The following is a 72,089-nucleotide window of genomic DNA, read 5'->3' on the forward strand; positions in this document are numbered from 1 at the left end:
TATGAATATTGAAAATTTGGTTGATTGTGAATCTTTATTATCAAGACAATAAAATCTAGTCTTGTGCATGCAAAATTTCGAAATTTTGGGGAATAATACAAGATCATGGAAGATTTGTGCAAGACTTAAGAATTTAGACATAATATTGGATATGATTTTCGAAAATCCTCCTAGAATATATGCCTAGATGTTGTGAGGCATGGGTACAAGGAAGCATACAAGGTAAATTGAAAATAATCATCAAACTTGTGCACAAAGGAAAGAATCCTTACCATAGCCACCATATTTTCGAAATTTTAGAGGGTATTGAGATCAAGAATTAATCTCACAACTTTAGTAGCTGAATTTTCGAAAAATAGCAAGAAATATTGGAGTCAACCTATGAGATTTTGCATGATTTTGGTATGATTTGAGTACCTAATTTAGCTCCCCTCCCTTCACCTATAAATATGCCATCACTCCCACTCCTCAACTCACCCTAATTCTCGAAAATTCAGAGCTGAGAAACTCGAAACTTCCAGAAACTACCCTAGCCGAAACTCTGCCGAAAAATGTCCCAAAGTCGTCCAAGAAGCCAAGCCGAAGAGCCGTCGAGTGAAGGGCAATGAACGGTCCACTTCGAGAAGCCAAGCACCTACGTTTTCTTAGCATCAATAATTATTGTAAGTGGGCTGTTTTAAAGGTTTAAAATTTCGGATATATGCATATGTGATTTTTTCGATATTTTTGAAAATACAGTCGAGTACATGTTCTTTCCTACTCCTTTTCTTGTGTCGATTGTCATACTGTTTTAAGTACTGTGAGGAGTCGACTCTATATGGGTGGGAATCCCAACCATGACGTACCCTTACGCGGTGGGGGATATAACCGCTATACGGCCTCGCCCCCTTAGAGGAGTAAAAATTAGGGACTGACGTCAATAAACCATAGAAAGCTAGATAAATCACAGTGGCTCGTAAATGTTATGCATGTTTATGAAGTATGTATGCAAATCATGTGTTTCGAAATTATGCATGTTGTTTTATTGTGCTCGATATTCCCCCATTTACTGAGTATTCCCAAATACTCACCCCCCTTACAACCTGTCCCAGAGAAATCCGAAAAAGAACTCGAGGAAGAAGATTCCGAACAATTCTGGGGATGGTGATGATTCAAGAGTCTAGATAAAGTTTAAGTTTATTATTATTATGCAGTTTACGCTTTCGCATTTATTTCTGTCGTTTAGTGATTTTGGTTGTAAAAGACAATGTTTCCTTTGGATTGAGATTATTATATATAAACTGGTTCGGTTTATACTGTGCTACGAAAGGCTTGTTGTTTCGATTGTGTGATTATTAAACAACGCCGGTGTCAATCCCGAGTTTCGGGGCGTGACAATGCTCATGTGATTTTGCATTTTTTGAAGAAAAATATTTTTAATCAATTTGGCATACTACGAGTAATCATCAGTGATGCTGACACCCATTTTTACAATAAAAGTTTCAAAAAATTATTGATGAAATATGGTGTCACTCACAAGATCTCAACTCCATACCATCCCCAAACGAGCTGTCAAGTTGAAGTGTCGAATTGGGAAATCAATAGAATCATAGAAAAAACAGTGAGAGTAAATAGGAAATATCGGTCGTTGCGATTAGATGATGTCTTATGGGCATATGGGACCACTTTAAAACAACTATAAGAACTACCTCTTATAAGTTAATTTTTGGAAAGACGTGTCATCTACCGGGTCAGTTAGAGCATAGAGGATACTGGGCAACCAAGGCATTAAACTTTGATTTGATTCTACAAATGAAGAGCGATTATTGCAACTGGACCAATTGGAAGAATTCCGAGGTCAAGCCGAAGGTCTAGCTCTGTCCTACAAAGAACACACAAAGAAGATGTCACGCCCTAGGAGCAAGGTTAGTTGACACCGACGTTGTTCAACAATTACATAATCACTAAACAACAAGCCTTGTATTTTATTATTAATCAAAACCAGTCTATTTTTGATAATTAACTCAAAATAATCTTGCCTTACAGCGCTAAACGAAATAAAATGTGAGGAAGAGTTGTACAACTTGAATCAAAACTTAGGAAGAACATAAGCGAGTAATCTTCATGTCTCGAACCTTATCACCAACCCAAAAACATGTTATTCATCATCGTCTACTTGATCTTCGTTTTTATCTAGAGAGGGTAGAGTAATGGGTGAGTATTTGGAGAACACTCAATAAGTGGGGGCCGATCGATCACAACAATAAATATATACATATAAACTGAGGTTTTACGAAAGATAATCTACATATAAACATAATTCTTGAAGTGACATGCCACGCGAGTCAAGACATGACATGGTCAGAATTCGAAACAAAACATTAAAACATGTCATAAACAAAATGTGAGAACGTAAATATCAGATAAATTTCATTTCATCATTCATGAATATATATGCCCTATATGTTACTTCTCTAAAGGACGAGGCCATTGACTCAGTTTTATACCTACAGAAGGGGGCTATAAGTACGGTTTTATACCCACCGAACGAGGCCATAAGTATTTGTATCCTATATGTTACTTCTCTAAGGGGCGAGACCAATGAATCAGTTTTATGTCCACTGAAGGGGGCCATAGGTATGGTTTTATATCCATCACACGTGGCCATATCTTATCATGTTTTCTTTCCACTTCAAAATCAAATCACAACAGTGCTCCAGAATTTGGATATTTGATCAGAACTTAACAAAGGAATATGAAACAAAATGAATAACATAACTCTGAACAAAACTTAATGAGACAGGAGGAATGAAATGATTTCATAACAACATGGCATAGCATGATCGAATAACAAACGAATCATGATATGAGAATGATTGAATATGAAACGAAGCATAACAAATTCGATCACTTTAAAACATAGATATCTTTAAAACATAGAGATCACTTACCGAGAAAAATAAGCGTGCAAAATTTTATTGAATATACAAATATATAAGCACACTTACAAAGAACAAGTGTGCCAAACTTTATATACACAAAAAATTATATATATCAAACGCACACTTACCGAACAAAATAAGTATGCAAAACTTTATCGAATATATATGTATATAGGCCCACTTACAAAGAACAAGTGTGCCAACCTTTATATATACAAAAACTCACTTACGAAGAAATATATATAGCATAAGTTCACTTACACTTGATTCAAATGTACGATTCAAACTTAATTGATACTTGGGAAAAACATGGGTCGAACACATGCAACACTTTAGGTGAACTTGGGCAGCACTTCGGTCACGATTTGGGCAACACTACAATGGTCGAATGCAGTCTCTCCTCTTTGCTTGAAGTAGTCGAGACTTATTGATGCGAATTTTCGACCACGAAAAGTAAACACACTCGAAAACAAAGTCACGCCCTCGATTCGATGAAACAAACAAAATTTTGTGTTGTCCCGATCTTTTCGAAACAAGTAATTGTTGTGATATTCACCTCTAAGCTATGAAAAGCCTAACAACAAATATTCACAAGGATAACAATCGATCTCAAGCAAAGCTTCAAAGAACTCGTATTTGACAATCCGAGTGAAAAACAATCGACAAACTCCACAAAGTGTTAAACTTTGATAAGTTTGATTTGAGAAACACACAAAGGTGTATACAGAGCCAATCTATGAAATTTGAGAGAAAACTCACAAAATATTATAAAACTCAATCATTAATTGTTTACAATGAATAACATTTGTTCATATATTGTTTACAAATATAAAGGAGATGAAAAATCTAGTTACCAAATTATTTGGACACTAAACTAGGTAACAAGAAATTATTCTCGCAGGCGGCGCACTGAGACGGTATAGTTTGACCGCTCTAGCATGGAGGGTTCTGGAATATGCAGCCTTGGACAGTGTTTGGGGCGCTAGGGGGTATTATTTAGCTGCCTTAGCGCGGGGCTCTCGGGTCCTTTAGCGCTAGGACGGTAATATTTGGCCGCCCTAGCGCGGGGTTCTCGGGTCCGGGTCTTGATTTGGCATCCTCTTCATAATTTAGCACTTGAATAACATTGAAATATCTTCCAACTTCATTGCTATGGATGTCGAATTCTTTGAAGCTTCGAATCTTGCTTGTACGATCTTGACGACACAACAGTCTGGATCTCCTCCCAAGCTTTAGTACGTCATGCCCGACAAGATTCATATCACTTATGAATGATTTGAGAGGATTTTTGGTGTTGTTTTACACTAAACCAATATCTCTATTTATAGGTCTCCAAGGGTGAGGTGAAGAGTACTCCATTCATTGTTATTTATCTCACCTTAAATGTCATTATTCATGGTCATTAACCCCCTCTTAAAGGAACCTATTCATGATCATTAACCTCCTATTAAAAGCACTTATTTATGGTCATCAACCTCCTCTTAATTTTTATTATTTCTCTTAATATAGGTAGTTTAATGGATGATTTATTATGGTTTAAATTAGTCATTAAAATGATGATAAATTGTAAAAAAAATATGGGAAAATGGTTATTCAAATTTCTAAGAGTATGTTTGCATGGAACTCAAAAATATTGTGCCAAAATGAGCTGAAATTTCCTGTTACATATTCAGGTCTTCATGTGGCAAGATTTCGAGTCTTAACATCCTTCCCCCCTTATTAGAAGTTTCGTCCTCGAATATTGAGTTAGCTCTATGTAGATATGAAATGATTGATAAGCTCGAAATTTAAATCCATTTTGAATGATCCATGGTTCAAGTTCAATTGATTCAAGGAAAATAATAATAATTAGACTTGAATCATATAGATTTCGAAACAAAAGTCATGAGATGCAAAAACAAACACACAAAAGTGGACAAGGGTGCCCTTATTCCAAAAGACGAATGAGAGCTTAATCTAATCGGTGACGTATCTATCTCTTAACTCCTCGTTAGCCTCTTTTCTTTGTGCATTTAGCAGTTGTTGCATATGCTCGAACGCAATTTGTTGGTTGGCGATTTTTCACTCAAGTTTTTGTTGGTGAGCTCAAGTTGTTGAACATAGTTTCCCATTTCATGACGATATGCATTGAACTCTTGTTGACGTTGGTCACAAAATCCTTTCGTAGCGTGAGATTGGTTGCACCAAGCTCTGGAGGTGGCAAATGTTTGTTGACCTTATTTTTGTGACTCTTGTAGCTTTTCTTTGTAATCTTTGAGTTGTTTTTCCAAAACTTTCTGTCGAAAATGAGTTTTACCACTTCTACTTGAAGATGATCCATAGCTTTCTTCAACTTTTCTTTATCACATAGTAAACTAATATTGGAACCCTTAAGTTGCTTGATTTCGAGCTCGAAGTCCCTAAAGGTCTTGGCTTGTGTCGTCATTTATGAACATGAACTTGAGAATCTTTAGGTTTGTTCGAGACTTACTTGAAGGTTGGCTCGAAAATATGAGAGAAAAATTGGTTTTTGGGGTGACTTTCTTCATCCATGAGAAGGTATTATTTATACAGATACTTTGGAGAAGATATATGATAACATTTTTATGACCAATAATTCAATTTTAATTGTTATAATTAGTACTTAATTGAGTGCTAAAATTTTTGGGCCAATGAATGCATTAAAATGTCGAAAATAAGAAGCCTTTAATCACATGTCAATTATGGTCTGAAATTTTCGAAAATGGGATTAATGTGGATTCAAAATTTCAAAGGTGAATGTGCAGGCTAAATTCTTTTTAAAATCTTGACATTATAGGGTTCAAGATAGCTATCAAAATTTATAGATCGACAATGACGTTGCAAAAATTGAAGGTAGGTAAATGATGATGCTTGAGCAAAAGAAACATCTTTGGACGAAGAATTTCGAACAATATATGAAAATTCTAAAATATAGCGCCGATATGATTGTATATGAACAAGTAGATTAATCTTTAAAATTAAAGAGAAGAGACACGATATATAATCCACAAAAAATGTATTATATATTTAGTTCCTAATACATAATTGGCGTGATGCGATTCTTCAATCACGAAAAGCAAACTCGCTCGAAAACGGAATCACGCTCTCAATTCAATGAAACAAAAAAAGGTTGTGTTGTCCCAATCTTTTTGAAACAAGTAATTGTTGTGATATTCACCTCTAAGCTATGAAAAGCCTAACAACAAATATTCACGAGGATAACAATTGATCTCAGGCGAACCTTCAAAGAACTCATTTTTGAAAATTCAAATCAATTGACAAATGCCATAAAGTGTTAAACTTTGATAAGTTTGATTTGAGAAACACACAAATATGTATACAAAGCCAAGCTTTAAAATTGAGAGAAACACTCAATCAATATATTAAAACTCAATGTTCATTCAAATGTTTTTTACAATGATCAAATTTCGCGTATATATTATTTACAATAAAAAAGATATCAAAAATCTAGTTGCCTAATTAATTTGGACTCTAAACTAAAAAATAAGATTTCTTCACGCAGGCGGTGCGCTGGAGCGGCAGAATTCGACCTCCCTAGCGCAGAGTGTTCTAGATCTCGCCATCTGGACATTGCCTATGGCACTGGGGCATTAATATTTGACCGCCATAGCGCGGGGCTCTCGGGTCCGGGGTATTGATTTGGCATCCTCTTCATAATTTAGCATTTGAATAACATTAAAATATCTTCCAACTTCATTGCTATGTATGTCGGATTCTTTGAAGCTTCGAATCTTGCTTGTACCATCTTGACAACACGAATGTCTGGATCTCCTCCCAAGATTTAGCACGTCATGTCTGGCCAGATTCATATCATGACAGCTTTCGAATGAAGATAGAAAAAAAATGATATTTGAATTGTTTCTTTGTTCAAAAAGAATTTATATACATAAGATTGTGTGAAAAAGTCGACAACAAATTAAATTTGAGATCGAAGGCACGAAGATGAAATGGTCCGATCAATTGCATTTGTAAATTAATATTTATGTTAAATGATTTGATTTCTATGAATTTTATTAAAAAAATTAATGATAGTTTAAGACCATATTTAAACAAAATGAAAATTTATTATCTGACATTAAAGATAGAATCGAGAATGACGTTTCAAATCAAGAACATATATTTATATGTATATATATATATATATATATATATATATTCTTAAAATCCTAAATATAATTTGTTAATTCTATTGAAAATTTAGTCATGGTTATCACATTCTCATTTAAATGTCAATCTAAAATAAACTAAAAAAATTCAAGGCTTCAAACTTTCTATCAATAATTTAAAATAGGCACTAGTCCCAAAATCAGTCTAACTTAAATCCGAAAAAATAAAAACCTCAAATTTTCTATTGACTATTTTATATAAATACTAATCTCAAAATAGATTTCATATAAATCCCAAAAATCGTATCTTAAAATTTTTTCCGACTATGTGGTGTAAACATTGGTTGTCAATCATCATAATTGGTAATTTTTTGTATTCAGACACCTGCACTAATATAAAATTCTTAAAAGTCAAATTGCGACCCAATACTGTCAAACAAACTTAAATCTAGAAAAACAATCTCATAGAAGGTTGATATTCAATTGATCGATTCACATAAACACTAATTCCCAAATTTTTATTTCTCAAACTCAATCATATTTCCCCATCAAAGACCATGAGATTTTTTTTACATGCCTATGATATGAATAACAAATTTTCGGTGCAGAGTCAATGGAATATTAAAAAATAAAGTCAGAATATTTTTCATATGAATTGAAAATATAATTCATGAGGATTAAGGAACAATTGGTAGAATTGGTTTTCGAGTTTCTTACGCGAAGTTATAAGTTCTACGAGAATTTCCAAAAATGGCAAAAATTGTCGCGATTACGAGGGGCGTAGGAAGCCATTTCCTGAAAAACAACGGAAGGCTAAGAAAATGATAAGGTCATGAATAAAAATCAAAAAATAATTCTAGAGTCATCTCGCTCGAGATTTGATTCAAAAAGGGTTTTTTTTAAATAATTTTCCAAAAATGGAAAATTCGGGAATTGACGTATGGTTTGAAGATTATACGTCGAGAGGAGTTCAAAATAATTAATGGAATCGAATTCTTGAGTTTCCTATGGGAAGTCACGATTTCCAAATCTAAGATTGTGGTGAATATGAATGACTAAGTTTTTACCAAAATCTAACTTCGTCAATTTTTGTCTATCAAAATCCCTAGCCGGATTATGAATCTGGTGACTCTGATACTACTTAAATGTCACGCCCTAGGACCAGGGTTAGTCGACACTAGCGTTATTCAACAATTACATAATCTTCAAACAATAAGCCTCGTAATTCAATATAAACCAAAACCACTTTGTTTCATAATTAACTCAAAAAAAATCTTATCTTACATCAATAAATTCCTAAAACGAAATAAAATGTGTGGAAACATTGTATAACTTGAATAAAAAATTAGGAAGAACATACGAGAGTAATCTCGATGTCTCGAAACTTCATCACCAATCCCAAAACATGTCTTATTCATCCTTGTCTACTTGATCTTCGTTCTTATCTAGATATGGTAGAGTAAGGGATGAGTGTTTGAGGAAACACTCAACAAATGGGAGCCGAACAAACACAACAATACATATATACATATAAAATGAGGTTTTACGAAGATATAATATACATATAAACATAATTCTATAAGTGACATATCACAGGACATGTCACATGAGTGAAGACATGACATGGCCAGAATTCGAAACAAAGCATTAAAACATGTCATAAACAAAACATGAGAACATATATAGTACTGAAATTTCATTTCATCATTCATGAATTTGTCCCTTATATATTACTCTTCTAAGGGGTGAGGCCATCAAATAAATTTTATACCCACCGAGGGGGCCATAAGTATGGTTTTATACCCACCGTACGGGACCATAAATATATGTCCCCTATATGTTACTCCTCTAAAAGGAGAGACCATTGAATTGGTTTTATACCCACCAAAGGAAACAATGGGTACGATTTTATATCCACCGTACATGGCCATATCTTATCATGTTTTCTTTCCATTTCAAAATCAAATCATAACAGTGCATCAAAATTTAGATATTTGAACAGAACTTAACAAAACAATATGAAACGAAATGGATAACAAAACTTTGAACAAAACTTAATGAGACAGGATAGAATGAAATTATTTCATAACAATGGAGCATAACATGATCGATTAAAAAATGAATCATGGTATGAGAATGATCGAATATCAAACGAAGTATAACCTGTTCGATCGCTATAAAACATAGGTATCTTTAAAATGTGAAGCTCACTTACAGAGCAAAATAAGTGTGCAAAACTTTATTTAATATACATACATATAAGTACAAAGAACAAGTGTGCCAAACTTTATATATACAAAAACCCACTTACGAAGAAATATATATAGCAAAAGCTCACTTACGCTTGATTCAAATGTACGATTCGAACTTAACTGATACTCGGACAAAACTTGGATCGAACAGGGCATCACTTCGGGTGAACTTGGACAACACCTCAGTCATGATTTGGACAGCACTTGGACAGAACTACAATGGCCGAATGCAGCCTCTCCTATTTGCTCTAAGTGGTAGCGACTTATGAGTGATTTGAGAGGATTTTTGGTGTGGTTTTACACTAAACCAAAATCTCTATTTATTGGTCTCCAACGACGAGGTGAATGGTCACTCGATTTTGTCATTTATCTCACCTTAAATGTCATTATTCATGATCATTAATCTCCTCTTAAAGGAACTTATTCATGACCATTAACCACCTATTAAAAGCACTTATTCATGATTTTCAACCTCCTCTTAATGGCCATTATTTTTCTCTTATATATGTAGTTTAATGGCTAATTTATTATGGTTTAAAATAATATTTAAAAAGGTGATAATTGCTCCAAAATGAGGGGAAATTTTTTATTCAAATTTCCAAGAGTATGGTTGCATAGAACTCGAAAATGTTTTGACAAAATGAGCTTAAATTTCCTATTAAATATATATATATAATAACCTGCGTGGAGGGCACGCAATTATCCGCCCGAGCAGATTTCACCTTTTAAGTTTTTTCAAGCGCATAGAGAGGCGTGCTAGGGCATGCTAGGGCGGACATTTTTGACCGCCCCAGTAGAACCAACATTGCATACACACTTTCAGATTTAAAAAATGTAATGTGTAAACTTGAAAAGATGTGAGAAAACTTGCGTTGGGCGTTGAGTGACGAGAAATATATTGTATATTCACTAAGGCGTAACTAAACCATTAGCTCACCAATGAGCTGATTTTTATGTAGTCTTGTTATGTCTTATAATTTATTTTGCTCGAAGACGAGCAAAATGTTAGTACAAAGACGTTGATGTGTATCATTTAAACATATTTTATTGTGTCATTGAGAGTCTCATTCCTGCATGTTTTGTTGATGTTGAGACTGTTCATAGTTTTTTATTTATATTATGAAAATTGATTGTCCCTCATGTGTTTTTATTTGATTTATAGGTGATATAATCAAGAAAAGAAGAAATTATGGACCAAGTTGCAAGTAGAGGGGCGGGTGAATTTGACGATCCTTGCACGCAAAAGAATAAAACAAAATCAATCTGCGAGCAGAGCGGACTGGGGCAGATGAATTTGTCTGTCCTAGCTCTCTTGAGTAAGAGAAAAAAGAGAAATTGCACAGTGACCATGGTAGGATGGGTGATTTGTTCCGCTCTAGCACGATATGTTAAGGAAAAAATATGATTTCGATTTGTTTCAACTTTTATGGATCCTCACCTACATGAAAACCTAATACACGGTTTTTGAGGGATTGAATCGGACTTTTTTCCGAAGTATTGGAGAAAAGGAAGAGCTGCTGCACAGAGGAAAGACCGGAGTCAAGGAGGCAAGCGAAGAACTCGGGATTTTCAAGAAGCGTTTTCTTACTTAGCTTCTTCATTTCTTTTAGTATTTCTATTTTTAAAAAATTGTTTTTGATAATTTTATAATGATGTTTAGCCGTTTTTATATTTGTTGGGATTTAAGGAGATTTTACCCCGAGAAGTTGTTTTATTTAATTTTATTATAAAATTTTGCTTCATGTTTGATTATATTACTATTTTATTTAAATCATTAAATTGTAGCTAACTTTTATGATATTTTGGATTCAGGTGAGTTCGAAAGAATAGTTTACAATAAGAATAAGTAATATAATCCATGGATTTACAATTTGCATGGACTTATGAAATTGAATACATGTTGATAGTCATAGTCCAATAAGTCGGATGCTAAGGGATTCCATAACTTGTGCATGCAATCATCTTTGATAAGTAATTAAAGAAGTATAATTATTTCATTGAATTGAATTAATATAATATAGCTTGAGAGCGTGTTAATAAATTAGAGAATCTTAAACATGAGAATCATCAAGATTAGTTATTTGATATAAACAAGGGGTAGGTGAACTAAAATTCTCAACAAATTCATTTTTCTTTGATTTTTTAGATTTTCATTGATTTGATTTTATTGTTTTATTTAATTGTAATCATCTTTGAATTTTTAGTAGATATATTCATATAAAAATAACTGTTTACATTCAATCAAGAATAAATTTCTGAAAATAATAATCGTTTACACAGTCTCTGCGGGAATTATACTTGCACTCAGTACACTATTTTATAACTTGACTCATGCACTTCCGATTGTTTCGAGCAACAAAATTTAAAATTTATTTTGAGGATTTTTCAGTGCAAGAAAAGCTCGATCACCGCCTTCCCTCAAATTTTTGCAAAAATGTGGGATAACTTGTTGGAACATTTCAAATTCGCAATCTTGAATTTGATGTTAACAAAACCTGTTTATTTGTTTCTAATGAGTTTACCTAAGTGCGCAAAAACTGAAACTGATAAGGCTTCGAACTGATCAGTTACCAAGTTTAAACTGAAGCTATCAAGACGCAAACTGAAAGTGTCAACTGATTGATCGAACTGAACAATTACAACTGAAGTATCAAGAGCAATTCAACTTACTGTTCAGTTGATAGGTGGTTCAGCATAAGACCTTCAGAAGCCCGATCAGCTGATGAAGTGTTCAACTGATGAAGAGCCCAACTGACCAGTTCAACTGAATCAGTGAAATCAGTTCAGCTGACGAGTCAACTTAACTCACCTCACCAGTTCAAGACCAGTTCAACTGACTAGTTCAGAAAATCCGTTAGGAGCGAACCAATTTGCAGAAACGAAAAGCTTAATCCAGCTGTACACAAAGGTACAAAAGCTATTATACGATCAAGGTACAATAAGAGACGTTGCAGGAGCACTTAAAGTCAAATGTTCCAGATATCTATTTGGGGAACAAATTCAAACTCCAACGGATTTGTTCACTGAGTCTCACTGTACGTTCAGCCAAACGCCTTTAAATATTTGTGCATCTTTCCAAAACATCGTCACATGGATATGTTGGTAAAATTTAAAAAAGAAAAATTAATATGAAATATAAAAACTTGACTATATATTTGAGATTAAAGGTACGGACAACTCGAGTCGACTCAATTTAAATTTTGTAAGTTTAAGCTTGATCGAGTATTCATTTTTCAGACTTGAGCTCGATTAGTGAAAATATCGAGTTACTCAAACTCGAAAAGCTCGATAGTGTTTGTAACATAATTTAAGATTTAAAATTGTATTTATATAGATACAAATAATTCTTAAATTAAAAATAATAAACATAATAATATATAGCTATTTGAGCAGTTCGTGAACTACTTGAGTAGACATAATTAAAATTCGACTCGAGAGAAAGGTTGAGCTACTCGAATTTAAGGGAGCAATTTATTTTTCCATTTTTTGATAAATCAATAATGATGAATATCATATTAGGAAGAAATTCCTACAACGTTTTTTTGAAATATTAATTAAGAAGACCATTATTTATCGAGTAGATCTCATGCAAACTTACAATTTAAAATATTTTTTATACATAAATAATTACGTAAAAAAATAATATTCATTTCATAGTCTAGTTGAGTTGAAGATGTCTCATAATAGGCATGCTTAACGGACTGGTTCGTGCCATAACCGATCCGAAACAGGACCGTTAAGCCCGAAACCGGATCCAGTATGGATGAACCGCACCCGAAACCGTGTACAATCCATTGGTTAGTGGGTTGAACCGGTGCAGCATGTTCTGAACCGATTCCGGTTCCGGTTTCGAACCGGTTCCTGTCCGTATTCGGATCTGACCCGGAACCGGACCCTAACCGGTCCCAGAACCCGGAATCCAAAATTTAAAAAAATAAAATAAAAAAGGCCTTTGGGCCAACGGCTGCACAAAGGATGTAGATTTCAGTAGTCGTTGAACGGCTACTGAAATCTGCATTTTTTTTTGCAATTTGGCCCCCAATTTTGGGTGCTTTATTGCAAATATAATTTTTTTTACCCCCAAAAATCACCTATAAATACAAGTCATTTTTTATATTTCACATATCAATTTTCTCGCAACTTTTCATTTCTCTACAATCAATATCTTTCTTTGCTATCATTTCTCCAAATATATTCAATAATTGTGTTATAATTTTATTTATAATCAATATTATTTTTATTGTTATTTATTTACTTTTTCGCAATTTACTCATATAAATAATCGAATTTCAATGGCATCATCTTCAAACCGTCGTGGTGGTGGTGCTAATACGCTTCCGATTTTGGTGAGCATTTTGGCTATATCCCCGACTTTGATGAAGTCGAATTTGGCCACGAGGATGAAGAAGCCATGGAACTCCCCAACAAATATGTAGGGACGCCATCGTCTACTCGAGCAAGCAACACAATGTCAACGAGCACGACGACAGCCCGTGCAAAGCGAAGCAAAGTTTGGGATCACTTTGATATTGAACAACAAGGTACAAATAACTCTTTTGTCGTTTGTAAAATTTGCAAAACGAGGTATTCTTACAAAACGGGTGGTGGTTCCGGTGGTACCGGCACTTTGAAAAAACATTTAGTTAAGGTACATAAACTCGACCCTGATACGCTACAACCATTCGGTAGGGAACCAACACAAAACAAATTAATCCTTCAAGTGGTAAAGCTTTCACAATTACAAAAGAAATTTCTCGGAAAGCCATCATAAAGCTTGTTACCAAATGTTGTCAACCTTTTATAATAGCTGAACAAGAAAGTTTTGTTGAATTTACTAGTATTATTGAACCTGGTTTTCACAATATTTCTAGGCTAACACTTAAGAAATATTTTTTTGATATTTATAAAGAATATAAAGAAACAATAAAATCACATCTTTCAAATATTTCTTGTAGAATTAATTTGACAACTCATATTTGGACTAATTTAAAATATGAATCTTATCTTGTTGTTACATGTCATTAGATTGACGAAATTTGGACTATTCAAAAAAGAATTTTAGCGCTAGATCATTTAGAATCGTCTCACAACATATACATTATAGCTAGATATATTTTAAATGTTGTTAAGATCTATGTCATACAAAATAAAATAATGTCGATAACGTTAAATAATGCGAGTGCCAATACTCTTGCAATTAAATATCTTAAAGATTCACTAAAACCAATTTTATATGGTAATTTACTTTATGTTAGATGTTCGTGTCATATTATCAACTTATGTGTTAAATGTGCATGTGATGAGCAAATGTCCACTGTAATAGAAAAATTCAAATTATGTGGGAAATTATTATGTGAAAGAAGATATGGGCGTGACTGAAAAACACTAGTCGAATCAAATGGAATTAAATTTAAAAAATTTCCTCTTCTTGTTGAAACTAGATGAAATTCTTTATATCACTTGCTTCATACTTTATTACGTTTTCAAGATTTATTTACTCCATATTATAATAATATTGCGGTACTAATATTAATTGACGATGATTGAAATATTTTGAGTAAATGTGTTTGTTTGTTAGAAATTTTTAAAGAAGCAACCGAAAAATTTTGTGGCATTAACTACTCTACTTCAACCATGTTTCTACCTTTCTTTTCAATATGTTTTATAAATTTGTTGAATATCGTGATTATTTTGTTATGCGTGATTTTGTTTCAAATATGGGAAAAAAATTTTAAAATATTGGGAAACTATACCAATTGTGCATGGTTTAGCAACATTAATTGATCCTACTCAAAATTAAGGAGGATTAGACGCTTTTTTTAATATTATGCTAAATTTCTTCAGAAGAATGTTGACGATCAAAAGAAGTCAATCATGCATTCTCTCAAAGAATGGTTTGATTTGTATGCTAGTGAACAATGTGATGAACCGAGTGCGCAGCCGGAGGAGATGCCGACATATAAAAGCAAAAGTGGAGCACTGAACTTCTTTCAAAGTTTGAAACGACAAAAGTTCAAAGGAAAATCGGTGAGAACATCCAATTACAATGAGAATCAAATTTATTTAAGCCAATATATTGAAACTACGGAGAATTTCTATGTTCTTGATCGGTGGAAAGTAAATTCTAAACTTTATCCAGTGTTAGCTGCAATTGCAAGAGATGTCCTACCAATTCAAAGTTCAAGTGTTGCTTCCGAATCAGCATTTTCAGTACATGGAAGGATCATCGGTGAACAAAGAACTAATTTAAAGCCAGAAACACTTTTCATGCTAACATGCCTACAAGATTGGTTTGCAGCCGAAAAAGGAATCGAACCTCTGGCGCAATCGATAAATTTCAAAGCTCAAGTTCTGATGAAGATCCGGAATATTCAAATTTTTTTTAATAAATCGTGATGAATTTTAGATTTTCAATTGTAAAATCAATCTTGCAATTATTTTAATTTTATGATTGTTCAGTATTGATTCAAGTCGAAATACTAAATAAAAAAATGGTAATTAATAAAAGTATTTATATATTAAAATATTAATATTCGGTCAAGGAACTCCGAACCGGTCCAAATTGAACCAGAACCGGTCTAAAAGTCGTCGAACCGATCCAATATTGGATTGGTTCCAAGATTTGTTCCAAGATTTCCGGTTCTGAACCGGTTTCCGCACCACCGGATCCGAAACCGGTTGGAACCGATCCGAAACCGGAACCATAGAACCGGTAAGCATGCCTATCTCATAAGACAATTGAAAATTTTTGTATTATTGATTTGTTAATGTAACGGTGGGGCTCATTTAAAAATTGAACTCATTGTGTCATTTTCTTAAAAGAGGATCTTTCCCATTTATTCTCCCTGGCGACAGTATTGACCCCCATGCACATTTCTCACCTACCCACTACTTGACCAATGAACAAATATATTAAAGCAACAATCATTGTTATTATTTATTAATATTATTAATGGAGAGATTTTAAGGTAAATGATTCTGGTGTGTTTGATGAATCTATTTTGAGTAGGTCTCTTGTGGGATGATCTTACGAATCTTTACCTATGAGACGTGTCAAACCTACCGATATTCACAATAAAAAATAATACTCTTAGCATAAAAAGTAATACTTTTTCATGGATGACTCAAATAAGAGATCCGTATCACAAAATACGATCCGTGAGACCGTCTCACACAAGTTTTTGTCATCTATTTTGGCTTTACCTAAAATACTCGTATTAGTTTTGTAGGGGTGTAATAATTTTCAGACTGAAAAGAGCAATCAAAATGTAATGTTAAAGTTGTTGTACGGTTTAAAAATTGAAGTACACTATTATTAAAATCTATAGTTTTTGTCCAAGTGACAGTCGTTCAATTCTACAAACTACATCTCCTTTTTTAAAAGAGTAAAGTTTAGTAATTAATTTGAAATTATTTAAAACTATAAATCACTAATATTTTTATTTTTATTTCTTTCTAAATAATACATATGTGTTTTAGTAAAAAATTTCGATTTAGTTTAGATTTGAAAGAGAAAATATATATGTGTTTTAGTAAAAAATATCGATTTAGTTTAGATTATAAAAAATAGAAAGATTGAATTAAATAATTGATTTATATTTTATCCACTATTTTACCCGCACAACGTGTGTTTGAAAATAATATTGGCGATCTAATCCACTAGCTTTAGAGCTGTCGTGAAGAAGTTCTAAAGCTTTTGTATTTTGCAATTGAATTGGTGGAAAAGCAATTTGTCCTTTCATTAATCTTCCGATTTTATATATACTAGCAACCCACCATGCATATATAATTCGTTTTGTCTAGATTTTTAACATGATTAATTATTTTTGAAATCTTTAATTTATTGATTAAGATTAACAAGTTATTTACTTATTTTAGAATTTACTAAAATGGATTCTTAAAAATAATTATTGAATGAAAGAAATGACATTTTGTCCATCTATTAAAATGATCAAGATAAGTTGATGCACAATCAATAATCTTTTCACATGTCTTAAGTAAATGAAAAAAACATATACACACACATATATATGTGTATATAGATACACCAATTTATGTGAAAATAGTAAAAATCTAACTTTAAGAATAAAAACTTGTGAATCTCTAATTTGTTCGTTAGTTATGATCTTCTATGATAATGTGAACTAAAAGCAAGGAATATAATGGAAATGAAATTAAGAAATAAATTCATAGCATGATTTTTGTATTTTACAATAACCCCTAAAAATTTCGAAAAAAATAAAATATAACAAAGTTGATGAAAAATGCTTGAAATGAGAATTGAAAGATGAAAAATGCTTGAATATAAGAACCGAAATTTTGAAAAGTATTTCCAAGTATTGGATATTGTCAGAATAAATTCGTAATCCCTAAGTTTTGGTGATAAAAAATAACATCGAGTTGTTTCATTATACATATCATATTTTATTGTATTGATAAGTTTTGACCTAGATGCTCGGAACTCAAGCTGAATCGCTTCTTTCTCAAGATTCTAGCTAACTGGACCGCCTGGCAGACAAGCTAGACATTCTAAAGTCAAGCCTTACAGCTTTTATGAAGTTCGAGCTGATTTCAATATTAAAGATAAGATGCTCTTGCTGCATATGGGTCTCTAACTGCCATACTCAGAGGACCAGCAAGACTTTCCATAATTCAAGCTGGAGAATATCAAGTTGCATGAAGACTCAAACAGGACTTCTCTAGTGATCTCTAAGCTGCATGTTGGACTCAGTTACTTGCCATATTTGGAATGTCAACGTGCATTAATTGCGTCATACTAGGAAGATAAAGAAGACACGAGATAAATTTCTTTTTGCATCAGAAAAATAAAAAGTTGAACGCCGCAAGAATTTGAATGTTGGAAGAAGTTCAACTGTAAAAAAAGAATGCTCCCATTCATTTGAGGGTTACGAACAAACGAAACAAGTTACGAACAAGCTCTCAAGCATTCTCTACTATCAAGAACTCGAGCACTTATCTGTCAATCTTCAAGTTTCTAACTTAGCACTCGACTAAAGTTCAACCAGATCTTCAAGGATCTTTCACTGCTACTCAAACACTCAAGATTTCTTTGTCAAGATGTTTGTTATAATGTTGTTGTAACTGTTGAATCAGGATTCAAAAATCCTGAGTTAGCTATTTGTATTGAGTTGGTGCTAAGAGTTTCAATTAGGCATTGGATAATTTCTAAACTCGAGTGGATTAATACAAATCGTTGTAAAACCAAAGTTTTCTACTGATTTTCTTTTTAAGTGGAAAAAGAGGAGAAGTAAAAAGATTTGTGTTATTTATTTCCTACACTTTTGTTACCAGCTCGACTTGTTCATTTTGAAGTTAAATTAATATAATCATTCACTAGATCTAGCATGACTTTCCCATTTTCTAAAAATATTTTTCAAGTGTCTAGATGTATGTATCCTGCATAGAAAAATGATTTTAATAGCTAACAACTAATAAGACCAGCTCAAGGATAGCTCAAGTTTTCGATGACCAGTCAGGAGAGCCTCGAGAGGAAAATCTTGCTAATGATTTCAATTATCAAACTTTCTGATATGATCGGTTAAGGGAGTTGGAGTGTTTAGAAAGGGAGGGGGGGTTTGAATAAACACTATGGAATTTTGTTTCGTTTTTAGAATATGAATCAGTTCTTTGAGCAACTGATCCTGAAGTCTTGTTTGTCTATAAATCAGTCAACTGATAATAGTGCGAAAATAGACTGAATACTGAGAAATGATATAATGTAAAACTGGCAGTATAACTGAAATGAACACAAGAATTTTTACGGATGTTCAGAAACTTCAAATGCTCTTATATTACCTCTTCTATCGTAAAGATAGATTTTTATTAAAAAACTTTGATACATTACAACATATTGTAATAATCCACTTTAATTGGTCTTACACATTGCCAAACTGAAACTCTTAGTCTATCAATAATTTTACAGTAGTTAACTGAATTGTTCTAACTGGTATCCTGAATGCTATGAATAAATACAATGAGCTTAGAGCTGAGTTTGCGATCTGTAAACTGAGAAAATACTCAAGGATTGTATCCAACTGATTGAAGATTGTAGATTCTTTATTTCGTGCTATATAGTCTTCGATCCCAACGGTTGTATGGAATGTATTTAATGATAAATATTCGTTGAATCGTCGTCTAGCTATTTTATCTGAAAGTAATACGAGGTATTCAGACTGTTTTGTTCTGATTCATCTGTTCTACTTTGGTACGATCTATCAATCTTTATGCTGATACTTCAACTGGTCTGGGCACTGACCCAAGTGTTTTGTACCTTGTCTTTGTCTCACTCAGTCAACTTTCTGGTCGAAGAATCAGTCAGGAGAGTTGGGAATCACAAAGCATTCTTCTGGCTGCAGGCGCTTACCGACCACACAGACCAAGCACTCACCATTATGAGTCTGTGTTCAGGTGGTTGATAAGCTGCTAGTTGATTACGTGGCCAACTGATTAGGAGTCCACTATTCAGCTGATCAGTTCAGCTAGACAATATCAGTTCTAACTGATGTCCTATTAGTTATGAATACTTCAGTTGATGAAGTTTTTCCAGTTCAGTTTAAACGAATTCTTCAGTTACGATTACTTGATTTATTCGATCAGTTAGGTTCTTCATTTATCTTACGGATTAACTTGTCAAACTTTGAAACTTATAATATTCCAACAATTTCCCCTTTTTCGGTGTTTGACAAAACTTAGATTTCTTGAACTGATTATCGATAACAAAACTGATCGTAGGTAAACTAATGTACAAATTCGTACATAATCAGGAATAAGAATTTTATTGATATTGAAAGAAATAAGTACAGATTCGTACAAACATTTCAAAACAAAATAGACAACCTTCAGACTAACAACTGACTCAAGACACTAGATTATTTCTTGGACCTTTTCGCATCTGGTCCTTTATCAGTTGGTTTTTCTGGTTCACTTCTCTTCTTGCTGCTTGTCTCTGCTGCTGCTGTCTTCTGTTCTTCCCTCTTATTGTCAACACCCGGCGCTCTGGCAAAGAGAATAAATGCTCAACTTACTTGTGCAGATATCTTAGCCAGCTGATTCTGCATTATGTCAATATTCTTATATAGACTTGTATGAACAAAATTAATCCGGTTGTTGAGTAGTTCTTGGGAGGAGAGCAGTGTAGAAATTGTTACTGATTCTCTTTTAATCTTTTAACTGTGTCGAAAAGGGCAACTTGATCCTTTGTCAGCTTCTTCAAGTCTTTCTGTAAGGTCTACAAAATTCGAATGACGTAAACTGACTGTATGAAATCTAGGATTTTGCTAAAATATGTGTTTAATTATTTTTTATGCATTAAATGCATGATCATCATGACATGAATAGATGTTTTTTACTTCATGGTTCGTTAAGATTTTCACTTATTAAGGCTTTTAGCAGTATTTCACGGTTGAACGAAGAACGGAGACCGGTGATAGTTAAGGAAAAATGTTTTTATTAAATAATTATTTTTTATTATTTAATATATGATGTATATATGTGAGATTTTCGAAAATGAGCTTTTGTAGGGTATTTTACTCATCGAATCATATTTTAAAACGGTATGCAATTTTTAGCAAGTCGGAGAGCTTTTGAGGGTTTCGGGCAATATTTTCAAAACGTACATAAACGAAATATTTTACGGGGGTGTTTTTGGATTTAATGGGACTATTTTAATATATAATGAGCCTAAAATCCTACTTAATCTCATTATTTTAATTAAAGGCCCTTGCCTAACCTACCTCCCAAAACCCAAAACACCCTACCTTCATTTTGGCCGCCCCTCCTCTCCATTTCCAGCAGCATTCTCAAAAATTTTCAGCTGCAACTTTGCTAGGTTTTCTCAAGTTTCTTTCAAGGAACTCCTCTCTGTCCCTTCAGTACACGTTCTACGCAATGGTTGCTGAGTTTTCGAGCGTAAATACGCAAAGGCACGCCATATATCTTGTTTTTCTCATCATTCACATCATTATATGTTGATTTGTATGTTTTTGCATGAGAAATTATTAGATTTGTCATGTTGCATTGGATATACATGGTTTTGACACGAAATATGCATATATTTTGACATGTTACTCACGTTTTCCATTGTTGTGTGTAAGGGGCTGCTAGATCATGACTTTTAAGGGCTGTACATGTCGATATCGAAGGTGTCTAGGTGCTGGAATCGGAGCTTGATCGAACCATAGGGAGAGCCGATCGGATCTAGGGTTTTGGTCATGATTGGGACCCGATCGGGTTATGGGAAGGGTCGGCCATATATGAGTCGAACCAGTTCATGGGGTAGACCCTAGTGGGTCTGAGTCGTGGTCCATGAGGGCTTAATCACGGCTAGACACAGCCTAGGGGTGGATCGAGGCGCAAGGGTCGATTCGGGTAGGTGTTAGTGTGATTTGGGTGATTCTAGCATGGTGGTGTGCATGGGGCTGAGGGCCAGGGCTAGGTTGGTCCAAGAAGGTCCAGAGGTGGGCTAGGAAGGGCTGTTTTGAGGCTGGTGCAAGCTGGTTAGGCGTAGAGTCGAAGATTGGGTTCAATGATACAACTAGGGTTCGAACAACATGGTCATGAAAATTCCAGCAAGGTTCAGCCGGGTTTATAGGGTTCTAAATTGCTGGGATTTTGTTGCCTAGGGGGTGGTAGGGTGTGAATAAGTCTTGGTTTAAATTTGGGAAAGTTTCGGGTTGATTTGGGTTAAAACCGGGACCGCGGTCCAAGTTTTAAAACGAACCGTAGAAGTTACTGAATGAGCTCGAGTTTACATCTAGGAAACGATTACAAATATGTTTTGAGGTGTCTTGATAATTTTGGTGGGCTTCAGGTCGAAATTTTGAGGTCCAGGGGTAATATGGTCAGTTATGATTTTCAGGGGCAAAATGATCATTTTGCGCCCGGATCGAGTTTACAATCCTGACAGCGTCCTGATCACCACAATTGCATGTTTAAAAATGTATATGTTATTATTAACATGAATTTTTATGAAAATACGTTGCATGCTTGGTTTTAAGAAAATGTACGTATATGCATTAGTTTTATAAGTGACAAATACGATGACATGTTTTGAAGGAGGGGAGTTGGTTGTGATTAATAAGAACACAAAAATGTAAGGCCAAGGCTCAATGGATGGGTAAAACTGTCGCTGATGTTCCCACCGTCACTGTGGTTATGTGTAAATGGATCCATCGACTAGAGCTGATACGAAGGTCACAACTAATGATCTTAATTCAAATTTAAAAATGAACACATTTATGTTGATATGATGAGATATGTTATAGATATAGTTATGCTTTTTCATGTTATGTCTAAGTTCACGCTTTTTATATAATGAAGTTTATTTCAATTACTGTACTTTTCACTGCCGCATGTTATGCATATGTATTTGTTATAACGGTTCAGGTGTGTTGAGTCTTTAGAATCACTAGGTGTGATTGATGCAGGTGAGCATGATGAGGTTGCGACGGGGGGCTCCGAAAACTGAGTAGGCGGAGCTGGAAGTGCGCACAATATGTTTATGAGTCAGGAGTGAAACATTTTTATACATTTTACATCTTTTTTATGTGTTGATGATTTGACAGGATTTGAAATGTTATATTTGAGCTCTTTTAAAACAGTAGTCTAGGGATTTGAGGATGTATTAGATTTATTTAACTGCAGTATATTTATTCAGTAGTTGAATGACTTTTTAAAATGCAAGATCGACAGCTTTTATTGCATGCATGTGTCTGAATATAATTCGAAAATAGTTTACAAAAAAAATTTCTAGTAGCATTTTAGTATCAGACTTTACAGTGAAATGAACATGTATATGTTATGGATATGGTTATGCTTGGTTATGTTATGTTTAAGTTCACGTTTTTTAGATTATGAAGTTTATTTTAATTACAGTACTTTTCACTGGTTCATGTTATGTGTATGTATTTGTTATAACGGTTTAGGTGTGTTGAGTTTTTAGACTCACTAGATGTGATTGATGTAGGTGAGCATGATGAGGTTGAGACTGGGGGCACCGGAAACTGAGTAGGCGGAGATTGAAGTGCGCATGATAACCCAAGGACTTTACATTTTTCCGCACTATATGTTTATGAGTCAGGAGTGAAACATTTTTATACAATCTACATCTTTTTTATATGTTGATGATTTGGCAGGATTAGGAATGTTACATTTGAGCTCTTTTAAAACAGTATTATAGGGATTTGAGGATGTTTTAGATTTATTTAAATGCAATATATCTATTCAATAGTTGAATGACTTTTTAAAATGCAAGATCAATAACTTTTATTGCATGCATGTGTCTGAATATAATTCTAAAATAGTTTACAAAAAAAATTTCTAGTAGTATTTTAGTATCAGACTTTACAGTTGGTATCAGAGCAAGGGTCCTGTAAAGGGTTGTGCCAACGCCAGCTTCAGAAGCTCGATCGTCAAGCCATAAATCAGTAAGTTTGCATGTTTTAAATAGTTTAATGCTATTACCTGCATGTTTATATGATATATGTTTTACGGTATATGTTTAGCTGCTTATATGCTGTAAGGATTAAATGTTTTGAAAACTAGATTGAATTGCATGATGGTTACGTTTAGAATTTGGATTGTATTCAGATATTATGCCTCCCAGACGAGCCCTAGCACAGACAAGCGGGATGATAATCCTGGAGGCGATAGATGCTTTCCACCACCACCACCACTGCCAGAAGATACAGCTACCCGCGTTCTAGAGGGAATTGCTAGATTGATGGAGCAGGCTCCGATACCCCATACTAACATTTATGATATGTTCAAACGGCTCAACTCGAAGGAGTTAGGGGACAGAGGGTTGGATTCGGTCTCTAGAGCTACACTTTCAGTATCTAGACATGAGAGACAGAGACCGGGTCAGATGCGCCACGTACATGCTGAGGGACGATGCATCCCTTTGGTGGGAGGGAGGAGCGCACGAAGTGGATTTGGCTAACTTCACATGGGATCAGTTCAAAGACATTTTCTACAACAAGTACTTTCCAGCTGACATCAGGGGATGCCTGACGCGAGAGTTTATGAGTCTCCGACATGGGGACTTGTCTGTGGCTGAGTTCATCAGGAGATTCGATAGTGGCTGTCACTTTGTGCCCCTTATTATGAGAGATGCAGCGGAGAAGTTAAGGCACTTTATGGATGGCCTTGGACCCACTATACGTCGGGATGTCATGTTGATGAGGCCGGCTACTTCTGATGTTGCACTGCATGTGCTTTTCAGGCATAACAGGCCTTGAGAGATATTGATGTAGAGATGCAGCGGAAGAGGCATCAGGCCCATCACAGCTCACAACCACAGAAGAAACAGTTCATAGGGCCACCCAAGAATCAAGGGCAGCAGAAGCCCAAGGAACAGTTCAAGAAGCCCGGACAGCAGAGGCCACTACAGGCTCCATGTGCTCCTAAGCTAGAGGAGAGACAGCCCTGCAAGCAGTGCAATCGGTTCCACTACGGTAAGTTTATGTAGGGGACCTTCAAGTGTTTTATTTACAAGGAGAAGGGCCACAAAGCTACTGACTTCCCTAAGAACAAGGGCCCTATCACTAGCAAAGCCTATGTGATGCATGCCGAGGAGGCGGAGGCTGAGCTAGACTCGACACTGATCACGGGTAACATTTTTGCTTAAATTTTATTTATCGCCTCGATTGCATGGAATATTATGTGGTATGATGGAATCACTTTTTGGATTGAGAACATAGAATAAAGTGGGTTGCATGTTCTAATAGAGGACTTAATTGAATTAACTTAACTAAGAGTATTATGGGTCAAATTCCAATAACCAAAAATTATAGGGACCTAATGGCAAAAATCAAAATTTTAGGGGCTAATTTGCAAATTCGCAATAAATAGGGGCTGCTTTCGCATTTTTTGAAATTTAGGGAACCAAATTAATGAATGTCTAAATTTTAAAGCCTAAATTGATTTGATTTGAAGTTTTATGGGCTAGATTGCAAATTTAAAAAAAATGAGGGACTAAATTGAAGAAAATTCGAAACTTTATGGTTGAAATTACAATTTCCGAAATTTCTAATGGTAATTTTGTAATTTTTGAAGGATTACTAGGACTAAAATGGGGATTTTTGAGAATTTTGGGTAATTAACAAAGAGAATTTCCTTAAGTCTCAACACGATCGAATTTGATGGTATGTTTTTTCGTAGGAAGGATATATATTTCAGGTGTAGCCACGTATGCATTGCTTGATTCCGGAGCTACACATTCATACCAGAGGCCAGGGATTTGGGATTCATAGTTTCGATTGACGATCAGATGTTTACCTCGCTGATAGTGAAGAGTTTGGAGCTTCGGTTGCAGAAAAATGTGGTACATGCAGATTTGATTGTGCTACTGTTGCCTGAGTTCGACATTAGTCTAGGTATGGACTGGCTTTCTTCAAACGGAGCTGCGATAGATTTTTGACAGAGGTCAATATCTGTCCGACCGCCTAGCGGAAAGCCATTTATTTTTTAGGTAGCCAGACACCAGCAGATGTCGCACATCATTTCTTGCATCTGTGCGAGAAAACTTATGAGGAGAGGATGCAAAGAATTTCTTGCAAGTATTGTGAGAGTGACCGAGTCAGTCAGTCAGAGGCTAGAGGATGTCGACGTGGTCAGAGATTTTCACAATGACTTCTTGGACAATGTTTCAGGCATTCCACCATATAGAGGGTGGACTTTTCTATTGAGATGATGCTGGGTACAGTGCTGATTTCTAAGGCACCCTATCGTCTAGCACTTTCAGAGATGAAGGAGCTGAAAGATCAGATTCAGGACTTGCTGGACAAGGGTTTCATTCGCCCAAGTTTTTCTCCATGAGGCGCACCGGTACTATTTGTGAAGAAGAAAGATGATAGCATGCGGCTCTGCATCGATTACAGAGAACTGAACAAGGTCATAGTCAAGAAAAAATATCCTCTGCCTAGGATTGAAGATCTATTTGATCAGTTTCAGGGAGCATCAGTGTTTTCAAATATAGATCTCTGATAAGGATATCACCAGTTGAAGGTGAGAGAGTCTGATGTGCACAAGATGGATTTCAGGACACGTTATAGGCACTATGAGTTTATGGTGATGCCCTTCGAACTGACGAACGCACAAGCGATCTTCATGGATCTCATGAATCGCGTATTTCAACTGTATTTGGATCATTTTGTCTAGTTTTCATAGACGACATCCTGATATATTCGAAGAGCAGAGAGGAGCACATTCAGCATTTGAGGACCACGCTACAGGCTTTGCAGGACAGATGGTTGTATGCAAAGTTCAGCAAGTGTGAGTTTTGGCTATACAGAATGGCATTCTTGGACCACATCATTTCCAGGGATGGAGTCGAGGTGAATCCCAGCAAAGTTGAAGCAGTTCGAGATTGGCCAGCGCCTAAGAGTGTGACAGAGATCCGCAGTTTCTTGGATCTAGCTGGGTATTACAGGAAGTTCATCCAGGATTTTTCTTCCATTGCGGTGCCATTAACCACCTTGACGAAGAAGAACGTGAAGTTTGTTTGGGGATCAGAGTGTCAGGAGAGATTTGATAGACTGAAGCAGGCATTGACTTCATCTCCAGTCCTAGCTATGCCATCAGGGCAAGGCGAGTATGTACTATACACGGATGCTTCGAAGCTCGGTTTGAGCGCATTTCTGATGCAGCAGGACAGAGCTATATCCTACACGTCTAGACAGTTGAAGGTTCATGAGAAAATTATCCGACTCATGACCTCGAGCTAGCGACAGTAGTATTCTCCCTGAGAATTTGGAGGCACTATCTGTATGGGGAAAAGTGCAAGATTTTCACCGATCACAAAATTCTGAAGTACTTCTTCACACAAAAAGAGCTTAATATGATGCAGTGGAGATGGTTGGAGTTAGTGAAAAACTATGATTATCAAATTACCTACCATCCAAGTAAGGCTAATGTGGTCGTGGATGACCTGAGTAGGAAACATACAGTGATTGCTCAGTTGTCGGTACAGAGACCATTGCAGGCAAAGATTCAGAGGTTTGATACTCCGAATCTTTCTACCCTAACAGTGCAGTCGACACTGAGGGACAGGATTCGAGTAGGGCAGACGTCTGATGAGCAGTTACAGAAGTGGAGGCAGAGGGATGAGTCTAAGGGCCTAATGTTGTATTCAGTTGAGGATGGCATAGCCAGATATCGTGATCGGATGTGGATTCCAAGCGGTGATTCCCTGAGAGCAGACATTACGAGGGAGGCCCATAACACCCCATAATCCATTCATCCAGGGAGTACGAAGATGTATAAAGATCTGCGGTCTTTGTATTGGTGGTCGGGCATGAAGCGAGACATTTTGCGTTTCGTGTGAGAGTGTTTTACGTGTCAGTAGGTCAAGACAGAGCATCAGAGAACTGCAAGAAAGTTGAGACCGCTCATTATTCCCGAGTGAAAATGGGAGAACTTCACCATGAATTTTGTGACAGGGCTACCGAGGACAACTGGAGGTTATAATGCCATTTTGGGCGGTAGTTGATCGGCTCACCAAGTCATAACATTTTCGACAGATCAAGAAGACTTTCACCATGAATCAGTACGCAGAGCTGTATATCATAGAGATAGTCAGACTGCGTGGGATTCCAATGTCCATCGTGTAAGACAAGGACTCGATATTCACGTCTGCATTCTGGAAGATTCTGCATCAGGCATTGGGTACAAAGCTGCTATTCATACAGCCTTTTATCCTTAGACCGACGGTCAGTCTGAGAGATTGATTCAGATCTTGGAGGACATGCTCAGAGGTTGCACGATCAACTTCCAGGGCAGCTAGGAGCCGAAATTACCACTCGTGGAGTTCACGTACAACAACAGTTATCAGGAATCTATTGGTATGGCTCCATATAAGGCACTTTATGGGAGAAAATGTAGGTCACCAGTCTATTGGCATGAGGTAGGGGAAAGAGCAGAGTTGGGTCCATACATTGTCAGACAGAATACAGAGCTAGTGGTCAAGATCCGAGACAGGATGAAGAACGCTCAAAGCCGACAGAAGAGTTATGCAGATCAGCGGTGCAGTGATTTAGAGTTTGCAGTAGGCGATCATGTATTCGTGAAGTCACACCGATGAAGGGTGTGATGAGATTTGGGAAAAAAAGACAAACTTAGTCTTAGATTCATAGGATCATTCGAGATCTTTGAGAGAGTTGGAACACTAGCTTATATAGTCGCATTACCGCCGAATCTTACGGGAGTTCATAACACGTTCCACGTCTCGAAGCTGCGGAAGTACATGTTGAGTCATTCGCATGTACTGAACTATGAGCCTCTGCAGTTGACATCGAACTTGTCTTTCGAAGAAAGACCTACACGGATATTGGACAGACAAGAAAGGAGATTCCGGAACAAGGTGATCCAGATGGTCAAAGTCAAGTGGCTGAATCATTCCGAGGAGAAGGCTACTTGGGAGACTGAGATGGAGATGAGGAATCGCTACCCGGAGTTATTCAGTACATTTTAAATTTCGAGGACGAAATTCGATATAAGAGGAGAGGAATTGTAAGGTCTAGAAAATTCGAATCACGTAACTTGACTGCATGCAATCTAGAGTTTTCCTAAAATGTGTTTAATTATTTTTTATACATTAAATGCATGATCATGACATGAATAAGTGTTTTACTTCATGGTTCGTTAAGATTTCACTTATTAGGACTTTTAGCAGTATTTCACGCTTGAACGAGGAACGGAGACCGGGAACAGTTAAAGAAAAATGTTTTTATTAAATAATTATTTTTAATTATTTAATATATGATGTATGTATGTGAGATTATCAAAAATGGGCTTTTTAGGGTATTTTTACTCATCGAATCATATCTTAAAACGATATGCAATTTTTAGCAAGTCGGAGGGCTTTTGAGAGTTCGAGCAATCTTTCATAACGTGCTTAAATGAAATATTTTACGGGGTTGTTTTTGGGCTTAATGGGACTATTTAATATATAATGGGCCTAAAATAATATTTATCTCATAATTTTAATTAATGGCCCATTATACTAATTATATTATACCTAACCTACCTCCCAAAACCCTAAACACCCTACCTTCATTTTTGCTGCCCCTCCTCTCCATTTCCAGCAGCATCCTCAAAAATTTCAGCAGCAAATTTGCTAGGTTTTCTCAAGTTTCATTCAAGGAACTCATCCCATCCTTCTAGTACCCGTTCTACGCAATCGTTGTTGAGTTTTCGAGCATAAATACGCAAAGGCACACCCTATATCTTGTTTTCCTCATCATTATATGTTGATTCGTATGTCTTCGCACGAAAAATTCTTAGATCTATCCTGTTGAATTGGATTTACATGGTTTTGACACGAAATATGAATATGTTTTGACATGTTGCTCACGTTTTCCATTGCTATGTGTAAGGAGCTGCTAGATAATGACTTTTAAGGGCTGTACATGTGGAGATCGAAGGTGTTTAAGTGCTGGAGTTGGAGCTGGATCAAACCATAGGGAGAGCCGATCGGATCTAGGGTTTTGGTGATGATTGGGACCCGATCGGGTTATGGGAAGGCTTCGGCCGTTTATGAGTCAAACCAGGGCATGGGGCAGGACCTATTGGGTCTGAGTCATGGTCGATTAGGGATCAATCATGTCTGGTCAAGGCCTAGGGGCGGATCGAGGCGCAAGGGTCGAGTCGGGTAGGTGTTGGTGTGCTTTGGGTGATTCTCACACGGTGGCGTGAATGGGGCTGAGGGCAAGGGCTAGGTCGGTCCAAGAGGGTCCAGAGGTGGGCTAGGAAGGGCTGGTTCGAGGCTGGTCCAAGCTGGTTAGGCATAGAGTCGAAGATTGGGTTCAATGAAGCACATAGGGTTCGAACAACATGGTCATGAAAATTCCAGCAAGGTGCAGCCGGGTTTTGAGGGTTCTAAATGGCTAGGATTTTGTTGTTTAGGGGCTGATAAGGTGTGAATAAGTCTTGGTTTAACGTTCGGAAATTTTGGTTAAGTTTCGTGTTGATTCAGGTTGAAACAGGGACCACGATCCAAGTTTTAATGATGTTTTAACTGCAGTATCTCTATTCAGTAGTTGAATGATTTTTTAAAATGCAAGATCGACAGCTTTTATTACATGCATGTATCTGGATATAATTCGAAAATAGTTTACATAAAAATAATAATTCTAGTAGTATTTTAGTATCAGACTTTACACTTTCATTGTGTGATCTTTTAATGTGTCCAGACTTAGAGTGCAACAGCTGAGTAAATTTAATATGAGAGATATTAGAACCAAGATTGTTCAGTTCTGAGAGAATAGTGTCTAGCATTACATCGGCTGCTAGTGGCATTTCAGGGGAGAATACTTCAGTGGGAGTATTTTATTTCCTCTTTCCCTTCTGAGTAAATTCCACTGCAGCAAGCTGATATGGGGCAACATCTTGGTCTATATCTGCTGCAAGTTCTTCTATTGTGCTTCTTGAACTGACTGATTGGGAGGCTGATCCTGTTGATTATGCCTTTGCAGTCTTTTGAGAAGTGAACAACTGAAGAGTGGCTTCAGACATGAAGAAAGTCTCAGGAAGCATCAGGTTTGTTGTGGCAATTCTGGTGCGGATGATGTTTCCTGGACTGAAGGAGTAATAATTTGTTCAGTTGGTAACTGAACGACTTCAGTTTGAACTTCCACGTCTGTTGTTGATATCATTTCAAGATCTTCAGTAGTTTCAACAACATCATAAGTAGTGGAATCATCTTTACATTCTATTTTAATATTCTCAGAGACTGACTGCAGCAGGTGATCTACATTTGCTAATGTAAGATCTTCTTCAGTGTATGTAGATGGATGTGTTTTTGGTTTAGAAACTGGAAGGATATTAAAAGCTACAGATGAGAAAGGTTGATCATCAGTGAAGAGTGGAGGAGGGACTTCTGAAACCAGTTCAACTGGTTGGACCACAACTAACTCTGACTCAGTTGTAGCTGTCTGCTGCTCCTATGCAATTTCAGTTGAACTGTCCTCCTCAGATGATTATGTTGGAATTTCTTCCTCAGCTGATCTAGAAATGCTGACCTGTAGTGGAACATGTAATTGTTGTCCCATATCCTAATTTTTAACTTTCATCTGGAAGGAGATGAGATCAAAGTCCAGTTGTTGAAAAACTTCTCTATCTTTATATGTAGTACCCTCCCAGCTGGATCATAATTTGACTTCAGTTCAACTGTCACCTCAGCCAGCCTCTTGATTCTCATAAGATCAAATAAATATGATCTTCTTTCCGTGGATTGGGCGACTGTGGTGGCTTTGACAGCTTTCATGACAACCGATTCCAAAGAGATGAATTGCTTCAAAACTTTCTTCTTTTTTTTTTAAGTTTCTTTGCCGGTGTCTGTTATGAAGTTTACCCATTCATCATAATGATCAATCTTCAGCTCTGCATGCTCATTAATGGCTTCCATAATGAGGTCAATTTGAGTCTGAATGGCAATTTTGGGTCGTGATTCTTCAATCAACTTTGCATTGTCCTTCAGATCAGTTATGGAATGAGGAAAATCTAGAGATGAAACAGTTGTCTCCACCACCTCTCTGATGATTACACCTTTTGGGCGTGCTGGGCGTGGGACTGTGGGGCAAGCAAATTTTGTGAGAGGAGCTGGAATCGTTGTCAGTTTTAGCTTCTCTCCAAATTCAGTAATGATTGTTGAGGGTTAGTAAGCTGTACTCTTTTGCTTCAGTGTGATAGCTGGCTGAATCGACTGAATCGGAACTATTGGAAGAGGTTGCTCAGCTCTTGATGGCAATAATTTGAGCTCAGGAAGAGCTCAAGGAGTGGCAGCTGGCTTGGTCTTTTTAGACCTTGGCTTCTTCAGTAGTACAGGAGAAGGGGTCTTCTTCGAATCAATGGTAGACATGACAAGTTTCCTTTTGGATTTGGGAGCAGCTGCTGGTTTTATCTTTTCAGATTTATTGGCCTTAGCAGCTGGCTTGTCAATGCGTGACTTCTTCGATTGAACTTTGGTGCTGTAAAGACTTTGAACTTGATAACTAAAGAGGAAGATACTGGAAGTATCACTGAGTCCTCAACTCGCCTGCTCAGCTGAAGTGCGAAGCCTTTTGACTGCTTCGAAGTCTGCACCATATTCTTCAAAATTGTGAAGATGATAGATGACAAGTTCATTTTTATCCCCTTGACAATAGCAGCCATCGCCTGGAACTTTTCAAGTGTGAGTGCAGCAAAAGAACCTACATTTGCTAGCAGGCCCTTTGCAACAATATCGGCCAATTGCTGGTATTCTGGCTTCATTTAGTTCTTTGGATCAAACACCTTGATCTTTTGTCCATTTGCAGACATAGAGGTCTGAATTTATGCAATATCAGCGGCAGAGACCTCTGAGAGACTCGAGAGACCTTCAGTTGGGAGTTGAAACAGAGTTCTGAAAAACTCTTCATCCACGATCAAAGTTGGTTGTTCACCTTCGTATGAATCTTCCAGACATCAGTGACTAAGCTGGACTCATATATAGACATAATCTCAGCAGAATAGATTTCTTGGGTCGCCAACACTAAGGAGGTACGAAGTCCAGATGCTTCGATTTTCTCAAATAGGCTGCGAACTGATTCTTCAGAGTTTGCCAAAATCGATTCAAAATCTATTGAAACAGCATTTGAGAGGTAAGTTGGTGTTAGAGATGCCATTTGATTTGATTTTAGCTGTAAGTAAAGAAAAATACGAGTGAATTGCTCTGAAAATTCGAGAGTTAGAAACTTTGGAAATGATGAGAACACTTCTGAGATGAGGATTTCTATTTATATTTCATGACCATTCAAATTTTGGACATGTGGCAGTCCGTGAAAGGTTTTGACCAAATAAGTAAGATATTCAACCGTTCATTTAAATTTAGAAACTGAAAATTTGCAGTTATGCAAAAAAAGATTAAAACATTGGATTTAAAATTTGAATAAACTTAAATAAGTAATTTATACTTGTTCACGATTTCAATTAAAGAATTTAAACGAATTAAAGTTAATCAACTTATGGTAAAAATCAGTTTATTCAGATACCAACTGCTCAGTTCGAAATTGAATCAGTTCAGTTTATGAACAACTGATTGTTGTCTTATCAATGGACTTACAAAAATTCAATGTTCCCTCTGTATTAAGCAATTAAGATAAATTAATAAGCCCTAAGATATTTCTAAAGTAAGAAAACTTAGTCTCAGGTAATGGCTTGGTGAAGATATCCGCTGCTTGTTGTTCAGTTGAAATATACTCCAGTCTGATATCTGTCTTAAGAGCATGATCTCTGATGAAGTGATGTCTCACATCAATGTATTTCGTTCTGGAGTAAAGAATTGGATTATATATAATCGCAATGGAGCTGGTGTTGTCATAGAAGATCGGTGGCTCTTCAGCTACTACTCCATAATCTTTTAGTTGTTGCTGAATTCAGAGCAGAGTAGCACAACAACTTCCAGCAGCTAAGTATTCAGCTTCAGTTGTGGAAGTGGCGATGAATGTTTATTTTTTTCCAAACCATGAGATCAATCTGTTTCCTAGAAATTGACATGATCCACTTGTACTTTTGCGGTCAAGCTTACATCCTGTATAATATGCATCTGAATAACCAACTAAATTGAAAGATGAATCCTTAGCATACCATAAACCCAAATTCTGTGTGCTTTTCAGATATTTCAATATATGTTTAACAGCTAGGAAATGCGATTGTTTAGGATTAGCTTGAAATCTGGCACATAAGCATACTGCAAACATAATATCAGGACGACTAATAGTTATGTATAATAAAGAACTTATTTAACCTCTGTAGAGTGTCATCTCAACTGATATTCCTCATTCATCTTCGTCTAGTTTAACTGATAAGCTCATGAGAGTGGATGCAGCTGAACTATTTCCATGCCAAATTTCTGCATCAATTCCTGTGTGTATTTGGTCTGACTGATATAAGTACCAGTTTTCAGTTGCTTCACTTGCAAGCATAGGAAGAATCTCAGTTCACCCATCATGATCATCTCAAATTTATCCTACATCAGCTTAGCAAACTTCACATAATTTGGGATTAGTTGACCCAAATATGATATCATTAACATAAATTTTAACAATCAATGAATGATCTTTCTTTGTAAATTTGAACAGAGTTTTATCAACTGTTCCCACTGTAAAATTATGATCAATCAAAAATTTTGATAAGGTCTCATACCAAGCTCGAGGTGCTTGTTTTAGACCATATAAAGCTTTATAAAAATGATAAACATGACCAGGGAGTAAGTGATTTACAAAACCTGGAGGCGGTTTTACATACACTTCTTCTAGCAACTGACTGTTCAGAAATGTGCTTTTCACATCCATCTGATATAATTTGAAGTTTTTGTAGGATGTGTACCCTAGAAATATCCTGATTTCTTACAGTCTAGCAACTGCAACATCAGTCTCGTCATAATCTATTCCTTCTTCCTGTCTGTAGCCTTGTCCGACCAGTCTCACTTTATTGCACACAATTGAACCATCTTGGTTCAGTTTGTTCCTATATACCCATTTGGTACCTATAAAAGACTTTGAAGAAGGTCTTGGAACTAACGTTCAGACATTGTTATGTGTAAACTGACTAAGTTTTTCTAGCATAGCAATGACCCAACTGGGATCAACTAGAGTTTCTTCAGTTTCCTTTGGGGTTCTAGTTGCGATATAAAAGCAGAACATATAAATAAATTCAACGTCTGATTTTTGGTTTTTATTGGATCAGATGGGTTAACTAATACAAAGTTCTGAGGATGGTTTCTTCTCCATATGTAGTTTGGATCTTCTTGACACGTTTGCAAATCTAGTTCAGTTTATAACTGACCAGTTCCTTCTGCTTCAGTTGGAATAACATCAGTTTGAAGTTGAATGTTTTCTAGTTGTTCATCAAACTAATTATCAGGAACTGTATCATGTCTATCTTGTGGTTCTACCACTTCTGGATCTATTGTTTGAAGGAAATTTTTGACTATGATTATCATCTTCATCGTCATCCTCCAAATTTATATACGTTAAGCGATTAATCAGCTCAACTGGATCAGTTGTCTTATCATTTAGCACAGTCTTATCAAATACAACATGGATAGATTCTTCAACATTAAGAGTACGTTTGTTGAATATCCTCTATGTTTTACTAACCGATGAATATCCTAAGAATAATCTTTCATCTGATTTAACATCGAAGTCAGTTATGTGATTCTTACCATTGTTATAAATGAATTATTTGCACCCGAATATTTTAAAGTATGAAATCACACTTTTCTTGTCATGCCAGATCTCATATAGTGTTTTCAAATGATTCGTATTAATCATTTATCTGTTCTGAGTAGCCGCCCAAAACCTTTGAAAAATATCAGAATCAGCTAGCATTGTTCTCGCTGCCTCCTTAAAAGTTCGATTTCTTCGTTCAGCTACACCATTCTATTGTGGTGTTCTTGCAGCTGAGAATTCATGTCTGATTCCTAAATTTTCGAGAAATTGAGACAAAGTCTGATTGACAAATTCAATTCCGATGTCGTATCATATTCCGTCAATCCCAAGTGATTTATCATTTAAAAGTTTTTTGAAAAGTTTTACCAGTTGTGAAGCGATTTGATCCTTTGATTTGAGAAAAATGATCCAAGTAAATCTTGAGAAATCATCAACAATCACAAGAGTGTATTTAATTCCACCTAAGCTCATGAATGGTATTGGACCAAATTAATCCATATGCATCAGCATCAGTTCTATGCATCGGGTTGAAGATTTACTTACTTTGTTTTTAAAAGAGGATCTAACTTACTTCCCGAATTGACAAGCTGAACAAATATTATCTTTTGAAAACTCACATTTGGGCAGACCAGTTACCGGTTCGTGTTTGCTCACTTGTGCAATGGCTTTGAAATTTAGATGGTTCAATCTTTTGTGCCACAGCCAGTTCTGAGATTGATTTGAAGCTACAAGATAAACTGGCTTATCGGGTGGGTTGCTCCAACTAACTTTGTATGTGTTTCCACATCTTTTTCCTATCATGATTAAATCACCAATTGCATTTCTAACTGAACATGCATGCTTACTGAATTCAACTGAATGGTTTTTATCGCATAGTTGACTGATGCTGATTAAGTTGTAATTAAAATTGTCAACTAGTAATACATCATTGATGATAATTTTACCATTGATAAACTTACTGTAAGGTCCAGGAAATTTAAGTTACGTAACCTGAATGCATGCAATTTAGGGTTTTATTTAAAAGATGTGTTTATTTATTTTTATGCATTTAATGCATAATTATTGCATGATAGGATTCATTTCATGATTATTTAAAAAGTTCACGTATTAAGGTTTGTAGGTGCATTTCACGCTCGATCGAGGAACGGAGACCGGGGAATTTTAGGAAACTTAATTTTATTACACGTTTAATTTTATTTATTAATATAAGCTGTTTTAAGTGTATTTTTCAAGAAATGGGCTTTGTTGGGCATTTTTACCTGCCAGAGCATATTTTTACCCAGTACGCAAATTTTAACGATTCGAATGACTTTTTGAGGGTTCGGGCAATATTTTAAAAAACGTACCTAAACAAAATATTTTTCGGAAACATTTTTGGGTTTGTTAGATTTGATTTAATGCTTAATGGGCACAACTATCCCTTAATCCTTATTTTTGGCCCTTTAGTGCATTGTTTAGCATTTAAGTATACCCTAAACTAATCCTAACCCTAAACCTAATCATTTGGCAGCCCACCCCCCTAAATTTCCAGCAGCTTTTCTCGTGAGTTTCAGCAGCTTTGCTGAAAAAATTTCGGTCCTCCATTATTTCTTCAAACAAGATACTTTCCCGCTCCTCCGGTGTTTCCCCGACGCGTTCTTCTCCAAGTTTTCGATCATTTATCATCAAGGCATGCATGTTTCTTCCTTTGTGCATCATACACGCTGATATTATGCAAAAATTTATGTTAATGAATGTAAAACTTTCTATCCATACTGTGTGAGAATTTCGTGATGGTTTATATGAAAACATTGCATCCTAAGCAACTCACGATTTTTGCTTACCATGGTGCAAGGGGCTGCCAAGCAAGGGACTTTAGGGCTGAATATGTCGAGGAACATGCTGTCAATAGGCTTGAGTCGGGTTATGGTGTTGTACGCTAGAGGCCACGAGATGGAGGGTTATGTTTGGTTCGATTTTGGGAGATCGCGTGAAAGGAGTTGGAGCTGGCAGTGCAAGGGCCGATCCAAGGCTTGGACCAGACCCTGGTGGGTCTGATACATGGCTTAGGATGGCTCAAACACTGCTGGAGCCACCCCTGAAGCCGATCGATCGTGGAATATGGAGGTTAGCCGCGAGTGTGCTTTCCTTGGGGACTAGTGATTGTAGGCAAGTTGCGGCTTGCATGGGGGCGTGGTCGTGAGTTCAGAAGTTCCAAGGGCATCCTATGGTGGTCTAGGTGAGGTTGGTTAGTGGTTGGTCCAATTGGCTAAGGGTTAGGATCGATGGTTTGGGAAAGGTGGCGGCCATGGTTCGACTAGAGTGAGTAGGAGAATTTCCAGCAGCTTCTCGGGTCTGGTCGAGAGTTTTAGGGGTCTGATCTTTATGGTTTTAGGGCTGTTAATGTGTTTATAAGGTGTGTTAAAAAGTTAGGAAAAATTTGGTTAAGTTTCGGGTTGAGTCGGGTTAAACCGGGACCTCGATCCAAGTTTTAAAACGAATCGTTTAAGTTTTGAAACGGGCTCGAGTTTACGTCTAATAAATGTATTTAATTATGTTTTGGTATGTTTTAAGGATTTTGGTAAGTTTCGGGTCGAAATTTATAGGTCCAGGAGTAAAACGATCATTTTTTGTTTTCAAGGGGCAAAATGATCATTTTGCACCCGAGGTGAGTTTTTAGTCCTGGCTGTGCCTCAATCACAAATTTATCATGCTTTTAAATGTTTATGCATCATGGTCATGATTTTTATGAAGTTACAAAATTTACGTTGCATGCTTGATTTTAAGAAAATTTACGCTTATGCATGATTTTGTTAAGTGGTTATAATGATGATGCTTTGAAGGATGAGAATTAGTTGTGACTAACGATGTATATGTAAATGCTGATGATGAGGCCTAGGCACAGTGGATTGGTAATACTGTCACTGATGTGCGACAACCGCCGGGTACCACGGTTTTATGTAGATGGATCCATCGTATAATGATGAATGATGATAAGAAGTCACAACTAATGAACTAAATTCATTAAAGGAAATGATGTATATGTATATGATGATAATGATTAATTGTTTTGATATGTAATGATTTCATACGACATGTTTACATTACGTTTTAAAGTTCATGAAAAGTACGTTGATTACGGTATATTTTCATTGATGTGTGCTATATATATGTACTCGTTATTTCTGGTACAAGTGTGTTGAGTCTTTAGACTCAGTAGGCATGTGTGATGCAGGTGAGCATGTTTTTTAGGGGACTAGAGGTGCCGAATTCTGAGTAGGTAGGATTGGATGTGCGTGCACGACCTGAGGACCACATTTCTTCCGCACATTATGGATTTTGAGATTTGAGATAACATGAGCATTTTTATTCATTGATTTTGATACGATGATGATTTCTAGGATTTTTACTCGTCATGTTTACGCATTTTCTGTTGGTCGAGTTTGGTCATTTTAAACTGCATTATTTTAAATTGTTAAATATTTACGCTTATTTTTAATTGATATTTTTTTCAGTAGGGTTGCATGCATGCAAAATACTTAAATGATATTTATGAAATTTGTGAGCTTTTTTAAAAAAAAAATTAATAATAATAGTAATAATAATATATTTCAGCATTTTAAGTTAGTAGATGTTTCAATTGGTATCAGAGCAAGAGTCCTGTATGGTTGTGCCACCGCCAGCTTCTGCCGCTCAGTATTCAAGCCTCAACTCTGTAAGCTTTTATGTTTTAAATTATTTACTGCTATCACCTGCATGCCTTCATGATATACGATTTACGAGGATTTTCAGTGCATGTTTAACTACTTTTATGATTTAAGAACTTATTATTTTGAAAAATTAGATTAAATTGCATGATGAGTTACGTTTATAAATTGGACTGTATTCAAATATCATGTCTCCCAGACGCAATCCTAGTGCAGATCGTCAGGATGAGATTCCTGGAGGCGACAGAGGCCCTCCGCCACCACCGCCGCCAAGAGATGCAGCTACCCGTATATTGGAGGGTATAACTAGGCTCAGCAGGCTCCTAGACCTCAGGCGGATGTTTATGAGCAGTTTAGGCGGCTCAGTCCGAAGGAGTTTGGGGGTACTACTGATTCATTCTTGGCAGATGGATGGATTCGATCTCTGGTGTTGCACTATGAGTATCTGCAGATGAGAGATGGCGACTGGGTCAGGTACGCCATTTATATGCTAAGGGATGATGCATCCCTATGGTGGGAGGGAGCCGCTCATCCAGTGGACTTGGCTACCCTCACCTGGGACAGATTCAAGCCGCAGAAGAAACAATATTCAGGGCCACCGAGGCAGCAGGGGCAGGAGAAGCACCAGGGATAGGTTTGGATGCCCCAGCAGCAGAGACCTCCTCAGGCGCCAGGGGCGCCTAAGCCAGATGACAGACATCCATGCACGCAGTGTAACAAGTTCCACATCGGCAAGTGTTTACGGGGGACCTACAGATGCTTCGTTTGCGGACAGGAGGGTTACAAAGCAGCAGACTGCCCTAAGAACACGAGTCCCAATACTGGACGAGCTTATGTGATGCATGCCGAGGAGGCCGATGCAGAGCCAGATTCGACGCTGATTACTGGTAACCCTTAAGCAATATATTAAAACAGTTAAACATTTCAACAAAAAAATATAAGCTACAATAAAAAAATTAAACATTTTACACAAAGTACATAAAAAATAATCACAAACCATTACACAATAATATATATTAGAAAAAAATTGTTTAATAAAATTTGTCGCCTCTTGTTCCACAGCTAGTGGTCGATGTTGTCGATCAGCTCTACGTAAGTAAATATTATAAGGATTGTTTTCTCGACTTATGGTAACATGTCCATCATTATCATCGTCATCATCATCTTCATTGTTTATATATGAATATCTTAGAAAGGAAACGAGTGATACGACATTTCTCTTGGGGTTCAATTCATGCACCGGTTGTTTGTGGAGAAGCTCCGTAAAACTTTGAAAATTTGAGAAAAATGGAGTGTGGTAACCTTGGTCAACAAATGAATGAATCACATGTTTCGATGCAGATGGCCATGCACTATCATACCTAATAGGTACAGTAGATGACCGTGCAGTATCAAAACCCAGTAGGTACACCAGATGTCACTGCAGTATCGAACCCAGCAGATGTCCCTGCAAATTCATCACCATATCGATCAGTCTCTAAACCGCTATATTTACCAATATTATCGAATCGGTAAATATCGAACCGACCAAATGTCCATATTGTATCAAACCACCGGATGACTGATACGAATCAGGAGAAGGTGTGCTAAAAATTTGTTGAGGATGAGGTTTTCCGGGAACAAACATATTGTCTGGAAATGGACAAAAACCAAGTCTATGCATTATAAGCTATATAATGCATACAATAATTCGTACTAGTTCATATAATCATCATCGGTTTGCCACGATCTTCCATGTCGTTCACCTTGCACAACATACCTAGAATTTCTATTCCACTTAAGAATTTCATTCTTATGATGTTCATTACAATATGTATTGCGATGGCCTATCCTTTGATATTGTGCAAGTCATCATCATCAATGTGACTATATTTTGTCATCACTCAAAAGGAAGAAATTGTTAGTTTGACAAATACCATAAGTTTTGGTAATAAAAAAACATCAAGTTTTTTCAGATCTAGCTGTCGTTGTTTTGTATTTACAAGTTTCTAGCCCCGTAGACAAATCAAATTGCTCGTCGCTCTATCAAAAGCTCAAGCAAGTTGCAAACATCATATCAAATCATGATTTGCTTTTAAACGGACCATTTTATAAAAGAAGTGTTTAGAGTCAAATTGTTCAACTCTAACCGCAATCCAACCAGTCAGAATTTAGTATATCAATATGGATACAATATAGTTGAAATGTTTACTGTTATAAGATCAAGTGTCATGCACAGTATTTTACCAACTCTCGATTGACAGAAATGTTCCTTAAATGTCAAGAAGTCAACCAACTTTTCAGAAGCTAAAAGAGCCAAAACCGTAAAAATCAAATAAGCATTTAATACAGTGTACGATGAAGGGAAGTTGACAATGTCAATCTATCGAGAGATGGTCAAATGATCATTAAAAAATTTTCCGACCGTTGGAAGACTTTGGATATAAATTGCAGATTCAGAAATTCAAAGACACTAACAAGGTTCAAGCATTCACAATCTACAATATTCAAGTTTTCAAATATCAAGTTTCTCACCTAGCACACGCTTGTTCATATCATATCATTAAGGATCAATTTGTGTTACTCTACCAACTCTAACCATTTGAAGCTACCAATTGGAAAGTTTGTTTCCTTTGGCAAATCGAAAATTCTTACACATCCAGAGTATGTTGTGTTAGGTTATCACTAAGAGTTTCGATTTAGGTAATGATAAGTCCTAATCGAGTGAGCTTGTAAAAGAGTTGGATCAATCAAATTCTTTTAATCGATTCTTTAATAAGTGGTAGAAAGGGCGACGTAAGAGTTGTTATCTACGAACGTCCATAAAATCTTGTCCCTTTTACTTGTGCATTTACTCAATCTTTCTGTATATTTTATCTAACCGCTGTTTTACTCAATCTTTCTGTATATTTTATCTAACCACTGTGATAATTGATTTCTTGCATTTAATATATATTATATCACTAGATAATTGATTTCTTGCATTTAATATATATTATATCACTAGTCTATTCGGACCGTTTCCACGCTCAAATTCATTTTAGTGGTCCAATTAAGTCTAGCAGTTCAGGAAATTGTTTTAACAACTAATAACTGTTAAAAGTCAGTTCAAGTTTTACAAATACAAAACATTAAAAGAGTTCATACACCATCTCTAAGCTCTTATCGATATCGCAACTATTTTTATTGTTTCTTGTTTTATGGGGCTATTGGTTTCTTTTATTTTAAACAAAAATTGCAAATTTTTTGATATAGTTATCTAAAAAGATTAATTTAACTAATTATAAAAATATATTTCCTAATTTTGTGATCAGTTTTCTATTTTTGTTGGATAAATTATCATTTAAATAATCATAAATTTTAAAAAAAATTAAGGATAATGTTCCAATTTTGATGTGGTCATACAAATAGTTTATCTACTATGTTCCCTATTTATAATATATATATATTACATTTTATAAGTACAGATAGTATAGATATGAAAGCATTTGAATTTGTAGAGGATGCAAGATTGCATGTAAAATCCAATTATCAATATTATCTAAATAAAAAATTATTTAATGCACAAAATTATAATAAGATAGTAGAACACTGTCTTCATCATAAAATCCTTGAATATATGAGAAAATATTTTAAAAATTCCAATTTTAAATTATTTGGATGGAAAGAATTATTTTTTAATAATGAATTTCAAATGACACCACTGTGAAGATACATTAGAAATACTTGATAATTACTATTAAAATTCAAAGGAGATGAGTTTGAAATTCTCTATAATATATTTAAAATAATAACAATTTTTTTTAACATGACTGGAAACAAATGCACTGAAAATGGATAGAAACCTGATAGCCAAGCCAATTTAACTACCAAACAATACACCAGCCGCTTAAATGCTCCCAAGTGAATCAGTGCTGGGCTTTATCACATCAAATCCTTGTTTGCATCAGCTGAGTAAATGTAAATAATGAATTTCTAATGACAAATTTTATAAAATTTAATTTTTCCTACAGAGTATTGCCCCCATCATAAATAGAAAAATATCTGGCTCTAAAAGGTGTATACAAATATAAAGAATTTGTTGACCTTGAATCACTATTATGGCAGAAAGATTAGACTCGTGGCAACATCAAGTCGGCTTATAAACGAACTCGATCGAGATCAAGTTTCTCAGAGCTGGAGATTTTTTTGACAACATATACAGGGGATTTCTTGTTTAAATAACCCTCCACAGAGACATATTTAAAAAATAACCTCCATATGGTGATCGAATGTAAAACCACATGTATGATGTTTAAATCACATAACAGATATTAGGTTTTTACTCATTTTGTAGCGTGTATAAGTGTATGGTAGCATGGTTATCATGAAACTCATACACATTTGTAAGCCGAGCTCACATATCAAACTGCTCAGACATATTTACGAAACAGAATCAACGTCCAAAGCGTGAGCTAGTGAGCTTAAACTTCTTTAGTTTGGGGTTGATGAGCTTGGATCGACTAACTCATTATTATAAAGTGAATTAAACTAATCTCATGATTCATGAAACAACAACAAAATTGTTATTCTGAGAGACATGAGGGCTAACCCCAGTTTCTTGATCATCTACTTGTTTAAAAGTAGGTTACACACGAATTCAGATGTATATGAAGTAAACATATAAAGAAACAATCGAAATAAAGAGATTAGCAAACCTGGATATTCCAGATCAATCCAAAAGATTTTGTATGTCGTTCTGCTCAAGAAAATTTCAAACATATGAAAATCGATATGCCATTACAGAACTTATGACTAAACAAGGGATGAACATATTGAACTACCTCAATCTCGAGAGGTGGTGTTTTCGGGGCATATCTCTGGATTACTTTTCCTTCTTTGTTAACCAAAAACTTCGTAAAATTCCACTTTATAGTGTCGACCAATAATCCGCCTTTTTGTGACTTCAAGTATTTGTAAAGGGGTGCTGCATTTTTTCCATTGACGTCTATCTGAGATGTTAACAAAGTCAAATTTTGTCACAAGTTTCGACATGCATTTTACACGAGTAAGAAGAAAAAACGCAGACAACATCAGAAAGCATAAATAATGATATGTTGAAACTTAAAACTATCTTTCCCAACAATGTTAAGAAAAGTTCCACTCATGGTAAAAGGACAACATAAGATTGTTATTTTGGTCTTGCGCTGCTTCAGATTCGGTGGTCTTAGACCTTGACAAAAATTGAATTAGGCGCAATACTAATGCAAGGATATTTTTCCCTTTTTAGGTAAAGCAATGGATCGATTGACAATATTGACTTTTCATAAAATGAAGAGTAAGATACTGGATTATTAGTTAGTCGGTTAAGAAAGCCGGACAGTAAGATACTATATCAAATTGAAATGACGAAAATATGTGACACAACCGGCTACCTTAAAAACAAATACCTTTTCAAATATTGGGAATTCAGCTTTAAACCTGGTGCATACAGCTTCTTGAATTTCTTCACTAGTACCTGGTTCTTGCCAGGCAAACTGATTGCAAGGAAATGCTAATATTTCGAAGCCTGCGGTGAAAACACAAAAACACTTAAATACAACACCCAGAGACAATAAAATACATAAGTGCCAGATAAACCTTGATGCTTGTACTTGTCATATAGAATATTCAGCTCCCTGTAATTCGACTGGGTCAAACCACTGTGAAAGATGAAATGTGCCAAGGTTTTAGCTTCAACTTCAGAATATTAAGGTTACCGCAATACTTGATTTCAAAAAAACGAAGTATTTCTTTCACAGACAATTTAGTAATAGACGAGAACTTAAGTAGTTCCTGACCTGAAAAACAAGTGATAAAAAGTTGAATTACATTAATCAAGTCATGTTAGATCCATATTTTTCCAAGAAAATGTCACCGGAAGGGCAAAAATGTATGTGCCACGTATAGATAATAAACAACGAATTTCAGATCCGTACGTGTTGGAACTATAATAATGTTGACAGATTCCACTAATTTGCAGTCGGAAGTCAATAGGCCTTTGTTGTAGTACACTTTTGGCTGAGTGAAAGAACGTAACGCTCGGTCCATTCATAAGACCAAAGGCATAAGAGTAACCTACCTTGTTACTGAGTTGAATTTCAAGATTCCGCACAATTCAGAAAAAGAGAGAACAAATTAAAGCCCATCAAGAACATGAGCAGGACAGTATTAGAAGAATTCAGGGGGAAAAAGTTGATGGCACGAAAATATTAGGCTTACCATTTTGAAGCAACATTTACTATGAGGAGCACCTTCCCTTTGTAATTGCTCAAAGACACATCATTTCCATGAATGTCCTGTAATTTTATTTATTAAGCAGCAACACAAGCATATAACGTAAGTAATTCTACATCAAAGTCATTCGAAATCATTCTATTTTGATCAGCCAAATAAAGTATCTACAGAAAACAATCAGAATTCCCAATGCCAGTGACAGTTTATCTTGTTTTCTGTAACTCTAAGTGCCAAGTCATCTACACCAGATCAAGATTGCACTCGGTCATCAAGAATAAAAAAGTGGCAGTTGGAGTTGGTTATTGAAACTGATAACAAGCTAGTGTGTCACTGATTGTGCAACTGGAAGTGCAGGTAGCAAGTCATCTCAAGGAGTCTTAATATATAATGGCTTGTGAAGGGCAGTACATGCATAACAAGAGAAGCTACAATCTGATCATTGATGAGAGTGAATCAGTGTGAGATAGAAAACAAATGAGTGAATTCAGTAGACTATTTCTGGAAGAAATATGAGTGAGTTCATTGAGGAATTGTGTATTGTATCTCTGTATCTTGATCAATAATAGTGTCTCTATGGATGTAGGCTTTGATTTGGCTGAACCACGTAAAATCTCGTGTGTTCGTTGTTCTTATGTATGTGATATCAATCTGCATATCTTCCATAGTCTTGAAGTGGTCAAATAAGATTGATTTGCTTTCCAGAAAACTCAACCAATAGCTTCATATTTCTCTATAACTGGTATCAGAGCCAGGTTGCCTAATAATTCACAACGGAGATCATATGAAGGTTGAAATTGGAAGATTTGATGGGAAGGGAGATTTCGGTCTCTAGCGACGAAGAATGTATGATGTACTCGTACAACAGAAAGTTGCAAAATCACTCGGAGGTCTGAAATGTCTTACACAAACAATGCCTGATAATGAAAAATTCGAAGTGATGGAATTAGCTGTGCTTAACTCCCAGCACAAATCTTATTCAGTTTTCATTAACACCCTGAAATATGCAAGGGAATACTTGTCACTAGATGATATGCAGAAGGCTTTAAAAACGAAGGAAGCAGATGACAAGATTGAAGCTGAATCGATAAAAAATGGTGACAGTCTTAATATAAGAGGAAGATCTCTTAAGAAAGAGTCTCACCCAAAGAACATGAGTAGATCTGGGACAAGGACTAAGAAAAGGAAGTGTTTCCATTGTCACAAACCGGGTCACTTCAGGAGAGACTGTCTGGATAGAAAGAAACCAAGGAAAGATCTAAAGATCGGGGTGAGGTTGCACTGATTGTTAATGGATATGACAGTGCAGAAGTGCTATGTGCTACTGAACTCCAGGATAATCAATGTTGGATTCTTGACTGTGGCTGCACCTTTCATCTAAGTCCTAATAAGAGCTGGTTCGAGTCATTTGAAGAAGTGAATGGTGGCCGTGTACTTTTAGGAAATAGTAAGTCCTGCAAAGTACTGGGAATTGGAACCATAGATTGAACATGTACGATGGAATTGAAAAGATAATACATGAAGTGAGATATGTGCCTGAACTCAAAAGGAATTTAATCTCACTAGGAGCATTAGATCAATCTGGACAATCCTTCGAAGCTGAAAAAGGAACGCTGACAGTCAAAGGAAATTCTTAATGTGATGAAAGAGATAAGATCAAATGGCTTATATGTGCTATCTGGTAAATCGATAATTGAATCTACATCTCTAGCTGAGTACGAGAATGATAACATAATGCTGTGGCATTTAAGATCGGGGCATGTGAGGGAGAAAGGTCTCATAGAACTACACAAACAAGGTCTGTTAGGGAAAACCAAGTTATCAGCTCTAGACATCTGTGAAAATTGTGTAAAGGGAAAGACTACTAGAATGAGTTTCAAAATAGGGCTTCATGTTACAAAAGCACCCTTAGAATACATTCACTCGGACTTATGGGGACCAACTACAGAAGTGTGTAGAGGAGGAGGAAGGTACTTTATGACAGTCACTGATGACTGCACAAGAAGAGTTTGGGTCTTTATTCTAAAACCAAAGAATGAAGCACTTTCTAGATTTTCAAACTTGGCAAACTGTTGTGGAAAATCAAGTCGGACTCGGGATAAAGAATTTTAAGACTGATAATGGCTTGGAATACTGCTCAAGTGAGTTTCAAAGGCACTGTAATTCCACTGGAATCACCAGGCATCTAACAGTCCCTAGCACTCCACAACAGAATAGCCTTGCAGAAAGAATGAACAGGACACCACTTGAGAGGGTTAGATGTATGTTGTTGAATTCAGGTCTAAACAAATCATTTTGGGCTGAGGCTGTGACAACAGTTGCTTACTTGATAAATAGATGTCCATCAACACCATTAGACCTCATGACACCATACAAAAGTGGAAAAATAGGCAACCCAACTTCACAAATATGAAAGTCTTTGCAGCCTATGCTCATATTAAATAAGGAAAACTTGACTCTAGAGCATTGAAGTGTGTGTTCCTTGGATATCCAGAAGGAGCGAAGGGATATAAACTGAGGTGTACAGAATCAGGGAAATCAAAGACTTGCATTATCAAGGATGTTACATTTAAACAAGACCACTTCCCTATGAAAAAGGTCCTGCTTACACAAGAAACAGTGTCAAAACCAACTGAAGAAGTGGATATGTGAGTCAAAGTGGACCTTGCATCTCTTGAAACTCTAGAGGATAATGAAAATCTCATCTATGATCTTCATTCAGAGGTTTGTGGTCAAACCACTTCCCAAGAGGATGGCTACTGGTTGACAATGGATAGATAGAAAAGAAGCATTAAACCCCCTCAGAAATTTGGCTATGCAGACTTGATCTTTATGCTTTGAATGTGGCCTCTGAAATTTCAGGAGATGAACCAGAAACTTTCAGAGAAGCAATGAATTCTAAAGATAAGCTACATTGGCAGCAAGCAATGTTTGATGAAATAGATTCATTAAAAAGGAATGATACGGGGAACTTGTATCAGTCCCTTTTGGACAGAGGGTAATAAGCTCAAAATGGATCTATAAAAGGAAGGTATTCCAGGCATTGAACAACAAAGGTATAAAGCAAGATTAGTGACGAGGTTTTTCCCAAGTGGAAGGAATAGATTTCCATGAAATCTTTTCCCGGGTTGTTAAACATAGATCTACAAGAGTGCTATTGTCAATAGTAGCCAAACAAAATCTTGAGCTTGAACAATTAGATGTTAAGACTGCATTCTTACATGGGAAGTTGGATGAAAGTTTGAGGTCAAGCGTAAAACAAATCTGGCATGCTTGTTAAAAAGATCCTATGTGTTGTCTTAAACAAGCTCCTAGGCTGTGGTATATGAGATTTGATGAGTTTATGATCAAACACAGTTCAAAAGATACCAATATGACTGGTGTGTTTACTTGAATCAGTGTGCAAATTGGAATATGATTTACTTGCTCTTTATGTTGACAATATGTTATTGACAAGCAATGAACTGACAGAAATCAAGAAACTTAAACAATTTGAAATGAAAGATCTTGGGAAAGCAAGAAAGATTCTTGGAATGGAAATCATGAAATACAGAGAGAAAAGAGATGACTGCAAACCAGTGAAAGGGCCTATTGCACAGCATTTCAAACTCTCTAATTCAAAAACACCTCAAACTGAAGAAGATAAGGACTACATGACTACAGTTCCATATGTTATTGGGGTTGGGAGCCTCATGTATGCAATGGTGTGTACAAGACCTGACATATCTTATGCAGTGAGCCTCGAAAGTCGTTTTATGGCAGACACTGAAGTGGAACATTGGAAGGCTCTAAAGTGGATTCTCAGATACCTAAAGGAAACTCTGAATGTTGGACTGAAATTTGAGAGTTCGGATGATGAGACCGATGCACTGGTTGGCTTTGTATGTTGGTATATTTTTTTCTCGCACCCAAGATGCAGCGGAAGTTTAAAAATTTTATAATTTGAAAAAATTATGACTTGGTGTCGTATGATTCTAAATCCATTCACAGGGTGTTCACTGAAAATTTACCTTTAGTGATTAATGCTTGGATCCAACTATTCTAAATTTTAAGCGTAGATAGTTCTTCTTGTAAATCCCTACGAACGATATACTAGATCAAACATCGTTATTCAATCTCCGAATTAAGTCCATGATTTACCACTTGAATTTCTATTCTAATTTTCACTTGAAAACTAGAAGAAATTGTGCATTGAAACTCAAGACCTGAAGGTGGCGTGCGGCGGCGAGTAGCGGTGGTTGGCGGTTATGAGAATGGTGTACGGTCGAGACCTTTGTCTTGTACTAGGTGGTGGTCGAAATTTGGAGCTTGAGGAAAGATAAAATGTCTACCATGTAATTTAACATGCATTGTTATATTTATAATTTTCGTTATCAAGTTGGAAAGATAAAATGTCTACCATGTAAATTTGACATGCATTGTTATATTTATAATTTTCATTATCAAGTTAGAATTCTACTAAGACTCTTACTTGAGAGTTTTTAACTTGTCAAAAATCTCACTTGATTTTTATTGGGTTAAAACTCTCACTATAGTTTCTACTTTGTCAAAATCTCTACTAAGGTTCTTGTCTAACTAGGACTCCTACTAGTTAGAGTTGTATTAAGATTCTCCAACCCTATTAATCAGATAATTCGTTATCATTGTTTCACATAATCCAATCGACTATCATACATCACCGATATGATGGGGGAACAAAACTCATAATTATGATGCATATTAAAAATTTCGAAAATCAAAATTTTCACTAATTCATTTTTGGCAGCTGCAGCCTATTGTGGAATTTTTTCACAAAATTTAGGTAGTTGCACTCTCCTTACAAATTTAGCAGTCATGCTAACTCGCACAACTTTCAAATATTAACACCTTTATAAGTCATGTTTGATCTCCATCAACTATAATCACTAAATTCAACTCCTTAAATTTGACTATTTCAACGGAAACACGGAAATCAATACTCGTGTGACCCTCAATGGTTCAGGGATACAGCTAGCCATTAGTCTCATGTGAATCAAAGCAACATTTATCTTTTATACGGGCTTACCCTTGTTAGTCTCATTTTGTTCATCAAGTCCTTGATCACATGAATGTCAGAACTCAGTTCTGATTGCACCTATCGGATCATGGTAAGAGCGTCTAGAAGCATCGTCCCATAATCTCCTTGGTATCCATAATCTCCTAGGTATCACTGATAGTGCTTGCAAAAACCAGAAAATGATGGTTAGCGTACAGTAAGGTTCCTTCAATTCAGATATCTCGATCGAATCTGCAATCAATGGTATATCGAGAGTTGCATATAAATATACACTTGGAAAGTCGGAGAGAGAACTGTTAAGTGATTCATCATATAATCACCCATATGATTGATTTGACAACTTCATGATCATACCGATTAAACATGGTGTATAACATCACATATGATAGTCTCGAACTCTAGCGACTTTTATCCTTATTTTAGGTGGTTGAATCGACTAGGAAAGAATATATGGTAACTAAAATGTGTTTCATGATCAGCGTGATAAGTACGACCTCATTGTACAATAGTATATTCAAGGTCTTTATCTATGCAGCTTGCAAGTGTATACAGATACAGTAAATGTCAGAATGTATTAAATCGTAAAATATTATTAAAATAAAGATTGTTTATTACACGAGTCAATAAAGGTTAGTGACAAGTTAGCTTCTTAGGCGCCTACTCTTATAATCCTCTCAGTTGAACCATAGCCAACTACCGATAGATTTCAAATTCATTGCTTCACGATGTTTTTCAAATATGTTCATGCCAAGGGCTTCGTAAGTGGATCAGCAACATTATCTGCAGAAGTGATTCTCTCAAACGATATGCTTCATCTTCCCACGATCTCCCGAATGATGTAGAACTTCCTCAGTATATGTTTAAATCGCCGATGAGACCTTGAATCCTTTGTATGCGCAATGACACTAGTGTTGTCGCAGGGGACTGGATCGACTCCATTTGGAATTACGCCCAAATGTTGGACAAAATTCCTAATCCAAACAGCCTCATTCGTTGCAGCTGATGCAGCTATGTATTCAATCACAATGGTTGAATCCACTGTGGTATCTTGCTTGGAACTCTTCCAAGAGACGAACCACAGTTGAGCTTGAATACAAATCAGATGTTGATTTCTAATCATCCATATTGATCGAAAGCTAAAATCAGTGCAGCCTTCCAGTTTTAATTCTCCACCTCTATTCCATGTACAAATTCTTAGTCTTTCTCAAGTACTTGAGAATATCCTTCACGACTTTCCAATACAATGGACCGAGGTTTGACTCTTGCAACACTCAGTGAAAAGACTATATCAGGTTGAGCATATATCATACCATACATAAGATTACTAATGCTCAACGAATAGGGAATGTGTGCCATGGTTTCTATCTCCTCATCATTCATAGGGCACATAGTCTTGAATAGAGTCAAAGCATGATACATTGGTAGATATCTCTCTTGGACTCTTCCATAGAGAATCTCCTTAGTATGGTATCAATATAAATGGCTTGGGTGAGTCCTAGCATCCTCTTTGACATACGGTAAAGATCTGTATTCCTAATACATAGGATGTTTCACTCATGTCTTTCATGAAGAATTTACTAGCTAGTCATACTTCAGTTGATTGTAACAATCTCACATCATTTCCATTTAGTAAGATGTCATCAACATAAAATATTAGGAATATCACTGCACTCTTACTCATAGTTGTCAAAAGCGCAAGGCGCAAAAAAGCGCTCAAGTGTCTTGGGGCTTGAAGCGCAAAGCGCAAAGCGAAGCGCACGCTTTACAGAAAAAAGCGCAATAAACAAAATATTATCAAAAAATCAAAATAAAATAAAAAGTCATATTTTATCAGCATTAATACAGGGTTGCAAAAAAGAATCAATACAAAAGGAATTCCCACTCCAAAAATTGATACAGGGTTTACCAATTTTTGGTTAGCAAATGAGAAGTGAACAAGGCGGAGGCGGCGGCACGGCCGGATCGGCGGCGACGGCGGTTGCCGGAGCGGCGGCGGTGGCAGAGGCAGAGAAGAGACGCACGCAGAGATGCAGCAGCACATGACTTCAGAATTGTTAAGCAACGATATAGATTTTAATTATGGACTTGGGCTGGGTTTAATTTTTATTCTGGACTTGGGCTAAACCTGGAATTGGGCTAAACATGGAATTGGGCAGATTTTAAAATAACAATTGTGCAGAAGAGCACAAGCCATCGCTCCAACATCCTAACAAAAGCGCCCAGAAGCGTGCGCTTCATCAATCTGATGGGCTGGATCAATCAGAAGCGCTTCCAAGCCGCCTCGCCTCGTCTTGCGCTTAAGCGAGCGAGGCGAGCGCTTTTTACAACTATGCTCCCACTAACTTTCATGTACTGACATGGTTCCTCAAAATTTTAACAAAATCAAACTCTTTGATGATGTTATCGTATCTAAAGTTTCAACTCCTCGATGCATATTCAAGACTATAAATCGGTCTTTGAAGTTTGCACACTTTATACATTTCCTACTGATGTGAATCCTTCGGATCGAGACATGTAAATCTCTTTATTAGTATCACCATTAAAGAACGATGCTTTCACATCCGTTTTTCACATTTTGTAGTCATATCATGCAACTATGGCTAGCAGAATCATGATGAACTTAAAGGTCCCCACCTTCTTATCTGTCTCAAGCTTCTTTTTGTAAATCCATTTGAATCTTATGGGTACAATTCTCCCAGGTGGATCTACTAAGGACCAAACATGGTTCGAAAATATGAAGTTCATCTCCGACTGCATGGCTTCAAACCATTTGAATGAATCGGCATTAGATAACGCTTCTTTGAAGTTTCATCTTGGATCACATCCAAGATTGGGCTTATCCTGGCCTCTCCAAGAAGCAGGTGGCCTTAAGATCCTTTCAGACCTCCTAAGAGCGTAAACCTCTTCGACTGTCTGGTGTGGGTGTTTCTCGAATTTCCGCGAGTTCTATGGTTCAACCTTTTCTATCCAATAGAAACTATTTTTCTAAGAATGTGTCATTCCTAAAAACAAACACTTTTGTTTTTTTTTTTTTGGATTATAGAAATAGTATCCAACTAAGTTCTCTGTATATCCCACAAAGTAGCATAAACTGAATCTACTATCCAATTTGTCACTCACTGTCTGGTTATCGATATTCTAAGATAAGAATATTTGAGAGGTTTTCCCTTACATATCTCGTGTATGTCCAACAACATTGTCACAGTCTCAAGTGCAAATCCCGAAAAAAAAAATCCATTGTGGGAGAATCTCATTTTCCTTAAGATAATCTTGGAATTCAGTACTTATTATTATCCATCTCAATTAGATCAAAGTATTTTAATACTTTTTTTAAATTGTTTCTCTATTTCAGCTCTGAATTCTTTGAACCTTTTAAAGGCTTCAGACTTGTATTTTATAAAATATACATACTTATGCCTCGAGAAGTCATCAGTGAAGGTAATTGAGTAAGAATGTTGTTGAAATCGCGTTAACTTGGACATCGTTATGGGAAATATTTTTTATTTTAAGTTGTAGAGATCGTTTTCTAATTCGCACATTCCAATTAAATATTATTTTTTGTAAATATTTTAAACACCTTTAGCAAAAGAACAAGAAAATCCATCATATCCAACATAGAAATGGAAACAATATTTTTAACCAAATGAAGAACAAACAAAACATCTCAAAAAATAATTTAACAATTAAACATTCATTCTTGTAAATATTTTAAACACCTTTAGCAAACAAACAAGAAAATAATTGATTCACTTAACTAAATGTAACGCCCCAGATTCGACAACCGTCCCCATAATACAAAGACGAGTCTTTCCAATGTGCTTATGTCCTCACTCATACGCACCCTAGGAAACTTGCCAAAGGGTCACTCATCTTACAATTACCCCAAGCCAAGCGTGCTTAACTTTGGAGTTCTTATGTGATGAGCTACCGAAAATAAGATGCACTTTTTTTATATGAGTAATACATATCCAATCTTTTTAAGTACTCCTCAACTGTACAGCCCATACCTGAACAGTTTTTGGAATCTTTTTCCTCCCAGTGTAATCGATTCATTCATGTTCCATTTGTCAAGAGCCGTTCATTGTCTGTGCAACCTCATGGCATCGGCGATCACCCCCCGCCCTCTTCGGCCCGGGCCTCACATGCCCACCAGCTTCCACTTGGTTCGTCCCCGAACCACACCGTACTAGGAGAGGTCGGATCTGATACCAACTGTAACGCTCCAGATTCGACGAGTGTCCCCACTGTACCAAGACGAGTCTTTCCAACGTGCTTATGTCTTCACTCACACGCACCCTAGGAAACTTCCCAGGGGGTCACTCATCCCACAATTACCCCAAACCAAGCACGCTTAACTTTGGAGTTCTTAAGTGATGAGCTATCGAAAAGAAGATGAACCTTCTTGATATGAGTAGTACCTATCAAATCTTTTTAAGCATTCATCAACTGTACAGTCCCATACCTGAATAGTTTTTGGAATCCCTCTTCTTCCGGTGTAAGATCGGTTCATTCATGTTCCATTCGCCTAGAAGTATGCCAGAAGCCGCTCATTATCCGTGCAACCTCATGGCACCGACGATCACCCTCCGCTCTTTTCGGCCCCGGGCCTCACACTAAACATCAAGTATTTCATTAGAGGTCCAAACATATAGATGTTAAAGTCCATTTCGTTCGGGACATCATTGATTCAGGGGTTGTACATGTGAAGAAAATCAACACTACACATAATCCGATTGATGTATGTACTAAATCCCTCCAAAGCAACAAGTTTGATTACTGTTTAAAACTTGTTAGGACGACAAATGATGCAGAACCTTAGATGAAATGAGGCAAGTGAGACAATATTATCGAAAGGTAGATAAATAGCAAGGTGGAGAATTGTATCTCTAAGTGCCAAGTCATCTACACTAGATAAAGATTGCACTCGGTCATCAATCAAGAATATAAAAGTGGCAGTTGGAGTTGGTTCTTGAAACTGATAACAAGCTAGAGTGTCACTGATTGTGCAACTGGGAGTGCAGGTAGCAAGTAATCTTGAGGAATCTTAATATATAAAGGCTGGAGAAGGGCAGTACATGCATAACAAAAGAAGCTACAATCTGATTATTGATGACAGTGAATCAGCGTGAGATAGAAAACAATTGAGCGAATTCAAAAGAGTATTTCTGGAAGAAATCTGAGTGAGTTCATTGAGGAATTGTTTTATTGTATCTCTGTATATTGATCAATGATAGTGTCTCCGTGGATGTTGGCTTTGATTTGGCCGAGCCACGTAAAAACTCATGTGTTCATTGTTCTTATGCGTGTGATATCAATCTGCATATCTTCTATAGTCTTGAAGTGATAAAATAAGATTGATTTGCCTTCCAGAAAACTCAGCCGATAGCTTCATATTTCTCTACATTTTCTTACAGAAATTGCAACAATATGCTTAAAACGTTATCATTTACAGAATAGCGAAAAGCACATTCAGCATTGGATACACCTAGAAGAAAGAACCCAAGTAGCAACAAATAAAATTAGGTGAATGACTCTTACGCATCATTCAACTGAGAAGAAAACATAGATCCCAGAAAAATAAAAGACCCATTACCCAATAAACAAACAGAATCTTGAAATAAACTCTAGTGCACAAAAAAAACCCACCTTGACGGTGAACTCGTAGATGGATTTTGGGCAATCTTCACCCGAACTAATAGCAGGAGGATACCTGTAATACAACAGGAAAGCAAGTCCAAGAAATAGAAGAGATGCCAAGTTTGTTAATCGGTAAAAACCCATGCTTTTCATTCGTTAATTGTCGGCTGGAACTGGAAGCCGATGAAGCTTAGACGAGGAATCGGCACAGGTTTTGCATTTCATCGCCATTAATTTTCGTGAGTCCCCTACCGTATTAAATTCTGGATGGCAGCCATTGAAGCCTCATCATCTATCATCTACCATTGGTACGTTTTCACCAACGAATCGGTTGATCAATTCGGTTGGGTGGGGCTGATGTAACAACATGATCGTATTTTAAATTCGATATTAAAAAAATGTGATAAAGTAGAGATAAAAAATTTAAAATAAAGTGATAAAATAAACATTCAAGAAATACAAATTAAATATGGATTTAAAAACATATATGTTGGGTGCAATAATTATCCTTGTTTGGTAGAATTAAAAGATTTGAGTTGCACCATTACCAACAGTTATAGCTTTTGGTAAAGCGGCAAACGCTCGATCCTACAATTGGTATCAGAGCCAATGTCACGGGTTCGATTCACATTGATTGCAAGGAGTGCAATTATTGAAAAGGAGATTGTTGCGTGTAATAATTGTCATTGCTTGGTTGAGCGATCGAACCGTGGTGCTTGAGCTGCTTTGCGGTTTAAAAGATTTGAATTGCACAATTACCACTAGCTATCACTTTGATAAAGCCACAAGCGCTCGATCCTACAATATATAAAGATATTTTAGATAAGTATATTTTAAAAAGGTAGAGTATCTCAATTTTTTTTAAAAAAAACAGCTATAAGTTGCCAAACAGTTTGACATGAAACTTATAAGTTATTTTTTAGAACTTATGAACTCTCAAACACCCTCTAATTGTCTACAAATCATATTAAATAAAATATAATTTTGGTTTTATTAATTTTCCATAAATTATTACTATTATTAATATATTTTATTATTTATCTTAATTTAAATTTCAATATAAATATCTTTTAACATTTTTTTAAAAAATAATTAAAAATTATAATCAAAATTTTTTGTCTAATAAATGATAAAAAGAAAAAGCAATTGACTTTTTGAAAAATATTTATTTATTGTTTAAAATTTTTATAGATAAAATAATATATGATTTTTAGATATATTTTTCTATTTTTATTATTAACATATAGATCAAATGTGATAATGTGCTGCGTGAGAAAAACTTCTAAAAAACCAGAACCAAAGTTTTTGGTATTGAAATTGCTTAAGAAAAACCAGAAGCATTATTCATCTTAAAGAAAATCAGAACCATAGTTTTGGTTGAGTTGTTGAAGAAGAATCAAAACAAAACATGCCGCAAAAAGAAATATCAGTAGACCGAACTGAGAATGAAGTATACAAAAACAGAAGCAGTAGTCAGAAAAGTAGTCTTTTACGATAATCTTTCATACTACACTAGTGACATCCGTTTAGTTTGTACTATATATAAGATGATGTCCCTGTTATTGTAGTCGTTCTGTATAATAGTACACTTTATTTAAAACAATTAAATGAACCATACAAATCATTAATTGTTCACTACCATTATGGGTAGGGATGGCAACTTTCCCCACGGGTTTGGAGCCCCACGGGGAAAACCTGAAACGGGGATGAGGATCCCCGATTTTTTCGGGTTCAGGTTCGGGTTCGGGGATTTTTTTAAATCCTCGATGTAGTTCGAGACGGGTATAGGATTACTATCTCCATCCCCGAACCCGTCCCGAAAATAATATCAATAATAAAATAATAGTATTATTATTATTAATAATATAATAATATTATTATTTTTTAAAATATTAATAATAATATCATTATTAATATTAATATTGATATTATAACTAATAATAATAGACAATAATAAGTTTTGATTTGAGAAAATTTCCGAATCCGTCATCGTCTTGTCATACTAATATTTTTTAAACGGAGATGGGGGTGGAGATGGGAAGTTGATATCCGAAGTTTCGGGTTTGGGGATTTCCCGAACCCGAAAAAGCGGGGATCGGGGCGGGTATGAAGGTGAGGATGGAATTCGGGGATGGGGATGGGGATGGGGATGGCAAACTCGCCCCGACCTCGTCCCATTGTCATCCCTAATTATGGGTACACAAACAAATAACAAGTCTATTCTTAGATTCAGGTGCTTGTAACGGAAAAAAAGTGGTTCTCATTCGATTGTTGAAGATTATTTATAAAAAGACTTCATGATTTGTTCACAAACATTACTTTTTTGTGAAATTGCGAAATCAGTCACACCTTCTAGCTTGTCATACTGAAAGTCTATAAAAAAATCATTATTAGCTATAAAGTTCTATAAGATTGAGAAGATTATATATGTCATTATTGTTTACACACTTTTTCAATGTATTTACCCACTGAAAAATGTGTAATATTTGTAATATGTGGGAAGAGTTTTTTCAAGAATCAAAATTCATTAAGTGTTGAATTGTAATACTAAGAGTCTCAGTAAGCAAGGGTAAGTCTTACTGAAATAGGTTTGAACAAATGTGTGCTGGTCAAAGTCTATTAGTGATAACTTCTGGAAACACAATAAAGGGAGACATAGAAGGGTTTTTTCCTTCAAACTTCCAGAAACAAACCTTGTGTTAGTTTATCTTATACTATCTTTAAGTTTCATCAAGTGTTTTAGACTATTTTCGTACTTTTAAGTAGTCCATTGTACTTTCAAATATCGAAATCAGCTTCTGACTCCTAAAAAGGTTGAAAGCACATATTTCAGAAGCAGAAGCAAGAAAAATTTGGGAGTGTTCATTCAACCGCTTTTTAAACACTTTACCTATCCTAACACAGTTCTACTCAACCAAGATAAAGAAGTCAATTTAATGACAGAAGATTCTTTTCCTCATTTAAGTATTATCTCATATGATATAAACATTTTTATAAAAAAAATTTATAATAATATTTAAAATTTAAATATATTCATTGAATTATATTAATAATTTTAATAAATTTTCAAACACTAATACTTAATAATTTTAATAATTTATTACATACAATAACACTTCGTGCATCACACGGATGGAATATTAGTATTTATAACAACACAATGGAGCGAGAATTCTTCCAGGATAGTGAAATCACGTTTAATAAGTCACGTCTCTGATCCATTATAATTTTTTTTCCCTAACAATTACCCTCATCGAACATCACGATGATGACGAGAACATCATAAACCTAAGCACATAATATTTTAATAATTCAATGTTAGATTAATATTCAATCCTCAAGAGCATTGCTTGGCACTAAGGTGTAAACGAACACAGTCAAGAGCATTGCTTGGCACTAAGGTGTATTCTAGCTTATTGAATTCGAATCGAAGTTGAACATATTTGAATTTTTTTTTGAGCCGAACTCGAGCTCAAATTATTTAGTTCAATAGTTCGTGAACTACTCACGGGTTTTAATATTTTATTAATATAATTATATATTAATTAAATAAATTTCGAGCTTTCGAGTACTTATTTCGCGCAATAATTTGAATACTTCGCGAACATATTCAAATCTTTCAAGTCGAATTCGAACTCGAACTTTAATTTAAACCGAATTCGAACTAAAAATTTGAAAATTTTTGATTTTCGAATCGAGCTCGATCTCGAATAGAACTAATTCGAATCTTAAATTTTTTGTAACATTCGGTTCAATTTGGTTCATTTACACCTTACTTGACACACAAAAATGACGTACAAGTTACATATATATATATATATATATATATATATATATATAAAGTTATGGATGAGGGGGGAAAAGGGAAAATATAATCAAGGTGAATTTGAAGAAACAATTAAATATATGTTGTGACTTGTGATATTCCCAATATTAACGTGATAATTAGAACATTTATGGAAGGAATCGGGCCAAGCTTAGTCAAGTCCTTAAGCAGACTCATTTTCGAGCTCGTTAAATAAGATCATTTTTAAGCTCGTCGAGTATTCTTAGCCAAAATTTCAACTAAGATATGATAATTTAATGATGTAGACTTCTATTTTATAAGTTCTTAAATTATTTTCCTCACATTCAAATTTCTATGTTGAACAAAGCGATTTAATATTGTGCACTCAAGGCCCAACAGATTAGTACAGCTCGAGCTCGCGAGCTTACAAGCCAAATATCGTTAAGCTCGAGCTCGGTTCGATAAATTTTTTTATCTCAAAAGCGAGCTCGAGCTCGGCTCGCTAAGCTTAACAAGCAATCTAGAACAAGCTTTTTACCGAATAGCTCGCAAGTAGCTTGGTTCGTTTGCATCCTAATTTATATTATCCTTCATATACGAGCATAAATTTGTTTAATTCAGTTACCAATCAAATTGAATTGTTCAGTTACCAATCAAATTGAATTGCGCTAAATCGTTCCATAAAAACTTGTTTATATTGGTCGGTAATTGAATTAAGTGGAACTTAAAAAAAAAAAAAATTTAATAAAAAACAGGTTTAATTATTAGGATATTCAAAAGTTAAAGAATTTTAGTGGGGAAAATGATGATTTGACAAAATTCGATCACTGCAGCTAGACCAAACCATAATTTCTCAGGAATCGTTTGAAATCGTGGTCTAAATTGTAAAGTAATTTAAAATTTAAGACTTTTAAGTATTTTTTATCCTCAAAATAATTAATTTTAAATGTCCATTTTTTATTATTTATTTTTAAAAAAATACTGAAATATAGTTATGAGTCTCGGTAGTTATTTGTAAAGATCAAGTCAAAGTAGTTGCAGAAAAGTGGAGGGAGTGGAAGGGTTTAAGGAACCGACGCGAAGTTGATAAAAGAAAAACAAGACCAGGTCAAAGCAGTTGCAATAAAGTAAAATAACATTCTGCTCATATTATTGTTAGGCGAGGGCAAACAGTTATTGAAAGGATTTCAGATTTAATATCTCAACTATGTTGTCTTGTAAAAAATGTGTTTCTATTTCTTCGTGACTTTTATTTTCATGTTATTATTTAAATTTTGATTAAGTTACATCCAAATCCGAAAAGATTAGAACCGATAGAACGAATCGAAACTCACGACGTTTGATTAGAAGTTAGATTTTTGCGAAGTTATCACATTTTGGCACAATATGTGACTAGCACGTCTCACGCAAAAATTATGGCAAAAAAAGTATATATATAACCACTGTTAGATCCCTTAATTTTGATGATAACAAACAATAATTTATTGTAATAGATCAAGTTGTCTTTGCAATGTATTACAGGCACTCAACTGCCCATTGCAGATTCAGAAGAAGTCGTTCAATTGGTCTCAAATTACAAAGCTATCCAACCATTTTATCATCAGCAGTGTGTTTGATCTGCTCAACCGCTCAAGCGTACAAGTCTGTGGTATAGGAGCTATTCAACTGTTTACCTTATCGAAGTACATTTATAAACGGTTGAGTAAAGCCATCTTCAGATACAAGTCACATGTCTTACAAGTATCTCACCTACTTTATCAGAAAAGTTGATAGACTGATATTGCACGACAAACAGGATGTCAAAATATCATATTGTTTTTCTAAACTTCTACGTTCAGCGCTAGTTATTTTTTGCTATCAGTGGCGTTTTCTCTCACATTTGGTAAATGTCAAATTGCTCATTAATTAAAGTACACGATAAATCAAGAAAGGACAGCAGTACTATTGCATTAATGCCCATTTATTGAGATACAATCGAACGTTTAATGTGAAAATGCAAGAAGTACCATAAATAGAGAATGTCAAGAAGAGTTTCAAAAAACTGCAACTTTAACAACTACCAGATTTTACACACTTGAAGCATTCTCTGAAAATATTTCCGGTCACTCATCACTCTGATATCAACTACCGCTCATCATGTCACGCCCTGAGACCGGGGTTAGTTGACACCGACATTGTTTTACAACCACACAATTGAAAATAACAAGCCTCGTAGTACAGTATAAACCAAAACCAGTTTATATCATAAATACCATAAAAATGGAATTGTCTTTACAATAGCAACTTTGAAAACAATACAAATCTGCGGAAGCGTTTATAACTTGAATTAAAAACTCACAAGAACATATTCTTAATTAAAACTCTTCATGCGACCACTATCAGCCCAAAACGGGTGTCTGATCCTCTTTATCTATTTCTTCTTCTGATTTATCTAGGGAGGATAGAGTAAGGGGTGAGTGATATGGTCGTCACTCAGCAAGTGGGGGCCGTTCGAGCACAACATAACAAAATGCATAAAAATTCGAAACACATACCATGCATAACATGACTCATACCATATGCATACCAATGACCAGACATTGAGATTCATCTATTTTTAATGGTTTACTGATATCAGTCCCTAATTTTTACTCCTCTAAGGGGGCGAGGCCATATAGTGGTTACATCCCCACCGTGCAACATATCATATTTGGGATTCTCTCCCGTATCAAGTTGAATTCTCACAGTGCCGACACATACATCACGCGACAATCGTAACCAGAAGGGGGTAGAAAAAGAATTTCCACTCGATCGAATTTTCAAACACGAAAATAAATATGCATAACCAAAAAATAAAACTTTAAAACAAGCCCACTTACCTTAGGCTAGAAGAAAACGTGAAGAATTCGGAAACCATAGAAGAATAATGCAACTGACACTTCGAAAATGCAGTAGCACATCTACCAAAAAATCAGCCACCTTGTAAACTTAATAAACCGTTGGATCGGGCTCAAACTTTTACAGTACGTTTATAAGTACGTAAAATAAATTTTGAATGGTGAATATTAGGTTTGGAAGTCTTTTTGACCTGTCTATGAATGAAAAACCGTAGGTATGCTGTTCCCGCATAAAATATGAGCATTTTTATTGCGAAGGCTATAAACGAAAAAATAACCGTTGAAGTTGGCTGAAATTTGGATATGTTATTCGAAACATATCGAAGCATATTCTGTACGGTGGAGATCGGAGTCCGAATACCCGAGCGAGAGAAGCAAATCCTGAATATTGGATAGAATTTTGATGACTAGTGCAAAATTTTTTTTAAGAGGAATTTCGAAATTTTAGAAAGAAAACTCGAAAATTTGATGTGTAATTATGAATGAGAGATTCTCCTATTTATAGGGGTGATGTGAAAATCCTACCATAATTCGATTGATATTCTTTCCAAAATTTGGAGATGCTCATTCCATAAATTTCGAGATACTCCTTCCAAAACTATTGATATGCTTCTTTGTTGAAAAAATTTGTCTTGTATGTAATATTTTCTTCCAATTAGGTGGATGTACAGCCTTAATTTATCGTGTATCTTGTACTGAATTTCGAATTTCATGTATTTATTGGCTTGAAATTTCAAATACAATGTATTATTTAATATTTTTGAATTTATTATAAATTGAAAATAAATTCTTATACATGTTTATATTTAATTAATTATATGCCCAAAAATTTGCGTTCTCACACATCACGCCGGTATCAAATATCATTTATCAGATAATGAAGGATCATCAAGGGCTTCTGCCAAACTACTCGACTGTTTCTTTCTAGAACGTTTGAAGAGTTGTCCGACAGCTTGAATCTAATGATTCACTTATTTACTTCATTTGTGTTGTATTGGTTTTTAGACAATGTGTAACGCCTCTGACCGATTTCATAAAATAACACAGCGGAAATTAAAAATTTTACTTGAAGGGAGGAAGGATTTATAACTTTCTTGACATAAACACAATTTCAATCAAAAGTATATACATGATCCATCAAATGTTGCATCAAAATACAAAATATCGTTTTTGATCATGTCCAAAATGCTAACAAAATAGCCTTCTTCCTTCCATCTTCTATGCATATGACCTCGGCTCCAATCAACGTCCTGGCCCGTCACTCTTATCTGCATCACATGAAATAACTGGAATGAGTATAAAAACTCAGCAAGTGGAACTCTTACATAACAATCTGTACATATTATACTCTGTAAAACATGACTTTGAAATCATTAAATACCATCTAACTTTTAAAACATGAATAATATAGTATAGCATAACAATAACGATGGTATTTCTCTTTTCTCTGGTGGATTGATATTTAAATAGTATCTCTGTCTCTGTACCTATATCCCATCGATATAAATCGATACTCTGTTGGGATATAAGCCTATGGTCGTTGATCAACTAATTGCATGCAATCTCTTACTATCTCTTTATCAATCTAATAAATCAATTTAAACTCTCTCTTTGGCATTAAATCAAACACTTTGAAGACTCCTTCCTCTTGCATTCCCTTGTACATAATTGAGACATAAAAATGTCTCTAATATACAACAAAGTGTATCAATACATAACATGAATCAAATGGAAGGGAATACCATATTAAAACCATTGAAATACAATACATATAATACATATAATTCATGTGAGCACAATGAATGAATTCCACTTACAACCAATGGAAATCATGATTCTAATCTCTTGTTACAAATCCTACAACAATAAACCATGTATTGAATCATCAACAACTTAATAATCACAAACCCATAAAACCAACACAATCAACATTCCATGATTTCTCCCCAACACCATAAACCAAGAAATAACTAAACCACAAGCTTACCTTAGCTTCTTGAACCTACAATGATCTTGTTCTCACCTCAAATACCCAACAAGATGCTTGAATCAAAGAAACAAATGGAAGAAATAAGAACCCTAACCTCCTCTTGAGCTGATGAACCGAGAGAATTGGGAAAGAATGAGGAAAAATGGGCCAACTCCTTCTATTATATCACTTAAAATACCAAAACACGTTTTTTAAACATCGCTGGCCGCCCGGGCGAACATCTTTGTCCGCTCGGGCGCGTAACTCATGGCCAAAACACAATATTTTCGAACAAGGCCCGCCCGGGCGGACATTTATTCCCGCTCGGGAGCGCTCTGCGCGCAGCCACTTCAAAGATTGCTTCCGAAAATCCATTTTCCTTCAGAATTAGGAAAAGTGGTAAACAGGAAAGTTGTAGCTCTATGTCTTGGCTTGCATCTCCAATTGGCCTCATGTCATTTAAAGGTCTGAGAAAAAAGTTATGCTAAATCTCCCAACATGTGTCACTGGAGGAACGACGAAACACACGACACACTTCGGGGCACTTTTGGCTTATCTTCCACAATTATTTGAACAAAACCCAAAACAAGAAAGTCATAGCCTTATGTCTTATCTTTCTAATGAAAGTGGCCTCACCTCATTTGGATCAATATATAAATTATCATGAATTTAATCGTAACGCCGCTACTATAACACTACACGTCATCTATAACCAACCATACTATAAATCATAAATCAAAACTCTTAACATCCAAACTATACTTAAACTTGACCAAGTAGTCAATAAACGTATGAAATCTTAAATCGTACTGTTCACCAGGCTTGGATATTACAATCTTCCCTCCTTAAAGAAATTTCGTCCTCGAAATTGACGTTACTGCGCAAAAAGCTCAGGATACTTTACTTTCATCTCATCCTCTTGTTCCCACGTGGCTTCTTCAATCAATTGATTCCTCCAAAGGACTTTAAAAATGCCGATCTTTTTGTTTCTCAATACTTTAACTTTGTGATCCAGTATCTGGACTGGAATCTCTTGATACGTCAAATTTGGTGTCAAATCCAATGGCTCGTGACGAAGAACATGGGAAGAATTCGCAATATACACTTCCTGAGCATGGAGACATAAAAAACATTATGAACTCTATCAAGATCTGGCGGTAAAGCTAACCTGTAAGCTCGATCACCAACTCTGTCCAAGATCTCAAATGGGCCAATAAACCTTGGACTCAACTTTCCCTTTTTGGCCAACCGCATCACACCTTTAAGAGGTGCAATCTTCAAGGACACGTGATCACCAACCTCAAACTGCAACGGCCTTCACCTTACATCAGCATAACTCTTCTGTCTTGACTGTGCTGTCCTCATCCTTTCTTGAATAACAGCAACAACATCAGCTGTCTGTTGGACCAACTCTGGACCCAACATCTTTCTCTCACCAATCTCGTCCCAATACAAGGGGGATCTACATTTTCTGCCATAAAGTGCTTCATACGGTGCCATGCCAATCGTCGTCTGGTAACTGTTATTGTACGTAAACTCAACAAGAGGCAATTTGGAATCCCAACTACCAGGATATTCGATAGTACAAGCTCTGAGCATATCCTCCAAAATCTGAATAACTCTCTCTGATTTACCGTCGCTCTGAGGATGATATGCTGTACTGAATGCTAACCGTGTACCCAAGGCTCTGTGTAAACTTTTCCAAAACTCTGAAGTAAATCTAGGGTCACGATCAGACACAATCGACACAGGAACACCATGAAGTTTAACAATCTCTGCTATGTACTCTTCGGCATACTGGTTCATGGAATACGTCGTTTTGACCGGGAGAAAATGCGCTGACTTGGTCAACCGATCAACGATAACCCAAATAGAGTTATTGCCTTTCTGCATTCTGGGAAGACCAATCACGAAGTCCATTGTAATATGCTCCCATTTCCATTGAGGAATCGGCAATGACTGCAATGTCCCAGCAGGTTTCTGGTGTTCGATTTTCACCTGCTGACAAGTTAGACACTGAGAAATAAACATGGCAATATCCTTCTTCATACCTGGCCACCAATAGAGCCTACGAAGATCCTGATACATCTTGGTACCACCTGGATGTATCGAGTATGGCGCGGTATGTGCCTCTGTCAAGACGACTCGCCGAATATCATCACCAGTAGGAATACATATACGGCCTCTGAATGTCATTAAACCATCTCTATTCATCCCAAATTCTGAATTACCTCTCTCTTCTGCTCTGACTCTCATCTCTATCAACTGTGCATCATTGGCCTACTCCTACGGATCCTGTCCGTCAATGTAGGCCGAATGATCAACGGTGAAAAGCGATCAATAGTTCCCGGTATTACCAAAACTATCTCTTCTCGTTGCAAATCTAACAACAACGGCTTCTGAATCATAGAACTCAAAGAGGAACTTGACTTACGGCTCAATGCATCCGCTACAACATTCGCCTTCCCAGGGTGGTAACTAATCGTCACATCATAATCTTTGACAAGCTCTAACCACCGTCTCTGTCGCATATTGAGTTCTTTCTGAGAAAACAAATACTTTAAACTCTTGTGGTTCGTGAAAATTTCACACTTCTCGCCATATAAATAGTGTCTCCAGATTTTAAGGGCGAAAACCACAGCTGCCAGTTCCAAATCATGCGTAGGATAATTTTTCTTGTAGTCTTTCAACTGACGAGAAGCATAGGCTATAACCTTTCCACGTTGCATCAGCACTACACCAAGGCCCTTCTTCGACGCATCGGTATAAACAACAAAATCCTCTGTACGACTGGACAATACAAGTACCGGAGCTGTCGTCAACCTATCTTTCAACTTCTGGAATCCACTTTGGCATTCATTGGACCACTCAAACTTCACTGTCTTCCTCGTCAGGTTGGTTAATGGCAGGGAAATCTTGGAAAATTCTGAAATAAAACGACGATAATAACCCGCCAAACCAAGAAAACTGCGTACCTCTGATACAGTAATAGGGATAGGACACTTCTGTATCGCCTCGATCTTTGCTGGATCAACAGCTAAACCATCCTTCGAAACAACATGGCCTAAGAAAGAAATCTGCTCCAACCAGAACTCACATTTCTTCAACTTAGCATACAACCTTTTCTCTCTCAACAACTGAAGAACAACTCTGAGGTGTTCTGCATGAAGCTCTCTGGTCTTGGAATAAATCAATATATCATCGATGAAAACAATGACAAAGCTATCCAAATACGGCTTGAACACTCGGTTCATAAGATCCATGAATACTGAAGGAGCATTAGTCAGACCGAACGACATCACAAGAAATTCGTAATGACCATACCTGGTCCGAAGCGCCGTCTTAGGGATATCAGACTCCCTAACTTTCAACTGATAATAGCCAAATCGCAAATCAATTTTCGAAAATAATGTAGCCCCCTGTAGTTGGTCAAAAAGGTCGTCTATCCGTGGCAACGGATATTTATTCTTAATCATCACTTTGTTGATTTCTCTGTAATCAATGCACAGCCGCAAAGACCCGTCTTTCTTCTTGACAAAAAGAACCGAAGCTCCCCAAGGCGAAGAACTCGGCGGAATAAAACCTTTATCCAATAGATCCTGCAACTGCGTCTTCAACTCTTTTGTAAGGCTTGAGATTTATTAGTCTTCATTGATGTGATATTCGGAAGATATGAGTATGCATGACATGTAATGAGAGACGCTAAATGAGATTATGAAGTGTTGCATGAGATATAGACCGCACCCGCGGTAAGGAAAGGACCGCACCCGCGGTTATGGTTCATGGAATATGGAAGAGTTACAGTAGCATGAGCGCACCCGCGCTAGGAAGCTACTGCACCCGCGGTTGATGGACAGAGAGTTGGAGATTATTTACAGAAGTGACACCGCACCCGCGGTGAAGAAGTACCGCACCCGCGGTGCATGGCCAGTAGGGTAGGAAATTTTATGCGAAGCATGGCCGCACCTGCGGTCCACAAGACACCGCACCCGCGGTCGGCGAATGTTGGAAAATGAAAAGTGGTGCCGAAGCTTAAGCGCACCCGCGATCTAGACGGAGCGCACCTGCGGTGCCCTGTGCGAGAAAGCCACCCTTAATTCTTAGGAAGACACATGGCATATATATAAATAGAAATGTGCTGAGTCTTCACTTTCACCACTTCCATCAGCTGAGAACGAGAGAGAGTGGGGAGAAGCTTCAATTCCTTTTGCTTTAAGGTTATGATTTTGGAAGAATTACACATCCAAACTTAAATACGAGACGAGATTCGTGTTCCTCTTGACAAGGCTTCAAAAAGGGTATACTTTCTATATCTTTTCAGCACGTTTTGAAATATACATGTTGGAGCAATGCTGATATACTTGTGATTATATGTTCTTGAGATTATAGATGTCGTAGAATCGTAAACGGATCGATTATCGGATGTCGTATGCGAGTTGTATGAAATTCCAGCTTATATGTGTATGAGATTGTGCAGATTCTGAAACTATGATGGAGATGCGTTGAGGATTATGTGGATTATTATTGAGTAATGATAATTGAGTTGATTTGTATCAAGAATTACACTGTTATGCCGTCGAGATTAAATGGTGATTGAATAATGAGTTGTATCAGACTTGCTTTGAATTGTATCTTGATAGAGTACATCTATACATTGCCATTTCTGATTGAAGTGATAGACTTTATAATCGACTTCGAGATCTCGATTGATTCCAACGACAAGAAGGTATAATTCATGTGAATTCGGGAGATACGACTCGAATTAGACTTGGTTGGAGTTTCCCTAAATCACATACTAGATTTGTTATTTATATTTGATTATGATTATGTCTTGTTTATAGATTTATATTCAAGCATTGAGATAGGAGAGTCATTGGCAGACTTGCTAAACTAGACGTTCGGTGGTATCGACGCTTCGGACCAGATTCAATCCGATTGTAGACATTCGATACAGACGGGGCCGAAGTCTAGGAATAAGACGTACAGTTACCACGATTGGGAGAGTAGGTGACAGACAGTGACGTCTTATTCACATCGGGATCCCTAGAGTTAGAGTTGAGTCGAGTCAAGACATGATTTGATTTGAATTGCATGTTTATATAGATTGATTTCATAGACTATGGAACCCATTGTTATTGCTTGCATTCATGATTTATGATTATGTATCAGCATGCATACATGTTTTATACTGGGATTTGTTCTCACCGGAGTTTCCGGCTGTTGTTATGTCTGTATGTGTGCATAACAACAGGTGGGGCAGGATCAGGGTCGCGACAGAGATGAGAGATGGACATAGCGTGGTGATCACGGGCGTAGCAGATGAACTAGTAGTTGTACTTTTGACATGTACTGTACTTAAATTCTGGTTTGTAAAATATGGACAAAACAAGACAGGTATATTATGTTTGTTGTAATGAAATAAATATAGAACTATCTTGTGCTTGTTTACATGCATTTGAATTAATGTTAAAAAGCAAAATTTTGACCCACATTTTGAATAAAGTTCCGATTAATCCCGAAAAGAATTGAGTTAGAGCCCGTGTCCCAACATCTTTCATCTCTGTAGGGGCCATTCTGTACGGAGCCTTAGAAATAGGAACCGTTCTGGGGACTAGATCAATCACAAACTCTACATCTCTGTCCGGCGGTAAACTCGGATCATCATCTTCAAATACATCAGGAAACTCTCTCACAACATCAATATCATCAATATTCAACTTCACAATTCTATCCGTATCAACAATCGAAGCCAAAAACCCATCACAACCTCTAAACAAGAACTTCTTAGCCTCAAGACATGAAATAAAAGGAAGAACCAGCGAAGTACCTGCACTGGCGAGCATACCTTCCTTATTTTCATCATCTACAAATTTCACCTTCTTGGCAACACAATCAATCACTGCACGGTAAGTTGATAGCCAATCCATGCCAAGTATAATATCAAACGTAACCATCGGAATAACAATCAAATCGGCATAGACCACTCGCTCATCAATTTGAACAGTACACGCATACATAATAGACGTCGGGCAAAACACATCCCCAGAAGGCAATACAACATTAAACTGAAGGGGAAGAACATAAGGAACTAAACCCAACGATCTCAAAAATAGTTCAGACATAAAAGAATGAGTAGCACCTGTATCAATCAATGTCGTAGCTACTCTGCCTGAAATTAAGATAGTGCTAGAGATCACAGAAGAATCAGGATTTATACCTTCCTTCGTCATGGTGAAGATGCGACCCTACACCTTCTCTTTACTCGATCCTCTCGGACAGTCCTTGGCGATATGGCCTGCAGTACCACTCGGTAGCATGTGTGAGTACCAAACCTGCATTCACCCCTATGAGGCCTACTGCACTTGGGACACAATGACTTCTCTGGGTCAAACGGGACTGTCGGTGCTTTAGAACTCGGCTCTATCTTGCCTTTCCCCTTGTAACTGTCTTGTCCTCTTTGGCTCGAACCTTGACCTCTTTGAGCAATAGCCTGGTGCCTCGCCTGTCTCTCTCTAGCAATATCCTTCTCATCTTGCTCGGCTAACAATGCTTTAGCCACAATCTCTTTAAATGTCACCGCCTTAGACATATTGATGTCCCTCCTGATCTCTGCTCGAAGTCCTCTAATAAAATGAGCACCCTTGTCTTTGTCATTTGAGGCAATGTATAGGGCAAACAGACAGCCCTCCTCGAACTTCAAGATGTACTCATCAACATTCATACCTCCTTGCCGAAGCTCTAAAAACTCAGTCACCTTCCGAGCTCGAAGTGCATCCGGGAAATACTTGTCATAGAAAAGATCCGTGAAATCTTGCCACTTTAATGCCGGAACATCAACACCTACCTTAGTGGCATTCCACAAAATACGTGCAGCTTTGACTAGCATGAAAACTGCACAACCAACTCTATCATTGTTTTCATACTTGAGATGATCAAATATCGCCTCAAGTGCTTTAATCCACTCTACAGTCATCAATGGATCAGTGCTTCGTGCAAACTCAGGCGGATCCATCCTCTTAAAAGCAGTTAAGATCCCATTAGTCCCAACTGCTTGATTCCCTTGGCCTCTCTCTTGGCCTCTACCTTGACCTGAACCTTGCAAACGGAACAACTGTTGAATCTGCTCACTGTGAACCTTGGCTTGCTCTTTCAATAATTTGCCGAACTCGTCGACAACTCTCGATGAGGAGCTATCCTCACCCTCTGAAGCTTTTCTCTTAGGAGGCATTAAATCCTACAATGTGCTCACATAATACATATCAACCAATGACAATAAATAGATGTAGAAGAAGACATATCCGGACTGTTGAAAGTAGACGAAGTCATATGCATTGGTCCGAAGAACGTTGCTTTGATACCAC

At 36.3% G+C, this 72,089-nt stretch overlaps 1 protein-coding gene and 2 long non-coding RNA genes across 4 annotated transcripts; 2 read left to right on the forward strand and 1 right to left on the reverse strand.

The window, feature by feature from the left end:
• The first annotated feature begins 13,673 nt into the window (after positions 1 to 13,673).
• On the forward strand, positions 13,674 to 15,655 carry LOC142519528 (uncharacterized). The gene is made up of 3 exons (XR_012813788.1): positions 13,674 to 13,841; positions 15,213 to 15,327; positions 15,440 to 15,655. It is a non-coding gene; the product is annotated as an uncharacterized LOC142519528 (long non-coding RNA).
• Positions 15,656 to 17,641: 1,986 nt separating this feature from the next.
• LOC142517990 (uncharacterized) lies at positions 17,642 to 43,912 on the forward strand. Its single transcript, XR_012813445.1, has 2 exons — positions 17,642 to 18,030; positions 43,865 to 43,912. It is a non-coding gene; the product is annotated as an uncharacterized LOC142517990 (long non-coding RNA).
• On the reverse strand, positions 42,931 to 56,454 carry LOC142517989 (putative glutathione peroxidase 2). 2 transcript variants are annotated; one of them, XM_075620550.1, is made up of 7 exons: positions 56,106 to 56,453; positions 45,413 to 45,489; positions 44,792 to 44,853; positions 44,602 to 44,720; positions 43,996 to 44,163; positions 43,870 to 43,910; positions 42,931 to 43,122 (listed from the first exon to the last, which is right to left on the reverse strand). In XM_075620550.1, exons 1-6 carry the CDS (start codon positions 56,247 to 56,249, stop codon positions 43,884 to 43,886), a joined length of 597 nt encoding a protein of 198 aa, XP_075476665.1. In that variant the 5' UTR covers positions 56,250 to 56,453; the 3' UTR covers positions 42,931 to 43,122; positions 43,870 to 43,883. The 2 variants fall into 2 exon arrangements, with proteins under 2 accessions (XP_075476665.1, XP_075476666.1); XM_075620551.1 differs by lacking the exon at positions 42,931 to 43,122 and having other exon boundaries at positions 43,868 to 43,910; positions 56,106 to 56,454.
• Positions 56,455 to 72,089: the final 15,635 nt, after the last annotated feature.

The sequence above is a fragment of the Primulina tabacum genome, chromosome 11, assembly GCF_025594145.1.
Source record: "Primulina tabacum isolate GXHZ01 chromosome 11, ASM2559414v2, whole genome shotgun sequence".
NCBI classification, from domain to species: Eukaryota; Viridiplantae; Streptophyta; class Magnoliopsida; order Lamiales; family Gesneriaceae; genus Primulina; species Primulina tabacum.

Bases quoted from the DNA above. Each gene is read 5' to 3' on its own strand.
- LOC142517989 (XM_075620550.1), bottom strand. From the start codon at position 56,249: ATGAAAAGCATGGGTTTTTACCGATTAACAAACTTGGCATCTCTTCTA. The intron at 44,854-45,412 runs GTAAGCCTAATA...CATCTTTCACAG, and splicing joins GTAAATGTTGCTTCAAAATG to TGGTTTGACCCAGTCGAATT. The intron at 44,721-44,791 runs GTTTATCTGGCA...TTTTCACCGCAG, and splicing joins TGACAAGTACAAGCATCAAG to GCTTCGAAATATTAGCATTT.